At 42.1% G+C, this 50,491-nt stretch overlaps 1 protein-coding gene across 2 annotated transcripts; it reads right to left on the bottom strand.

Annotated features, from left to right (window-relative positions):
- Positions 1-9,824: 9,824 nt before the first annotated feature.
- CASP10 (caspase 10) lies at positions 9,825-49,887 on the bottom strand. Of its 2 annotated transcripts, XM_010375500.2 has the most exons (10): positions 49,463-49,887; positions 47,082-47,423; positions 45,379-45,472; positions 40,012-40,147; positions 34,967-35,076; positions 28,257-28,296; positions 26,059-26,150; positions 23,624-23,732; positions 22,204-22,696; positions 9,825-13,894 (listed from the first exon to the last, which is right to left on the bottom strand). In XM_010375500.2, the coding sequence occupies exons 2-10, from the start codon at positions 47,420-47,422 to the stop codon at positions 13,741-13,743; spliced, it is 1,569 nt and encodes a 522-aa protein (XP_010373802.2). In that variant the 5' UTR covers position 47,423; positions 49,463-49,887; the 3' UTR covers positions 9,825-13,740. The 2 variants fall into 2 exon arrangements, with proteins under 2 accessions (XP_010373802.2, XP_010373807.1); XM_010375505.2 differs by lacking the exons at positions 9,825-13,894; positions 26,059-26,150 and having other exon boundaries at positions 22,560-22,696.
- Between the last annotated feature and the right edge of the window lie 604 nt (positions 49,888-50,491).

Below are 50,491 nucleotides of genomic sequence, written 5' to 3'. Positions count from 1 at the left end.
CCATTCCCCTATTGAAGGGAAAGTATTACAGTTTCCAGTGTTCGACTATTATACACTGTACAGTAATGAACATGTGTTTTTCATCCACATGACTGTTTTTGAAAGAAAAAAACTCCTGGAAGAGGAATAAATTGCTCTGCCATAGGGTTGTGCATTTAAGTCTTTGAAAAATGTTGTGAAATTGCTCTCCCTATAAGGTTGCACCAATTTATATTTCCAAAAGTAGGTGAAAGTGCCCGCTTCCCCATACCCTCACCAGTCATTTTTCTTTAACATGTATTAATCTTAGGGGTAGTGTCTCATTGTTTTAGTTTGTTTTGTTCGGTTACTAAGGAGATTGAACATTTTTTCATAACTTTGTTGTCTATTTTTATTTCTTCTGTCCAACACTTGCTCATATCCCTTATTCATTTTTTAGTTGGATTGTCACTTTTTTATAATTCATAGAAATTCTTTGTTGATTCATTCCTAAAGGTATGTGTAGTTTTACAGATTTTATTAAGGGCCTTCGTTCTTAGTTATGTAGCAAATGTTTTCCCCTGATTCATTTCATGTCTTTTTTTATGTGATAAAATATACATAACATAAAAGTTACCATTTTCATCACTTAAGTGTACAGTTCAGTAACATTAAGTACATTAATACTGATGTGTAACCACCACTCATCTCCAAAACATCTTCATCTTCCTAACCTTCATTGTATGTCTTTAAATGCATTCTTTGTGTCTTATATTATACAAAAGTTTTACATTTTTATCTGTTCTAATTTATCAGCCTTTTCCTTTATGACTTCTGGCTTTTACGTCTTGTGTAGGGAAATTTTTACTGGTGCTGTATTTTCTATATGTTCTTTTAATGCCTTTCTAGTCTTGTTTTAACATTTATATCTTTAAGCCATTTGGCATTTTTGTGCTGGTATGCATGGTCTGAGGTGGGCTTCTAACTTTACTTTCTTGTGGGAGGACCCGATTATCCTAATACCTTTTTTAAAAAATTATCTTTTCGCTGGGTTCGGTGGCTCACGCCTGTAATCCCAGCACTTTGGAAGTCCTAGACAGGCAGATCACGAGGTCAGGAGATGGAGACCATCCTGGCTAACACAGTGAAACCCCATCTCTACTAAAGATACAAAAAATTAGCCCGGTGTGGTGGCGGGCACCTGTAGTCCCAGCTACTCAGGAGGCTGTGGCAGGAGAATCGCTTGAACCTGGGAGACGGAGATTGCAGTGAGCCGAAATCACGCCACTGCACTCCAGCCTGGGTGACAGAGCGAGACTCCATCTCAAAAAAGAAAAAAAAAAATCCATCCTTTTTTTTATTATTTTATTATGTCACTTTTGCCAGAAAGTACCTGCCTTCTCTCCCAAAGCAGATTATCATTTCCTAGAAGGGAGGGACCTTTCTTGCATCCATAAGTTTCCTTCCAACCTGGCAGGTAGTACATATTGTACATGTTGGTTGGTGGTGTGACTGATAGGAAGTTGAATGAGAACTAGCACATTTTTAACGAAGCAAAGCAGCAGCTGTCAGAACTCAGAATCAAATAAAAGCTGTCCCCCAATTCATGAATGGATATGCTTGTGGTTTGTATTTGCGTTTTAATTACTAAGCAATCTGGCTCATCCCTTTGTGCAAAGCATTGCCTTAGGTTACATGTAGGAAACTGTATTAGCTCATCCTCACACTGTTATAAAGAAAACCTAAGACTGGATAATTTATAAAGAAAAGAGGTTTAATTGGCTCACAGTTCCACGGGCTGTATAGGAAGCGTGGTGGCATCTGCTTCTGGGGAAGCCTCAGAAAGCTTTTATTCATGGCAGAAGGCAAAGCAAGGGCAGGCATCTTACATGGCAGGAGCAGGACCAAAAGAGTGCGGAGGTGCCACACACTTTTAAAAAACCAGATCTCATGAGAACTCTATCACAAGAACAGCACCAAAGGGATGGTGCTCACCCATTCATGAAGGATCCATCCCCATGATCCAATCACCTCCACCAGGCTCCAGCTCTGACACTGGGGATTACCTTGACATGTGATTTGGGGCAGCACCACACATCCAAACCATATCAGAAACAGAGGATGCGTAAGATATTGTTTCTGCCCTTATGAAGTTTGTGATCCCTAAATGCCCATCACTAAGGCGCTAGTTAGAGCACTGATGATCCATACATTCAATGGTGCTGTAGCAGTCATGAAAAGGATCAAGCAGATCTATATGTTCTGATACAGAACAGTCTCCAAGATATGTTAAATGAGCTAACCAAGGTGCAAAACAGTGCTAGTATTCAGGGGGGAAAATGAGGGAAGGACACACATACACATATGCTTATATAAGAATAAAATGTCTCTGAAAGAATACTCAAAACATTAGAAACAATAGTTATCTCCATAAAAGGAACTGAAGGTTTGGGGGACCGTGTGAAATTCACTTTTCCCCATGGACCGTTTTGTACTATTTAAATTGTTTAACCATCTGGTTGTAGTTCTATTTCTAAATAAAGAAAATGGGAATTTTATAAGTATGTTTACAATGAAACAAGAAAAATGACACAGGTATATGTGAAACAGTAGGGACGCAGAAGAGTGCCAAATTCAGAAGTCTCAACTTTGTTGCTCCAGAATCACAAGGTGGTGCTGTAAAGGGAGGTTTCTGTCTTGCTGTAGGGCGTTGTCAATCTCAGGCGATGTGGCTGGAGGGCAGGCAGAAGGAAGCCTCTGGAAAGAACTAGGAAATGCTGCTCCACCTGTGCGTGGGGGGTCGAGGTGTCTGTGCAGAGATGGCAGTGGGCAGGAAGGTTGCTGAGATCTGTTCTCTTCCTGCCTCTGATTTCCATTGTCTTTTCCAGAAATTTCAACATCCTACTGAGCACAAAGAGAAATAAAAGAGGAACTCTGACTGAGTGGTTTGTCACATGCAGGGACCTGAAGAGTCTCGACACCGGCATAACTTTTTTATGGCCAGCTGTACTTTCAATTCCTGGCAGAATGACTCACATTTCTCATCAGTAATGGAGTAGTCTATTTTTTTATTTGTTTACAATCTTCAAGATAAACCAAGCCCATGTCTCACAGGCCTGAAACTGTTGATAAAGTTGACTTATCCTTGATGTTTCAAGATGGTAACTCAAGTGGAGAGGCCGTGGCTCCTATCTCCAAGGCTACTTAGCTTCTCTGGGCCTTGATTTTCTGATCTCTAAAATGGGAACTAAAACACCTCTCCGTCACTCTCATCATCATTTTTAGCAGCAGCAGGTGGCTAAACCCAAGGGCTGGAGTTGTAAATTTGGCAACAGCAAGAAGCCCCAGGCCAAAACTGGCTCACTGTCCCCTTGCAGTGTGGCCAGACTGAGCTTTCAGAAAGGCATGAGTGGTAGGGGTGAAGATTCTTACTCTCTGATCCCTTCTGCCCTAGTGGAAGGATCCTTCTGAAGTTTCTAAGGATTTTTTTTTTTTTTTTTTTTTAGAAGGAGTCTCGCTGTGTCACCCAGATTGGAGTGTAGTGTCACTGGCACGACCTCGGCTCACTGCAACCTCCACCTCTGAGGTTCAAGCAATTCTTGTGCCTCAGCCTCCCAAGTGGCTAGGACTACAGGTGTACATCACCACACCTGGCTAATTTTTGTATTTTTAGTAGAGACAGGGTTTCACCATGTTGGCCAGACTGGTCTCATACTCCTGGCCTCAAGTAATCTGCCTGCCTCAGCCTTCCAAAGTGCTAGGATTACAGGTGTGAGCCACCATGCCCTGCCTCTAAAGATCTTTTTGAAGGTTCTTCAAATGATGAAATAGCAGCCTGATCCAATAGAGTGCTGGGCTTCTAATTGTACGTTCTGAGTGGAGGAATACCAGCAGCAATGTGTGCGTTGTGGGTGTCATGGTGAAGACGACTGACTCTGTAGATGAACCCCTTGACTTACACTGATTTGTTAGAAACCAGTTTAGGGGCCGGGCGCGGTGGCTCAAGCCTGTAATCCCAACACTTTGGGAGGCCGAGACGGGCGGATCACGAGGTCAGGAGATAGAGAACATCCTGGCTAACATGGTGAAACCCTGTCTCTACTAAAAATACAAAAAAAAAAAAAATTAGCCTGGTGTGGTGGCGGGCGCCTGTAGTCCCAGCTACTTGGGAGGCTGAGGCAGGAGAATGGCATGAACCCAGAAGGCGGAGGTTGCAGTGAGCTGAGATCGTGCCACTGCACTCCAGCCTGGGCAACAGAGCCAGACTCCGTCTCAAAAAAAAAAGAAGTGTCTTAAGGGAGTTTCCCATGTTTCCCATCTGCAGCTTGCTTCCTGTTCTGGAGAATATATCCAGATCATTATTTTGCAACAGGGATGGCTCAGGGCAATAAAAAGTGAGTCAATACCCCTTATCCTTGCTTGGCAACACTGATTATATTAATTATAGCCACAGAAATCACCACCAAAAACACAGACGGGTACTAGATTGGAAAAACATACCCTGCCCAAGAGGGCAAAGCTTCCCTGCAAACCTGACCAAGTATTCAAAAAGCCAAAAAATCACCCAATCTGGTAGCTAAATTCCATTAATCAGCACTGAGATGCAAAAAGGATTAAAGAAAAAAAGAGAATACCCCCCACACCCAGCACTCAGTTGAAGATATAAAACATGACTGATGCATTTGAAGCCCCTGTAATTCCTCCCCATTGGCATGTTCCTCCCTCTCTCCCCAAGCCCCAAGCCCATCCCAGACAACTACTACTCTAAACTCCTCATCACCCCCATGCATCTGTATATTTGTACAATATACATACGAATTTATAAGCAACATAAAAGACTCTTATGTGTTTTAGCATTCTATAAATCATATTCTATATATTATTTGCTCATCATTATGTTACTGATACATATATTTAAACTGTATGAAATGCCAATATTTGGTTGTTTCTGATCTGTAAGAATGGCAATTTCATATGGTTCAACCTAATAATTCTAGCTAATTTTGTTTCACTACTTGATAGTATTCCTTTATATGACTATACCACAATTTATCTATGCTCCTGATGAATCTATAGATTGTATGTGTTGCTTCTTTTTATTTTATTTCTTTGTGCTCTCACAGTGTTGCTCAGAAAACTAACACTCCTCCTTATCTCCTGGTACATGTGCAAGATTTCTTTTGGGGCCAGGCGTGGTGGCTCATGCCTATAATTTCAATACTTTGGGAGGCTGAGACAGGAAGATTGCTTGAGGCCAGGAGTTCGAGACATTCCTGCACAACATAACAAGACCCTGTCTCTACAAAACAATGTTTTTAAGTTTATTCTGGGACATAGATCCAAAAATAGATTTGCTAGATTTTACTGTGTGCAAATTTCCAACATTTATAAATATTGCAAATTGCTCTCTAAAATGAGTGTGTCAATTTACATTTCCTAGATCTATGTGACAGAGTTCCCTTCACTCTGTATCTTCACCCATACTTAGTACTGACAGAGTTTTAAATATTGATAATATGATGGACATAAAATGCTATCTCACGGTGGCTATATTTTTTAAATTCTCTGATGACCAAAGAGAGTGGTTATGTTTTCATATGTTTATTGCTCATTGGTATTTCCTTTTAATTACTGGTTCATATTTTTTGCTCATCTTTGAACTAGTTTATATGTTTACCCATCTAGATTGGATTGTTTAATATGTTATGGATTTGTAGAAGATTATATATATAGTATATGTATGTACATCTCCTTTATCAGTTATACAACATGGCAGATATCATTTCCCAGTTTGTGGCTCATCCCTCAGGTTTTGTTTTTGTTTTTGTTTTGAGACCAAGTCTCGCTCTGTCACCCAGGCTGGAGTGCAGTGGCATGATCTTGGCTCATTGCAACCTCCACCTCCCAGAGTCAAGTAATTCTCATGCCCCAGCCTCCCGTGTAGCTAAGATCACAGGTGCGCGCCACCATGCCCACCTAATTTTTTTTAGTAGAGACAGGTTTCACCAAGTTGGCCAGGCTGGTCTTGAACTCCTGACCTCAAGTGATCTGCCCGCCTCAGTCTCCCAAAGTGCTGGGATTACAGGCATGAGCCACTGCACCCCAGGCTCATCCTTCAATTTTTTAATGTTGTTTTTGGTGTTTTAAAAGTCAAGAAGCAAGTGTTTCTTCTTAAATTCACAAATGACAGTTCCTATAGTGGGTTATCAAGGGAAAAGGTGGGGCGTCACAGGAAATATCTCTAACCCTTTAGGTTGAGATCATAGAGAATTCTATGATCAGTAAAACAGACCGAGAGTGCAAAAGGGTGATATAACCAGGGAAATGTCACAGCATTGCCAAAACTCCTGAAAGCCCATTGGAGGTTTGTGGTCATTGGTTTGAAACAAGACCTGTCTGTAACATGGAAGGTTTTTACCCCAGCCACATCCTGGAATTCCAGTACAAATTTGGAGGACACGGATTTATGTGATTAGCCTGAGTTGGGATTCTGCCACCTCAGTGGAACTGAGGGAAAGGCAAGGGTGCTGGTGCGTACAGGAGACTTTAACAAAGACATGTGGACTCCAAGCTGAGTGAAGAGTGAGTGAGGGGTGGTGCTGATATCGGGAAGACAAAAGATAGGGTCAGTCAACCTAACTGGAAGGCCCGGTGGCACTGAAGATCCTTGAAGGGAAGGTCCCAGAAGAAGCAAGATGGAATGATGTAAGGTGGTTGTCAGAGAGGGGCATGCTTGGAATTGAACTGTGAGTGAAAGTACAGATGGTAGTAATGACAAAGTTTACTGGATGCATGATTGGGTGGACATGGAGGATACACTCATTGAAACAGCGTGGGGAAAACTTGTGACAAACGCAGAGTGAATAATGGGAAAATACATAGCAAAATGGAATTATAAATAAATATCCTTTTTTCTTTGTGTGTTTTTGTATTTCCCAAATATTCCATAATGAACATACATGACTGTGTAATCAGAAAAAAAGTTATAAAATAAAATTCCTTTATTTATTAGTAAGTCTATTTCTACTATTTACAAGTACTCAGCTCAAAATCTCACAAAGTTATTTCCATTCTAGAATTTCACCAGTATCTCCCAGGCATTTTACAGAATCACTTAAAATGAGACCTAAGTAGACGTGTAAGTTTCACAGCATAAGTTCTTTCTTTCAAGAAATACCTACCTGAAATATGCATGTAGAAGTGGGGAGGACTGGGTATACAGTGGACAGAATTGGGGGCAAAACTCTTCTTGAACACCTTTAATATATTTTCTTTTCTTCGAACCATACAAATGGCTTTATAAAAATATTACCTACTCAAAATTACTTAAAAAGTAAAACTTAGTACAATTTAAAATTTTTAATTTAAGAATCTTTTTATAAAAATTCAGATTTGCAAAAGTTATGTTAGGAAATAAACAGTTGTTTGCATTGCCAAATAAGTAAATCTTTAAACACAGAATTTCCTCTAGTTTTTTTTTTAAAGGGATTTCATTTTTTTAATGTATTAAGAATTCCATTTTTAAAAAACACCTGCCTGTAGCCCTAGCTGCTACTCAGGAGGTTCTGGGGGGAGGATCACTTGAGCACAGGAGGCAGAGGTTGCAGTTAGCCAAGACGGTATCACTGCACTCCAGCCTGGGTGACACAGTGAGGCTCTGTCTCAAACAAAACTAAACTAAACTAAACTAAATTTAAAAATTTGGTTCCTACTCAAAATTCAAAGATACAAATGTGTTGCTACATTCTTATCACATCCTTAAGAGCAAACTGCAGACTTCCAACAAAACTGAAACCCTACCAGAAAAAAGTTAAATGATTTGTCACATACAATGCAAATCTCACCAGGGGACAGTTACACTTGTTTGGTGTGGCTCCGGAGTTTAGAATGAAAACGAGTGGTTTTAAATAGCTTCTAAGGAGGCAGAAACAGAGAACAGAGAAGAGAACAATTAAAGCTGTCCAAAAGTGAAACCAGGTGACTTGGAGGGACAGGGTGGCAAATCCAGAGATACAAAGAATTGCAAATCCTCCAGGAATGGCTTCGAGGCTTCAGTAAGTCACTTAGCACTCTAAGGGCTGGAATGCAGGGTCACTGGGGTCCTTTCAAGCTCCCAAATCCATGTCCCCACTTGTGGTGAGTTCCCTCTGCTAGAAGGGTTCAGCAGAGGTGAGGGACAGTGGAGGAGGAGTCTGTTACAGAATGAGAGGTTGGAATAAAGCACGCTTCAAACAGATTAACCACTGGCACCTGAAGACCTCTAGCTACAGACGCACATTCACACTATTAAAAGGTCCAAGGTAAAGTTCATCCCTTTCTGTAGGCAGGCCCCAGAACATGAGCAGTCATTGTGTGGCAGTACTCAAATATGAAGCAGTCACCCGGAAGAGCCAGGACACACATGTGTGAAGTTTTAAAGATTATCACCAAAAAAGAATTAAAGCACTTAAAAATGAAGGTGGAGAGCTCAGAGGCTCTGAGAACAAATTTACAAACACCTAAAGGCCCAAGAATTCCAGGTTGAGAACAAGTTGACCAGGTCACTCAGAAAGCATCAGATCTGTAAGGTTCTGTGAATCATGTATGGCACAAAAATTACCTGTTTGAGGTAAACTTCTAGTTTAGTTTACCTCCATGGAGATTTGATCATTATTGATTAAGGGTTGCTATTCAGCAACATTCACCATTGTGTTGTACCAGTCAGTGTCTGTTCTGATGGGTCGGTACTGCAGTGTACTGTATGATTATATGTTTAACACCGCCTGGGCATAGGCGGAATAGAATGCATTGCTAGGGGTAAGTCCTGTGATATCCAACCTGCCCACCACCATTGTGAATCCCTGAAGCAGAGGCCAGCAGGTGCTATGGCTCTAATAAAAATAAACACCAGTAGTTAAATAATTGTAACATTTGTAATAACAATTGATTTTTCATGTCTTTAATTTTGCTTGGCAGTATCCAAACTTCTATGAAAGAAAGAATGAATGAGGCCAAACACGATGACTCATTCCATTGGGAGGCCAAAGCGGGCAGATCACTTGAGGTCAGGAGTTCAAGACCAGCCTGGCCAACATGACAAAACTCTGTTTCTACTAGAAATATGAAAATTAGCCAGGTGTGATGGTGCACACCTGTAATCCCAGCTACTCAGGAGGCTGAGGCAGGAGAATCGCTTGAACCCAGGAGACGAAGGTTGCAGTGAGCCAAGATCGTGCCACCACACTCTAGCCTGGGTGAGAGAGCGAGACTTCGTTAAAAAAAAAAAAAAAAAAAAAAAAAAAAAAAAAAAAAAAGAAGAAGAAGAATGAATAAAAGAGAGGAAGAAGGGGAAAGAGAGAAACATTTAATTACAGCCCTTGTAGGTGAGTACAACTAGGCAAAATATATAGGAACCTCACTCAATCTACCTATTCCCTTCATAAACGTCTTGGCATACAATGACTATCACCACTGTCAAATAGCTGTGATCAAATCACCTGTTATTCCTGAACTCAAAATTCACACAGACATGCACACACAAATACAGACAAGCATAATGTTTCACAAAATCTTGGAGGTAACACTCTACCAACCGTGCACACCTCCCGCTGAGGAGGAATGAGCCAAGGATGACTATGTTCTGGTGTCTGGATAGATCCACGACTCACAGCTGTAAATGCCCAGGGACCTCCGAAGTGCTTGCTGGAGGCCTCTAAAAACAACATTTCCTGATTCTAGAATTTAACCTTACACAAGCACTAAGTTCTACCAAAACAGAAATAGGAAATACACCAGAGGCTCAAAACTTAAACATCAAACCCCAAATGTTCCTGACGAAGGAGGTCTCGCTCACGTCCGTGTGAAGAGACCACCAAATAGGCTTTGTGTGAGCAATGAAGCTTTTTAATCACCTGGGTGCAGGCGGGCTGAGTCCAAAAAGAGAGTCAGCGAAGGGAGATAGGGGTAGGGCCATTTTATAGGATTTGGGTAGGTAGTGGAAGATTACAGTCATAGGAGGTTGTTCTCTGGCTGGCAGGGGTGGGGGTCAGAAGGTACTCAATGGGGGAGTTTTTGAGCCAGGAAGAACCAGGAGAAGGAATTTCACAAGGTAATGTCATCAGTTAAGGCAGGAACAGGCCATTTTCACTCCTTTTGTGATTCTTCAGTTACTTCAGGCCATCTGGATGTATATGTGCAGGTCACAAGGGATATGATGGCTTAACTTGGGCTCAGGAGCCTGACAGGAAGTTTTATCAACAGCGTTTTGTGCAACTGAACTCAGAGCCAAGAGCTGGCCTTCTTCTGCTGTGGACATCACGAGCTAGTGAGGGAAGAATTAGGTCTCACTCAGAGTATGTCAGGGGTACTGCTAGTGCTAAGTTGCTGCTAATAAAGTCAGCTGGAATTACGCACAAAGGAACTTAAGTCCTGCTATTTCTGTTGCAGTTACAACTAGAAGACCCTACCACCTAAAGGCCTTTATATGCACCTCAGCACAGTTAGATTTAAATAGATGCACACATACACATTCTTTTTCGTCTTCCCAACAGCTGATGTTTTTCTCTACTTTACAGACAAGGCTGAAAAAAGCTAGCTTGATTTAGTTAGTATTTCTGAGCAAAGGAATCACAGGACAATATGGAAATGCAGGGCTTTGATCTCCAGATCCTTTGCTCTTTCCTCAGTACCTCACCATCCTTCGCTTGCCTTCACATGTCAGTTCTGCCAACTGGACAAAGACTGTGACCACTAGCTTTTAGCCCTGACTGTTATGAACACAGTTTTGGGAGATCATCCTGACACGTGTAAGAATTAAAGAAAGAGGAAAGAAACATGAAAGGTGGCTTGACAGTCAAGGACAGGTTTATTTTAGAGAAAGCAAATTTGAAAGGGGCTTCTGGCTGAGTTAGGTCAGAGGCCACTCACTTACAGATTAAGAGTTTTTAAGGATTTAGGGTGGGAGAGTTTATCAGAGGCTTGGATTGCTTTTGTATCTCTTTGTTGCGCTTATCTGGGAGGAAGAGTGTGTCCCTTCCCATACAATCTTTCTGCAGCTGTAGGTATACCCCGCCCCCCTCCAGTCTGCTTTTAGCTTCCCTATCTTAGTGTACCTGAAGGAAAAGGAATGTGCTTATTAAGGCCCATTGTTTTACTGGAACCTATTGTATGAGGGCAAAGTTTGGCAGTTAACCAAGAGACTTTCCCCACCCCCTAACCTCCCTCTGTGCCAGAGCTGTCTTATCTGTATTTTACTCTCTTCTCTTTCTGGCTGCTTGCTGTTAGAAGGGAAGTGATTTCCTTGAAATGCATGAGGCTAGAAAGGGAACTGGAACTTAAAGTGGCAGTGTTTGTCTGAGATGAGATGACGGTGCTCCTGCCCTATCAATATGGATTAGACATTCCCTCTGTCAAGCTACATTCAAATCCACGTGACAATCAGAGACATCAGAACAGTGTTCTTGTGAATATTCTTATAACAAATGTATTGTACACGAATTTCACTTTCACATAAATAATTATAAATGCAGGCACCACTGAGAATTGTTTTTCTTCATTCCTTAAGATTTTTTTATGAGCATTCACATATCAAATGAAACACTCCTAATGCCCTTCCACGCCCCAAGCCATTCCAGTTCACCTGGCTGAAGGAAATCCTATAAATGAGGACTGCCAGCAGGTTGTTCACATCCCCAGGACTTAGCTGCCTCGTCTATAAATGAAGGCGTTAACCACAGGACTTTGGATCTCCCTATGAGGGCTCACCTTCAAGGGTTCAAAATACAGTTCCAGGAATTAACAAAGAAAAGTTCCTCTAGAAATTGAAAAAAAAAAAAGAAAAACTCAAGTACATAAAAATATTCAAAATCTTAATGAAGAAAGCATCAAGGCGTCCTTACAGAGCCACTCCCTTCAGGCAAGCCAGACATCCCCTCTGCCAAGAAGAGCCCTGAGAACAGCTTCAGTCTCTGACATAGCCTCTCTCCTCATCCCTCAGGCCAGAGGAGCAAAGTGTAGTAGTAGTGACAAGGTGGGGACTGTCCACTGCAGTCTACACTGCAGTTGCCAACCCTGAGGACATCCGTCCAAGAGAAAGGTGCTGGCCTGTAGATTGAGTCCTGATTCAAGCTTTGCCTGAAGCCAGTGCTATCCACTCCTGGGTTTCCATGTGAAAGAGGCAATAAATTCCCTTCTTTGCTTCAGTCAATTTGAATTGGGTGTTCTGTCAATGGTACCTGAAAGGTTCCAACCCCAACATTGATTTTTTTTTTTTTTTAAACAAGGTCTCGCCCTGTTGCTCAAGTTGGAGTACAGTTGTGTGATCTTGGCTCACCACAGCCTCTGCCTCCGGATTCAAGAGATTCTCTTGCCTCAGCCTCCCAAGTAGCTGGGATTACAGGTGCCCGCCACCACGCCTGGCTAATTTTTGTGTTTTTAGTAGTGAAGAGGTTTCGCCGTATTGGCCAGGCTGGTATTGAACTCCTGACCTCAAGTGATCTGCCTGCCTCAGCCTCCCAAAGTACTGGGATTATAGGCATGAGCCACCGCACCCAGTCCAACATGGAATATGACATCAGGTTATAAAGTTTCTGCTTGCAGAGCAGCTGAGTGTAAATGAGCCATCATCTTCCTACAGGGAAACCTGTCTCTAACCAAATAAAAACTTCCTATGTGAGCACCTTCCTTACACAAAAGCAGGAAATGGGCCTGGCATAGACCAAATTTTCACCTCACTAGATATGCAGAAGAGAAGTCTTAGGAAGGGGGAGATTAGAGAGAGGGTGGCTGGACTGTAACCTCATTGTCCAATGTTCAAGGCCGTGCAGAGGGGACACAGAATTATAACTAAGGGGTAGTTGTCTAGAGAGGCAATCTAAGCTCAGTCTAACCTAAGAACGTGGTTCTTTGAACACCAGGGAATCTTAAAATGTCCCTGGTCCCCAGGTCAGACACAGTATTTCACACCTATAGTCCCAGAACTTTGAGAAGCTGAGGTGGGAGGATCACTTGAGCCCAGGAGTTTGAGACCAGCTTGGACAACATAGTGAAACCCCATCTCTACATTAAAATACAAAAGTTAGCTGTGCATGGACACACACCTGTAGTCTCAGCTACTTGGGAGGCTGAGGTGGGAGGATCGCTTGAACCTGGGAGGTCAAGGCTGCAGTGAACAGTGATCCCACCACTGCACTCCAGCCCAGGTGACGGAGCGACTCTGTCTCAAAAAAAAAAGTACCTGCACAAACTAAGGTCAATTACTCTCTCTTCAGGGTACACATCCAAAACCAAGGCTACAATCCAAGTCTTCAATAAGGAAAGTTTTCTGGCCAGGCGTGGTGGCTTGTGCCTATAATCCCAGTATTTTGGGGACAGAGGTGGGAAGATCACTTGAGTCCAGGAGTTTGAGACCAGCCTGTGCAAGAAAGTGAGATCCCTCTGTCTCTACAAAAAATAAAGAATAAAAAATATCCGGGCATGGTGGTACACACCTGTGGTCCCAGCTACTTGGGAAGCTGAGGTGGGAGGATAGCTTGAGCCCGGGAGGTCGAGACTACAGAGAGCCGGGATTGCCCCCCTGCACTCCAGTCTGGGTGACAGAATGAGACTGTCTCCAAAAAAAAAGAGTGTTTTCTAACATTTAAACTTGTCAAAAGAAAAAGAAAATCAGAATTGACTGTGTCAGAAAACAGGGTGTTTCCTGTTTCTAGAATGCCAGGTGAGACCACCGATTCCTGTGCTGGGCAGGACGCTGGAGGACACAGCCAATGATTGGTTTGAGGTCTAAGAACCAACAAAAATTCTCTGCTATAATGAAAGTGCGTCCAGGGGCACAGGGAATACTAGTTTTTTCCTTAGTGTGAAAGCAGGCTGGGGCATCTGTTTCTTTGTTCCCTGTTTGTCCACTCGTCGACTCACATCATCATTGACAGCAGTGAGGATGGATAAGATGTCTTCCTGTCTGCAACAAAAAAGAAAACAATTATTTTTTTAACGGAGTCTCACTCTGTCACCCAGGCTGGAGTGCAGTGGCACGATCTTAGCTCACTGCAGCCTCCACCTCCTGAATTCAAGTGATTCTCATGCCTCAGCCTCCCGAGTAACTGGGATTACAGGTGCCTGCCACCACACTCGGCTAATAGTAAAGACGGGGTTTCACCATATTGCTTGCCCTGGCTGGTCTCAAACCCCTGACCCAGGTGATCCGCCCACCTCAGCCTCCCAAAGTGCTGGGATTACAGGCATGAGCCACTGTGCCTGGCCCAGAGAAGAAACTTTTTTCAATCAGGAGGTAGAAACCACACACCAGGTCTTAGAAAAGACACCAGGTACCATGTACCAGGTCTTAGATCAACAAATAAGCAGCAGATGCCACAGATACCAACAGTGTCCTCTCTATCTGTAGCCTTGGGAGAGATACAAAGATAAACATGACACAATTCCTGAAGTTAAACACTTAGAATGCAGATATAAAACATTTACCAAGGATGGCATATACACAACATGCATAACACAAGGCAGAATGTGGTCGACACCAAATGAAAGGTCAGGGTCCCCCTGCAAGTTCAGAGGAGAATGCACTTCTGTCTGGGGGGAGAGAAAAGGCTTCATGCAGGTGGTAGCATTTGAGCCTGGACTTGCAGGACATATAGCATTTAGCAGAACGTTCTCAGGGCAGGCAATACATATCACTGGAAGCAAGCACAGGTTCTGAAAACAGATTCAATTTTAAATTGTGGCTCCATCACTCATTCATTGTGTGCTCTTAGGCTGGTTACTCACTGCTCCATGTCTCCGTTTTCCCAGCTCTAAAAGAGGAACCATAACAGTCCCCATCTTAGGGGTTGCCAAGAGCATTAAAGGATGTATATTGGGTCAAGCACTTAGAACACTGGCTACACTGTTCTGCTGACCATCATTTTTAGTATTAGTATGACTACCCTCATCCCCTCATCCTTACCCTCACTACTTTTCAGGGAAGGGATACAGGCCCCTACCTGCTCTCAATCCCTGCATCTTGCTTTGCATCTGCTCTCTATTACCAGCTCTTCCTGTGTCTGTTTTCTTCTTATCACTTAGTCTCACCTGAAATATTACCTGCACCAAGAAGCTATCATTACCCTGTTTTGATTTGTTCATGGCAGGGATCACTTCCTGAAATTGTCTCTTTTTGTTAGAGACAGGATCTTGCTCTGTTGCCCAGGCTAGAGTGCAGTAATGCAATTGTAGCTCACTACAGCCTCAAACTTCTGGGCTTAAGCAATCCTCCCACTTCAGACTCCCTAATAGCTAGGACTACAGGTGCATGCCACCACACCTCGCTAATTTTTTTCTTATTAATTTAAATATTATTTATATTAATATTAAATAATAATTGAATAAATAAAACTATTAAATAAATATTAAACAATTAAAATATTACTAATTTAAATATTAAACACTGAAAACTATAAAACATTGATGAAAGAAAGTGAAGAGGACACAAATAAATGGAAAGATATCTCATGTTCATGGGTTGGAAGAATTAATCTTGTTAAAATGACCATACTACCCAAGGTGACCTACAGATTTAATGCAGTCCCTATCAAAATACCAGTGACAGGCCAAGCGCAGTGGCAAATGCCTGTAGTCCTAGCTACTCGGGAGTCTGAGTTGGGAGGACTGCTTGAGCCCAGGAGTTCAAGTCTAGCCTGGACAACATAGCAAGACCCTATCTCTACAACAAAACAAAACAAAAACAAACAAAAAAATTACATTCTTCACATAAACAGGAAAAAAATCCTAAAACGTATATGGAACCACAAAAGACCCCAAATAGTGAAAACAATGCTGAGCAAAAAGAACAAAGCTAGAGGCATCACACCACCTGACTTCAAAATATACTACAAATCTAGAGTTACCAAAACAGCATGGTACTGGCACAAAAACAGACACGTAGATCAATGGAACAGAATATAGAGCCCAAAAATAAATTCACACACCTACAGCCAACTGATTTTTGACCAGAACACACAATAGGTAAAAGAAAATCTCTTCAAAAAACAGTGCTGGGAAAAGTGGATACCCACATGCAGAAAAAGTGAGACTGACCACTTATCTCTCACCACATACAAAAACCAACTCAAAATGTATGAGACTTAAATGTAAAACCTGAAACTATGAAGCTACTGCAAGAAAACATGGGGCAAACATATCACGACATTGGGTTGGGCAAGGATTTTTAAAATAAGACCTCAAGAGCACAGACAACAAAAGCAAAAACAGACAAATGAGATTACATCAAATTAAAACCCTTTTGCACACACAAAAAAAACAGAATGAAGAGACAATCTACAAAATGGGAAAAAATATTTGCAAACTATACACCTCACAAGGGGTTAATATCTAGAATACATGAGGAACTTAAACAACTCAACAGCAAAAAAAACCAAATAACCCCATTTAAAAATGGGCAAAAGACTTTAACAGACATTTCTGAAAAGAAGACATGCAAATGGTCCACAGGTATAAGAAAAAAGTAAATAGTTTAAGCCAAAATAAATGATTTTGACTCATTAGATTATGATAGAACATACTTACCAAATGCCCTCTATTTACATAAGTATCATGTGAGCATTTATCATATCACTTCTGGGGGTATTAATCTATCAATCCCACCTAATAGCATCCCTCCTATGCCTAGAAGGAATAATATTATCATTATTCATCATAAATACCCTTATAGCTTTAAATATATACTTCACCCTAGCAAATATCATACCCATTACTCTACCAGTATTTGCTGCCTGCGAAGCCACGGTAGGCCTTGCTTCACTAGTTTCAATTTCCAACACATATGGTTTAGGCTATGTACATAACCTAAATTTACTTCAATGCTAAAAATAATTATTCCTAGAATTATACTACTACCAATAACATGACTCTCTAAAAATTATATAATCTGAATCAATATGGCTACCCACAGCCTAATCATCAGCTTCATTGCCCTATTATTCTTTAACCAATTCAACGATAATCTATTCAACTTTTCATTAACTTTCTCCTCTGATCCGCTAATATCACCCCTTCTAATGTTAACAGCCTGACTACTACCTCTTATAACTATAGCAAGCCAGTACCACCTCTCCAGTGAATCACCCCTATGGAAAAAACTGTATTTCCATATTGATTTCCCTACAAATTGTTCTAATCATAGCATTTACAGCCACAGAACTAATTGTATTTTATATTCTCTTTGAAGCTACACTTATCCCTACCTTAATTATTATCACCTGATGGGGTAACCAACCAGAACACCTCAATGCAGGTACATATTTCTTATTTTACACACTAGTGGGATCCCTCTCCCTACTTATGATACTTATTTATGCCCAAAATATCCCAGGCTCACTGAGCATGATAATAATAACATTCAATACTCAAGAACTACCAATCTCCAGATCCAGCAATCTCATACGATTGGCATGAATAATGGCCTTCATAGTAAAAACATCCCTATACCAACTTCACCTATGACTTCCCAAAGCCCACGTATAAGCCCCTATTGCCAGCTCAACAGTACTTGCAGCAGTGCTCCTAAAATTGGCGGCTATGGCATAATGCGACTTACCCTCATCCTCAGCCCTCTGACAGAACATATAGCCTATCCTTTCCTGATATTATCCTTATGAGGCATAACTGTGACAAGCTCTATCTGTCTACGACAAACTGATCTAAAGTCAGTCACTTATTGCATATTCCTCCGTAAGCCACACGGCACTTGTTCTGGCTATCCTCATTCAAACCCCCTGAAGTGTTACCGGTGCAATTATCCTCACAATTACCCATGGACTTACTTCGTCCCTACTACTCTGCCTAGCAAATTCAAACTACAAGCGAATCCACTGCTGAATCATATTAGTCTCTCGAAGATGTCAAACATTACTTCCACTAATAACCTTTTGATGACTCACAGCAAATCTCACCAACCTTGCTCTACCCGCCACTAGTAATCTAGTAGGAGAACTCCTTGTAACAATGGCTTCATTCTCCTGATCAAACATTACTATCATGCTCATAGGACTTAGTATATTAATCACAGCCCTTTATTCCCTCTATATACTTGTCACAACACAACGAGGAACACTAACATACTATATTAACAGCATTCCTTTACACTAGAAAACATACTAATATTTACACATCTTTCACCAATTCTCCTACTATCTCTAAATCCTAAAATTATTATAGGACTTACACCTTGTAAATATAGTTTAATCAAAACGTTAGATTTTGGGTCTAATAATAGAAGTCCACAACTTCTTATTTACTGAGAAAGTATGCAAGAACTGCTAACTCATGCCCCCATGCCTAACAACATGGCTTTCTCAACGTGTAGAGGATGAGAGTTATCCATTGATCTTAGGAACCAAAAATATTGGTGCAACTCCAAATAAAAGTAATAATCATGTATTTTTCCATTACTATAATAACCTAATCTCCTTAACCTTACCAATTATTATTAACTTTATCAACCCTCGCAAAAAGAACTCATGTTCATACTAAGTAAAAACAGCTATCACATGCACTTTCACCATTAGCCTCATTCCCACAACATTCGTGTGTACAGACCTAGAAGCCATCATCTCAAACTGATATTGAACAACAATCCAAACCCTAAAGTCTCATTAAGCTTCAAACTAGACTACTTCTCCATAATGTTTATTCTAGTAGCACTATTAATCACTTGATCTATTATAGAATTCTCAATATGATATATAAAGTCAGACTGAACATTTATCAGTTTTTCAAATACCTACTTATTTTCCTCACCACAATATTAATTCTAGTTACTGCCAACAACCTTTTCCAATTTTTTATCAGATGAGAGGGCGTAGGAATTATATCTTTTCTACTAATTGGCTGATGACATGGTCAAGCAGATGCTAACACAGCAGCGTCCAAGCAATTCTATACAATCGCATTGGTGACATTGGCTTTAATTTTAGCTACAGCATGATTCCTCTCGTCCTCCAATACATGAGAGCCTCAACAAATACTTATCCTTAACCCTACCCCCAACCTTCTTCCATTAATTGGTTTTCTCTTAGCAGCAGCAGGAAAATCAGCCCAACTTGGCCTCCACCCCTGACTTCCTTCCGCTGTGAAAGGCTCAACCCCAGTCTCAGTCCTGCCTCACTCTAGCACTATAGTTGTGGTGGGAGTTTTCCTACTTACCCGCTTCCACCCCTCAACATCACTAATCATCACGGAAATGCAAATCAAAACCACAGTGACAGCTGGGCGCGGTGGCTCAAGCCTGTAATACCAGCGCACTTTGGGAGGCTGAGGTGGGTGGATTACTTGAGATTAGGAGTTCCAGACCAGCCTGGCCAACATAGTAAAACCCTGTCTCTACTAAAAATACAAAAATTAGCCAGGTGTGGTGGCACATGCCTGTAATCCCAGCTACTCGGGAGACTGAGGCAGAACTGCTTGAACCTGGGAGGCAGAGGCTATAGTGAGCTGAGATTGCACCACTGCACTCCAGCCTGACAGAGCGAGATGTTGTCTAAAAAACAAACAAAACAAAAAACCCACAGTGAGATGCCACTTCACTCAAGTTAGAATGGCTATTATCAAAGAAACAAAAGAAAACACATGTTGGCAAGGATCTGGAGAAAAGGGAACACTTATGCACTGTTGGTGGTATTGTAAATTAGTACAGTCATTATGGAAAATAGTGTACCAGTTCCTCATAAAATTACAGATAAAAAATACTATATGAGGCCGGGCGCGGTGGCTCAAGCCTGTAATCCCAGCACTTTGGGAGGCCGAGACGGGCGGATCACAAGGTCAGGAGATCGAGACCATCCTGGCTAACATGGTGAAACCCCGTCTCTACTAAAAATACAAAAAACTAGCCGGGCGACGTGGCGGGCGCTTGTAGTCCCAGCTACTCAGGAGGCTGAGGCAGGAGAATGGCGTGAACCCGGGAGGCGGAGCTTGCAGTGAGCGGAGATCCGGCCACTGCACTCCAGCCTGGGCGGCAGAGCGAGACTCCGTCTCAAAAAAAAAAAAAAAAAAAAAAAAAAAAAAAAAAAAATACTATATGATCCAGCAATCCCCATACTAAGTATACAGACAAAGAAAATGCAATCAATATGTCAAAGAGATATCTGCACTCCCTATTTACTGCAGCATTATTTACAATAGCCAAGATATGGAATCAACCTAAGTGTCCAAAAATGGATATATGGATAAAGAAAATGTGATATTTATAAGAGACAGAATACCATTCAGTCATAAAAAAGAAGAAAATTCTGACATGTCTGACAACATGAATGAGCCCAGAGAACATCATGTTAAATGAAATAAGCAAGACTCACAAAAAAATCTGCATGTTCTCACTCATGTGGAATCTTTGTTTAAAAAGTTGATATCATAGAAGCAGTGAGTAAAACAGCAATTATGGAGATGAGAGAGGGAAGAAGGGAAGGGAAGATGAGGGTACAAAGTACAAAGTCAGTGGGTACAAAGTTACAATTAGATAGGAGGAATAATCTCTGGTGTTCTATTGCACAGTGGGGTGACTATGGTTAACAGTAAGGCATTCTGAGTTGGGCACTGTGGCTTGAGCCTACAATCCTAGCTGCTTATAAGGCTAAGGCAGGAGGATTGCTTGAGCCCAGGAGTTCAAGACCAGCCTGGGCAACACGGTGAGATCCCATATTTAAATCAATTGATCAATCAGTAAGGTGTTACATATTATAAAATAGCTAGAAGAGAGGCTTTTAGAGGTTCTCACCACAAAGAAATGATAAATGCATGAGGTGATGGATACACTACCCTGATTTGATCATTTACACAACACATATATGTATTGAAACATCAAATTATAACCCTGAAATATGTAGTTATGAAATATTAATTAAAAATAACAAAGAAATTTCTGGAGTACCAAAAAAAAAAACTAGACATTGCTTAATCATGCATGTATACTGTCTCCTTTTAATATTGTTGAATTTTAAAATAATAATAATTTAAATATTCACATATTTTTATTATCTGTCCTTCCTTTACTGGACTTTTAGCTCCCTGGAGAGCAGATTTTGTCTCTTGTACACAGCTGCACCTCCAGCCCCCAGTTCAGTACCCAGTACAGTAAGCACATAGTATGACCTCAATAAATATTGCCTTGTTACTGAAGCCATAGACATTAACCTCTGATGTCTGTGATGAGGATGGAGGGGCTGGTAAAGAAGAGAGAAAAGCAAAGTTGACTCAAGACTCCAATCCTGAATTCCCAGAAGAGCACTATGGCCATTCCTTCAAATGGAAATTCAGGAGCTTCTGGAGAAGGCTGGGAAGATGAGCTCAGAAACATGTATGCTTAATGTGAGGTCCAAGGGCTAAACAGAGGTAGGATATCTAGCGGGCTGTTAATGAGATGGGCTCAAGCAAGTCATTCATTGGCCCAGCAAATGTTTAACAAGCTCACAATATATCAGGTCAGGAGCTGAGGATATAAAGTTAAATGAAACAGGGTCTCTGCCCCCCAGGAATTCAGAGATGAGTGGGCCAGAGATGGCAACTTTGGAGACGTTTTCATGGAGGTGCCCATGGCCTCCATGGGCAGCTAAAGCTGCCAAGAGGAGAGCATGTGGCAAAGACAGAAGGCAAGCTGTCAGAGCAGTGGCAAATAGAATGCCAAAGATAGCACATAGGTGCTCAGGAAATAGGAGTGAGTGATAAATAAACAAAGGAACAAATAAAAGGCCCCCATGCTTTTGTTCACGCTACTCCCTCTGCCCAGCACATCTTTCACCTGATTCTTTACCTAATATCTATTTGTCATTTCTAGAAGCCTCCTCTGATCCTTCAAATCTGGGCAAGGTAGTCATTCTGCATGTTCCCATAACACCTATACTTCACAATGTGCACTTACCAGCTGGGGATGCCCTTCCCCATCTGTTTGTCTATCCCTCTAGCTTGTAAGCAACCTGAGGGCAATGACCCTGTCGTTTTTTTTAACTCTATCTCCCTTTCCAGGTCCAGGCTGGTACTCAATACAAGGTTGCTAGATGGATGGATGGATGGATGGATGGATGGATGGATGGATGGATGGATGGATGGATAAATAGATAAACAGAAAGGTAGGCAGATGGATGAACAGGTACATGGATAGAACGATTTAGAACTCTCACCCTTACCAAAGGTGTTGAATGAGAGTAAAATAAAAAATAAATAAAACAAATTAATTAAAAATGGAAGGAAAAAAAGAACTCTCACCTTGGGACCAAGACCTTCAGATGATTACACAGAGACTGAATATACCAGCTGCCTTCCTCCACATGCCGAAAGGATACATAGCCTGGGACAGTGGCCAGACCAAGTAGGAAGTCAGCCTCGACGGGAATACTGTCCTGCAGGGAAGCGGGGGCCTGCTCAGGGTTCAGAGCATCTGCTTCGATGGATTTGGAAGGCTGTATCTTTTCACCTTGGCAGGCCTGGATGAAAAAGAGTTTAGGTTTTTCAGCCAGTCCAGGGCACTGCAGGGCTGTGAAGTGAGACGTGATTTCCCGAATGGGAATGAGGGCCTCATCCGAAGAGTAGACAGCTCCATATTCCCCATGGGTCAGAATACAGAACACGAAGCAGTCCCCATCGGCATGGGCTGGATTGCACTTCTGCTTCTGCAGGACCTCCTCCATTACCACTTTCGTCACATCATTGTATATATGCACTGTGAAGCCAAGCCACTGGAACACACCCCTCAGGATCTCTGTTTAAAAAAGAAAAAAAGAGAGAGAGAGAGAGAGAGAGAGAGAGAGAGAGAGAGAGAGAGAGAGAGAGAGAAAGGGGAAATAATAAAATAATGCAAAACAAAATGAAGAACTGAAACAAGGCCGGGTGCAGTGGCTCACTCCTGTAATCTCAGCACTTTGGAAGGCCGAGGCAGGTGGATCACTTGAGGTCAGGAGTTTGAGACCAGTCAGGCCAACATGGCAAAACCCCATTTCTACTAAAAATACAAAAATTAGCCAGGTGTGGTGGCTCAGGCCTGTAATCCCTGCTGCTTGGGAGGCTGAGGCACGAGAATGGCTTGAGCCTGGGAGGCAGTGTTTGCAGTGAGCTGCAACTACACCCCTGCACTCCAGCCTGGGCAACAGAGCAAGACTATGGCTCAAAAAAAAAAAAAAAAAAATGAAACGATGCTAATAGTTACAAAAATTGCACAGCAAATAGCCTAAAGCTTTGGATTATTTTTATTTTCATAACCATAAAATCTTACAATGAATCTCCTATCATGTAATACCCAGTGTTGTCACAACAGTCCTGAGAATTGGCAGTGGCCAGTGTTTCATTTCATCCTGTTTCACAGTTGAAGAAGCTGAGGTCTCTTGACTGTCCCATGATCACACACCTAGTTAGTGGTGGAGTTGGAGCTCACACCCAGGTTGTCTCGTGCCAGTCCAGCATACTCTCCCCCAGTACACGCACTCCTCTATTCAGAATTGTGAATAGTCAAAGACTCTTGCTACTCTTTAGCAGACTGGGTGATGCCCCAGGGATATACAAGAGGCTCAGAAACATAATATCCATCCTTACACGTATATGGAAAATAAAAGTCACAGAAAAAAATGTGAAAATAAAAAATAATTTTAAGATCCCCAATTTGCACTTGATAAACTATTCTAGACTTTCTTACCAGCATCTTTATGGGTTCCTCGTCTGTCCCTCAGGGAGATAAAGCTGTGGTTGTTGACAATGACACAGAGGCCTCTGTGGTCCCGATTCATCCTGTACGTAGGTGCCCACTTGAAGAACAGATAGAGCCACTTAGTAGGAATCCTCATCTTAGGACCTTAAATGTTTCTAACCAACCATACCAATGGGTCCACTGTGAGGAAGAGCAGGATGTACCTCCCCATGCCAGTTGTTTAAACCATGTTTGTTGTTGTTGTTGTTGTTTTGAGACAGAGTCTCACTCTTGTTGCCCAGGCTGGAGTGCAGTGACACGATCTCGGCTCACTGCAACCTCTACTCCCAGATTCAAGGGATCCACCTGCCTCAGGTGCCCACCAACACCCCCAGATAATTTTTGTATTTTTGGTAGAAGTAGGGTTTCACCATGTTGGCCAGGCTGGTCTTGAACTCCTGACCTCAAGTGATCCACCCACCTCAGCCTCCCAAAGTGCTGGGATTACAGGCGTGAGCCACCATGCCTGTCCAAAACCATGTTTTTATACTCTAGTCTAAACCCCTTGGAATATTTATGCCACATTATTTCTTTTTTTTTTTTTTTTTTTTTTTTTTTTTTTTTTTTTTTTTTTTGAGACGGAGTCTCGCTCTGTCGCCCGGCCTGGAGTGCAGTGGCCGGATCTCAGCTCACTGCAAGCTCCGCCTCCCGGGTTTACGCCATTCTCCTGCCTCAGCCTCCTGAGTAGCTGGGACTACAGGCGCCAGCCACCTCGCCCGGCTAGCTTTTTGTATTTTTTAGTAGAGACGGGGTTTCACCGTGTTAGCCAGGATGGTCTCGAACTCCTGACCTCGTGATTCGCCCGTCTCGGCCTCCCAAAGTGCTGGGATTACAGGCTTGAGCCACCGCGCCCGGCCTTATGCCACATTATTTCTAAAGTCACTTTTTTTTTTTTTTTTTTTTTTCCGAGACGGGAGACTCGCTCTGTCGCCCAGGCTGGAGTGCAGTGGCGCGATCTCGGCTCACTGCAAGCTCCGCCTCCCGGGTTCACGCCATTCTCCTGCCTCAGACTCCGGAGTAGCTGGGCCTACAGGTGCCTGCCACTGCGCCCAGCTAATTTTTGTATTTTTAGTAGAGACATTTGAAAGACTGGGGATTCTGACCACTCTGCAACTCACTTTTACTGCATAATTGTGATCTGAATAAAATTTCAAAGATTCTTTGTTAAGTCCTAGAGCCCAGGACAAAGGATAAATCTCATTTGCACTAAAGATCAGACACTTCCTTTCTTTCAGGATGCCACTCCCAGTATCAGAGGCAGAGAGTCCTCAAGATCCTGGCCCCAGTGTGGAATTAGCTAATTAATTCCAAGGGGAAATACCAGGTCCTGATTAAAATTCAGACTTCACCTGGTTTGGCTGGAGAAGCTCAATCATGAAAGTTAAGAAAATGGAATATGTATATTAATATTGTCAAACCCAGGGTTTATGCAAAAGTATCTTCATTTTCATATTAGCAACACGAATGAAGAAAGCATATGCAAGGATTTCATGAGACAACATAAATATCAAAGATTTTTTTCAGATGGTTCACTTCTGGAGTGATCTGATGCCTTCAAAAAAAGGGAAATCTCTTTTGTAATTTTATTTATGAGTATAAAAATAATATACAAGCTGGCATGATGGTACTCGGGTGGCTGAGGCAGGAAAATTCTTTGAGGCTGAGAGTTCAGGACAAGCCTGGGCAATATAGAGAGACCACCATCTTTATAGATATATGAATATATATATGTGTGTGTATATATCTATATACTTAATATGCAAGTATATATAAAGTATACTTATATATAAAGTATTTATATACACGTATATATTCTTATATATAAAAATGGCTGATATATATTCATATATATATAAAGATGGCTGTATATTCAATTTTAAAAATTCAATATATAAATATAAAAATTCAATATATAAATTCACGTAGGAATTTAAAAATATGTGCAATTATTTTTGAAGACTATTGTAAACAGCATGTGATGGCAAATTAGCTGAGCTGCTTTAGCAGAGCCTCTGTGCAGCTAAAATCATCCTTGAAATCATGGTACATCTTTATCCAAGCAGAAAATAAGTGGCTTCAATGGATAAGAAAAGAAACTACCCCTCTCCAGAAATAACCCAAAGGGTATGCATGACTCAAAGTGCAATAGCATTTCCTCCATAGTCAAAGGGATCAATCACTTCTGATTGATAAGAAAAAGGTGGGAAGAACAGAGATAATTATAGAGAGAGGGAGAAACAAGTTGGAAACAAACAGCTTGGAGCCCTTAAAGTCATCAAAGGCCGGAACCGAGGGAGAGAGCCCCTAAAGAAACCGTCCTTTTGATTGAATTTGGAAAAAAAAAGTTTTTTATTAAAAACAGAAAAAAAAGAAACCATCCAGACCTGTGTGCTGGTTTCAGAGTTTAGAGTGTTAGCAGATGCTCCTTGCATCCCCCTGAAGACCAGGCTTGGTGCACCATTTGTGGCTCTGTTACCTAGAAAGAGAGGTACTCAGACTCCAAATATCTTCCCCAAGCACTTAGATTTCTTTACTAATAATTTTCGCATCTAATTCTGGAGAATCATGCTTCTCTCAAGGCCCTACTGAGACAATTCAGCCACCATGCCTTTCCTGATAGGAGAGACTGATGTGTCTTTGCATTCCTTTTTGCTTTGTCTGGGTTGGAAACTATGCTGCTGGCAGGGATTGGGTGGGGAATTGATTAAGATCGCATGGATCAGCTCAAGGGTTCCAGGTCAAGTATGGTTGGGTTGAGTCAGCATTTATGTCACTGGATATAAATAAAGAGGCTAGGTGGACCTCGAGAAGAAAAAAGAGGGCGACTGGGCGCGGTGGCTCACGACTGTAATCCCAGCACTTTGGGAGGCCAAGACGGGCAGATCACTTGAGCCCAGGCGTTCGAGACCAGCCTGGACAACTTAGTGAGACCCCCCCATCTCTAGAGAAAAAAAATACAAAAAATTAGCTGGGCATGGGGACACACACCTGTAGTCCCAGCTTCCTGGGACGTTGAGGTGGGAGGATCACCTGAGAGGTCAAGGCTGCCATGAGCTGTGATGGCACCACTGCACTCCAGCCTGGGCAACAGAGTGAGACCCTGCCTCAAAAAAAAAAAAAAAAAAAAGAAAAGAAAAGGAAAAAAGAGAAAAAGAAAGTTCCAGCTGAGCATCGGCTGAGGATCACACTGCTTTGAAGTGTTCCTGCCAACTCCCTGATTCATCTGGATTCTGTCACAGAGAGAAAGTCAGCGATGGGTTATTTGTCACATGGCACTAACAGGAAAATGTAACGTCAAACACTTTTCTTTTTCCATTCGCAGAAAATTTGTAGTAGAATCCACCAAACTCTGTCCTTGTCTCTGGGGCATGAATTGGTTATTAACTACTGCTAAGGGTCAGTCCTCAGGCTGAGCAAGTCCATCTTCCCCAGATCAGAAAACACAGTAAAAGGGATCCAAGCTTCAGTGGCTCAGAGCACCTATAAATTCCTCCTTACCACGGGAAGAGGTAACGCTCCAGGGGAAGTCATGTCTAAATTTTGGAACCGCAGAATTGTAAAGCTGAAAGAAACTGCCTTATTCTTCAGAGGGGTGAAGCAGTCACCTGAGCTCACATAAATAGACAGTGGGAGAGCCTAGTCTTAGGAGAGTAAGCTCTGGAATCAGACTGCTGGGTTCAAATCCCAGCTTCGCTTCTTTTTAGCTGCAGTGCCTTTTAGCTGCAGTGCAAAGCACTAGATTTCATGGGTCTCAGTTTCCTCATCGTTAGTGAGAATAACAGTAGTACCTACCTCCAGTGATTGGAGGACTGAATGACATAATCCCTGGAATCTCTCTGAGCAGTGCCTAGTACATGACAAGGGCTTAATAATGGTAACCTGGTCAATGTTATCAACATCATAGCACACAACCTCCATGTTAGGCAAAAAGAGAAATTGCTAGCAAAGCTGTGTGTCTTGGACTCTGAAGGATAATTTTCCAGAAAAATAAATAAATAAGGAATGGTCTGTGACAAACTTTCGATACCACAGAAAGACTTCGCCAAAGCCTGTTTGTTCATAAGCAGTTTAACCTGATGGCAGATTCTGGAATATTTTCCTAAGGTTATGGTTTCTGGGCAGGGATTCAGGGAACTAAACACACTATCCTCAAGTCCCTCCTCTTGCTTCTTCTCTCCCTCTGAAGCAACATGTGAAACCACTCCATAGAGGACACGTGCCCAGACTGCACATTCTGCTGTCACTACTGGTCTGAAGGCTTCAGCCCTGCTGGGGGCTGTTTCTGCTGCACAGAGGGTGACGTAATTCTGAATGGTGGAGGGAGAACAGCCGCCTGCAGTCCCTAGAATCTACTATACTAGGCATTCAGAGCAGAAACCACCCAGCCCTCTTCATTCTGCCATAGAAAAGCCGAGTATAATCCATGCATTCAATGTCTTGCCCTGAATTGGAATAAAAAATGAATTATTCATTATTTGTAAAGTCTCTCTTCCAAGTCACCTTGAATTCCTTGGTATATATCAAATATGTCTATCCCTGCCATACTGATCTAAGTTGTAAAAAGTATATGAGAAACACCTACCATTACTCCTTGCATGCTTATTTTGCCAGGACTCCTCCTGCTGAGAAAAAAAAAAAAAAGGCATAAAATGTCGGAAATTCACACAGTTAGCATGAGGAACAAAAACTAGACTTGATGCAGGGAAGGACAGATATCTAATCCACAGTCATAGAAATAAAGAGACATGCCTCTCCTTAGGAAAACGTTATGCCACACTAAAAAAAAAACTGATTTGGCCGGGCATGGTGGCTCACGCCTGTAATCCCAGCACTTTGGGGGCCGAGGCAGGTGGATCGCCTGAGGTCAGGAGTTCGAGACCAGCCTGGCCAACATGGTGAAACCCCATGTCTACTAAAAATAAAAAAATTAGCCAGGTGTGGTGGTACGTGCCTGTAATCCCAGCTACTTGGGAGGCTGAGGCAGGAAAATCACTTGAACTTGGGAGGCAGAGGTTGCAGGGGGCTGAGAAAAAAATCAGTTCAATTTTTAAACATATTAGGAGGTGTTGCTTAAAATTCAATGAGAGTTTCTTCTCACTGAGCCTAATTATTGGCAGTGTTCTTTTAAATTAAAAAAAAAAATCCTCAGGTGCTTAAGAAACACGAGACGTTTCACCAAGTTTTATTTTATTCATCACTTGGTGGAGAGGGAAAGGGCTGCCCAGATAACTTTTAAGACAGCTTCCAACCCTAAAAGTCTGTGAAAACATATTAGGTGCTGTGCCCCAGTCCCCCTGCACTTCTAGTACTGCCACAACTATCCCCCAACTGCATGTGGCCGTGGCCAAGTCATCATCCCATGTCAGCAGAACCACAGCGCTTCAGAGGCCACAGCTGAGCCACGCCCCTTTAGAAACCACTGAATTTCTCAGTCAACAAGCAGAATCGTGTGTGTGTGTGTGTGTGTGTGTGTGTGTGTTTCTACATGCATGTCAGTATCTGAGCACAAAACTAGTTGAAAAAGTGGGTGGGAAGACTTACACTTAGCAGACAATTTAACTTAGAATTCGGGAATCCTAAATGTCAGCGCTGGAAAACCACATTTTAAAGAGCTTCTGGGATGGCCAGGCACAGCAGCTCATGCCTGTAATTCCAGCACTTTGGGAGACTCGGGAGGGTGAATCACCTGAAGTCAACATGGTGAAATCCTGTCTCTACTAAAAACACAAAAAAAATTAGCCAGGCATGGTGGCGGGTACCTGTAATCCCAGCTACTAGGGAAGTTGAGGCATGAGAATCATTTGAACCTGGGAGGCTGAGGTTGCATTGAGCTGAGATTGCACTCCAGCCTAAGCGACAGAGCGAGACTCCATCTCAAAAAAATTAATTAATTAATTAATTAAAATAATAAAGAGCTTCTGGGGGAGTGGGGAGGTAGGAAGGGGTTTGCAGCTCTCTAAACGAAGCTATGCCCATGGCCAAGGAGTTGGCCCATAAATGTTGGTTTAATTGGATTACAGTAAAAGAATCAAGGGGAGCAGCCTCGCTCCCTCAATACCTCAATCAGATATCTAAGCGCTTTTCCAGGACTGGAATTAATTTAATCAAGGGCTATTTTCCTAGAGAAAAGAAGTCAGTTTAAGATTTTATAAATAATTGCAATTCTGTCTTATTTCCCATTGGGGAGATGGGGAATTCAAATGAACAAACTCACAGCAAGCAGGCGGAGGTATTACCATTTCTTTTAATTAAGGATGTACTTAATCTCTTAAGATCACTTACAAAGTGCCCTCCCAAAGCTGAGATTCCCTCAAATGGCTAAATACCTCCACCTGCCAAATAGGGTTCAGGGCAGAGCCACAGAGCAGGCCTCTGCCGGCTATGTCACGTCCTGATTGTCTGCATAGTCTTCAGGTGGGCATTTGCCCAGCCTTTGCCAAACTCCAGGAGCTACAGGTCATCTGGCCAGTTTCCACTGTCTCCTTCATTTAAAAAAACAAAAACACCTTCCTGGGGAGAAAGGAGGGTGCTTCTTTACAGTAGAATGCTGATAGCCAACTTACGAATGTGGAGAGAATACTGGAGTCGGAAAAGCATTGGTTTACAACCAACATAGTAAACGCTGGATCACACAAGAATCATCAGCGGACGCTCAATCTAGGGGGAAACTTTTCATATGCAGCAGGATATTTACAGAATCTTAAAATGTCTCTCCAGCACTTGCTTATTAATTGTGTGGGGAAAAAATAGTAATTATATAAAATTAACTACAGAGTGATGATATTCAGAAAATATCTTGACCAAATAATCAAAATTAGCACCACGAATAGGGGGGCAGATGGACACGATGTATCTCCAGATGGGATGCCCTGAGAAAGACACAAACATCACTTCGGTGATATTCTGGCCAGAATGTACAGCTTGAATCTAATTATGAGGAAATACCACATGTACCAAAGATAAGGAAAATTCTATTTAATGAAAGGTGGGAGGAGTGACTGCATTTTTCAAAAGTCTCAATGGCATAAAAGAGGAAATTAAATGTCATAACAGCTGTGGAAGTGTTCAAGATTAAAGGAGACTAGGCCGGGCATGGTGGATCACACCTGTAATCCCAAAACTTTGGGAGGCTGAGGCGGCCAGATCATTTAGGTCAGCAGTACGAGACCAGCCTGGCCAATATGGTGAAACCCCATCTCTACTAAAAATACAAAAGTTAGCTGAACGTGGTGGTGCACACCTGTAATCTCAGACACTTGGGAGGCTGAGGCATAAGAATTGCTTTAACCTGGGAGGTGGAGGTTATAGTGAGCCGAGATCATGCCACTGTACATCAGCCTGGGTGACAGAGTGAGACTCAGTTTCAAAAAAAACGTTAAAGGAGACTAAAGGATCATGACAACTAAATACAATATTGTATTGTATTTTTAATTTTTATTATTTTCTTTTAGAGAGGGTCTCACTCTGTTGCCCAGGCTCACCTTGAACTCCTGGCCTCAAGTGGTCCTCCCACCTCGGCCTCCCAAGGTGCTGGGATTACAGGTGTGAGCCACCACACCCAGCCTTGTGTTGTATTTATATAGGATCCTATGTGGAATTTTGTACTAGATGGTTTAAAAACTGTCAAGGACATTATTGAGTTCAACAGACAAAATTGGAATATGGACCATTGATTTGATGAAAGTATTAACATAACTTTACTGGCATTGATAATTGTGTTATAATAACTCTGTAAAAGAATATCCTTATTATTAGGAAATACACACCAAAATATTTAGGAGTAGGCCAGGCGTGGTGACTCACGCCTGTAATCCCAGTACTTTGGGAAACTGAGGCAGGCAGATCACGAGGTCAGGAGATCGAGACCATCCTGACTAACATGGTGAAACCCTGTATTTACTAAAAAATACAAAAAATTGGCCAGGTGTGGTGGCTCATGCCTGTAATCCCAGCACTTTGGGAGGCCGAGATGGGCGGATCACGAGGTCAGCAGATCGCGATCATCCTGACTAACATGGTGAAACCCCGTCTCTACTAAAAATACAAAAATTAGCTGGGCGCGGTGGCGGGTGTCTGTAGTGCCAGCTACACGGGAGGCTGAGGCAGGAGAATGGCGTAAACCCGGGAGGTGAAGCTTGTAGTGAGCGGAGATCGCGCCACTGCACTCCTGCCTGGGTGACAGAGCGAGACTCCGTCTCAAAAAAAAAAAAAAGATACAAAAAATTAGCTGGGCATGGTAGCAGTCGCCTATAGTCCCAGCTACTCAGGAGGCTAAGGCAGGAGAATGGCGTGAACCCAGGAGGCGGAGCTTGCAGTGAGCCAAGATCAGGCCACTGCACTCCAGCCTGGGAGACAGAGCAAAGACTCCATCTCAAAAAAAAAAAAAAAAATTAGGAGTAAAAGGCCACTTATACTTACTCTCAAAAAGTTCAGAATGTATGCAACTTACTCTCAAAAAGTTCAGAAAAAAATTATGTGTGTGTGGAGAGAGAGGGAGAAAGAGAGAGCAAGTGTGAGTGAATGCACAAAAATAATAAAGCAAGTGGGGTAAAACACCAACAATAGGTAGGTAAATCTAGGAAAACAGTACATAGGTATTCTTTGTATTATTCACATTCTTGCAACTTTTCTATAAAATTGAAATTATTTTTAAATCTAAAAATTGTAACTGTAAAAATATCAGACCATGACAGTAGTAAAGAAGCCATAAAAGAATTTTTAAGAATAAAAAATAAAGGCCAGGCACGTGGCTCACACCTGTAATCCTAGCACTTTGGGAGGGCAAAGTGGGCAGATCACTTGAGGTGAAGAGTTCGAGACCATCCTGGCCAACACAGTGAAACCCTGTCTCTATTAAAAATACAAAAATTAGCCAGGTGTGCTGGTGCGCACCTGTAATCCCAGCTACTTGGGAGGCTGAGGCAGGAGAATCGCTTGAACCTGGGAGTTAGAGGTTGCAGTGAGCCATGATCCTGCCACTGCACTGCAGCCTGGACGACGTGTGAGGCTCCGTCTCAAAAAAAAAAAAAATTAAAAATAAAACTTCTACAAACAACTGAATTAGAAAATGAACAAAGGACTTAGACATTTCTCTAAAGAAGATATACAAATGGCCAAAAAGCACATGAGAAGATGCTCGACAGCCCTAGTCATTAAGGAAAGCAAATCAAATCCACAAGGAAATAAGGCCTCACTTCCATTAGGATGCCTACTATCAAAAATGAAAGAAAATAATACGTCTTGGTGAGGAAGTGTTGCTGAGGATGTGTGCACAGTTGGTGGAAATGTAAAACGGTACAGTCACTGCGGAAAATAGAATGAAGGTTCCTCAAAAAATTGAAAATAGAATGACTATATAATCCACCATTTCCACTTATGGGTACAAACACAAAAGAATTGAAAGCAGCATCTCAAAGAGATATTTTTACACCAACATTCATAGCAGCATTATTAAAAATAGTCAAAAGGTGGCAGCAGCCCAAGAGTCCATCAATGGATGAGTGAATAACAAAATGGAGTACAGTAAGTCCTCACTTAGAGTCATCAGTAGGTTCTTGGTAACTCCGACTTTAAGTGAAACAATGAACTGTATGCTATAGAAACTTAACTCTTAGGGTTTTTTGTTATCGTTTTTTGAGACAGGGTCTCCCTCTGTCGCTCAAGCTGGAGTGCAGTGATGCAATCTCAGCTCACTGCAACCTCCACCTCCCAGGTTCAAGCTATTCTTGTGCCTCAGCCTCCCAAGTAGCTGGGATTACAGGCGTGCACCACCACGACTGGCTAATTTTTGTATTTTTAGTAGAGATGGGATTTCACCATGTTGGCCAGGCTGGTCTCGAACTCCTGGCCTCAAGTAAGCCGCCTGCCTTGGCCTCTCAAAGTGCTGGGATTGGAGGTGTGGGTCACCATGACTGGCCAACTCTTGTTTATATCAATTAGCCTATGGTAAAATTGGTTTCATTATGTGGTATGTGGCTGGGAGTGGTGGTACATGGCTGTAATCTCAGCACTTTGGGAGGGTAAGGCGGGAGGATTGCTTGAGCCCAAGAGTTTGAGATCAGCCTGGACAACAAAGTGAAACCCCACCTCTACAAAAAAATTTAAAATAAAAATAAATACATTATACAGTATGCTATCACTTAAAGTCAGTTTCCAAAAATCTATCAACCTTGTAAGTGAGGACTTATTGTATATACACACAGTGGAATATTATTCAGCCTTTAAAAAGGAAGGAAATTCTGAGATATGCTGCAACTTGGATGAACCCTGAAGACTTTACACTAAGTGAAATAAGCTAGTCACAAAAGAACAAATACTGTATGATTCTACTTATATGAGGTACCCTGAAAAGTCAAATTTATAGACAGAGAAAGTAGAACAGTGGTTTCCAGGGGTTGGAGGGAAGGAGAAAATGAGAAGTTATTGTTTAATGGGTACAAAGTTTTACTAAAAGATGATGAAAAAGTTCTGGGATGGATGGTGGTAATGTCTGCACAACAATGTGAAGGTATTTAACATTACTGAACTGTATACTTAAAATTGATTAAGATGGTAAATTTTGTTACATGTATTTTACCACAATTGAAAACAAACAACAAAAAATTTCCCAGACCAAGCTAACTTCATTGATGCTGACAGATGTTGGCAAAGAAATTACCCAAGTCTGCTGGAAGAACCACAAATCCCAGGGAAGACTGTCACATGTCTCCCAAGGATCGTGATCACATTGTGAGGAACAGACTGCAAATTCTCCCAACGTTTCCCCTTCCACCCGTCCTTTCAGAGCGGAGCAGCACAGAAACCAGAAACCCTTGCCCTCTGGGTTGTCCAGCTACATGCTTGGCAAACCTCTTCTTCAATACAGTAAGAATTTCAAAACAGTAACAGCAGAACATTAAACAAAGCTCTGTACTTGAACTCTGGAATTACTATCAGGCGCCCTGTACTCCATAGATTATATGTCCCTAAAGCTGGCTCTAATTGCATCCCACAGATAAGAACAGAGGAACCATTTCAGAGCAACTCAAGGGTGTGTGGAGTCAGTTCAGACTAACTAGTGAGAGCTCAAACTAACTAGCTCTCACTAGTCGGCTAGTGTCAGTCAATTGTTAAATTTTCAGAAAATGTGCACTCTGGTTGATATCTTGTTGTTTACTTGCAATCACCATGGTGAGAGCATTTACAGTAAATGGTACAAACCAGGGCTAATCTCTTTTTCTTTTTGGGGGATTGCGGGGGGGTTGGAGGGTGGAGCTGGTTGTTAAACATTGACCAGCACACCACTGAACCTACCGGTAAGGCTTCCAAGAATGTTTTAATGTCTGTTTGGGAAACTAGTTCTTCCTCTCCTTGACACAGTAACTCGGCTTCCTTGTCTACAGGAGGTGTCACTAGCTGGGCAGCTGAAAATAAAATCACAGACAGGAAAACAAAAATTACCTTCTGACTAGTAGCAATCCAAAATAATCAGCCATCAAAAGCAGCCATCAAAAATAATTATTTTGAAGAGAATTGTAAATTTTTTTTTTTTTGAGTCAGGGTTTCACTCCTGTTACCCAAGCTGGAGTACAATGGCATGATCTCGGCTCACTGCAACCTCTGCCTCCCAGGTTCAACCAATTCTCCTGCCTCAGCTTCCTGAGTAGCTGCCATTACAGGCACGCCACCATGCCCGGCTAATTTTTTGTATTTTTAGTAGAAATGTGGTTTCACCATGTTAGCCAAGCTGGTCTCGAACTCCTGACCTCAGGTGATCCACCCACCTCGGCCTCCCAAAGTGCTGGGATTACAGGCGTGAGCCACTGCGCCCAGTCTGAGAATTGTAAATTTCTCATTGCATTTGCTTATGGAAGCCTACATATATACCCAGAAAAAAAAGTGTAAATTTATAAATTATTTTTATTCCTTGTATTGTTTTATTTTCTTTTCTATTGTGTTTGTTATTTTATAATTTTATTAGTTCCTTAAAATTACTATATACTTTACTAAATCATATTTCAAAACTTATTGTTGTTTTAAGCTGCTAAAAAAAAAAAGTTATAGTGCTTAATGTACCAGATAATTGCCAAGTAGAGATTTCAAAAGCATTGTCTCAAAAAATATCAGAATTCAGGCTATAATAGCAAAAAAAGAAAGAAGTAAAGGAGGGTAAAAAGAATGGAAGAAAAAAGAAAATCCATTTAAAAGTGGTAATTATATAAAAATGTTATAGCCATAAAATGATTTCTAAGGGGACGATTAATAAAAACGATCTATATCTGTATTATTAATATATTCATGAAAATGTCAGCTATGGCCGGGCATGGTGGCTCATGCTTGTAATCCCAGCACTTGGGAGGCCGAGGTGGGTGGATCGCTGGCGGTCAGGAGTTCAAGACCATCCTGGCCACATGACAAGACTCTGTCTCTACTAAAAATACAAAAATTAGCTGGGCGTGGTGGCAGAGACACCTGTAATCTCAGCTACTCAGGAGGCTAAGACAGGAGAATCGCTTGAACCTGGAAGGCGGAGGTTGTGGTGAGCCGAGATTGTGCCATTGTACTCCAGTCTGGGCAACAAGAGCGAAACTCCATCTCAAAAAAAAAAAAAAATCAGCTCTATTATGTGGGGGGAAAAGCAAGTTTTAGAATATGATTAGCATGGTCTTCGTTAAAAATATACGTGTCTCTCTCTCTCTGTGTATGTAATATCTCTGTACACTTACAACTGTTTCCTTATAGAAGGAAATCAATAAGTATATATTCCAAACAGTGGTTATCTTTGGGAAATGGGTTAGTAATAGAAAAAGAAGAAAAGGAGAAACACTTTTACCTTCTACACTCTATGTTATTTTAATTATTTGAATTTTTATTTAATTTTATTATAATTATGTACCTTATTTTAATAATAAATTAAAAATACTAGGCTGGGCGAGGTGGCTCATGCCTGTAATCTCAGGACTTTGGGAGGCCAAGGCGGGTAGATCACAAGGTCAGTAGTTTGAGATCAGTGTGGCCAATATGGTGAAACCTCGTCTCTACTGAAAATACAAAAATTAACTGGGTGTGGTGGTGCATGCCTGTAATCCCAGCTACTCGGGAGGCTGAGGCAGGAGAATTGCTTAAACCTGGGATGGGGAGGTTGCAGTGAGCTAAGATCGTCCCACTGCACTGCAGCCTGGGGAGAGTAAGAGTCCGTCTCAAAAAAATACCAAAGCAAACACCAAGGCTCAAGATAACTTAAAAAGTTAGGCAGGTGGTCCTTAAACAAAGCCAGTGTCCTCGCTTGGACTTTGGATCACACACACTTACAGAAAAGTCTAAACTCTGCACACCTACTCTTTTCAGTCCTTTAGACTTTCATCTTAACAGCAGAACTAGGCTCAAACTCTTAGAACTAAAGAAAGTCAATATTAAAATATCAATAATGATTGACACCCAAAAGAGATCACACACAGGTAGGTTATAGAAAAGAAAAATCAAAATTAGAATTCTGCTGATATAAAGCTCAGTCCTGGGCCAGGCTCAGTGGCTCATGCCTGTAATTCCAGCACAGATCACTTGAGGTCAAGAGTTCAAGACCAGCCTAGCCAACATGGTGAAACCCTGTCTCCATTAAAAATACAAAAATTAGCTGGGCATGGTGGCAGGCATCTGTAATCCCAGCTACTCAGGAGGCTGAGGCAGAAGAATCGCTTGAACTTGGGAGGCGGAGGTTTCAGTGAGCCAAAATCATGCCACTGCACTCCAGCCTGGGTGACAGAGCAAGACTCCATCTCAAATGAAAATAACAAAGCTCAGGCCAGGCACGGTGGCTCACGCCTGTAATCCCAGCACTTTGGGAGGCCGAGGTGGGCGGATCACGAGGTCAGGAGATTAAGACCATCCTCGCTAACTCGGTGAAACCCCGTCCCTACTAAAAATACAAAAATTAGCCAGGTGTGGTGGCGAGTGCCTGTAGTCCCAGCTACTCAGGAGGCTGAGGCAGGAGAATGGTGTGAACCCGGGAGGCGGAGCTTGCAGTGAGCTGAGTGCATGCCACTGCACTCCAGACTGGGTGACAGAGCGAGACTCCGTCTCAAAAAATAAAAATAAAAACAAAATTCAGTCTTCAAGACTCACTGAGGCAAATGTAATTAACTACATAGAAGCTAGTGTGTCTTCTTTAGAATTTAAATACCCAAATTAATATGACCACTTGCCCTTTGTTTACTTCATATGGGATATGACATTACAGAAAAATGACAATGTGTTTAGAAAAAAACTCAGAGCTCATATGAGGATTTGAAATGTTCTTTCCATATCAACCTTCTGCTTCTTATTTCTCATTTGATAATTTGATGATAGAAAGAACTGTTTTTATTCTTCATAACTTAAATTATGCATTTATTCATCATTTTATTGCTTGAGATTTTATCAATTTGACAACAGTATATTTTGCTCCTCAACTCATTCTGTGTTAACCAAATTCTTAGAGAGACGTTTCCTCTTAGCTAGTTTCATTTTCAACCAAAGAAATCTGCACACTAGAGTCACTCACTGAACTAAATTAAGGATGTGGCATAAAAGTTTCATGAATAGGCCGGGTGCGGTGGCTCACGCCTATAATCCCAGCACTTTGGGAGGTCGAGGCGGGCGAATCACAAGGTCGGGAGATCAAGACCACAGTGAAACCCCGTCTCTATTAAAAATACAAAAAATTAGCCGGGCGTGGTGGCGGGCGCCTGTAGTCCCAGCTACTCAGGAGGCTGAGGCAGGAGAATGGCGTGAACCCGGGAGGCGGAGCTTGCAGTGAGCCGAGATTGCGTCACTGCACTCCAGCCTGGGCGACAGAGCGAGACTCTGCCTCAAAAAAAAAAAAAAAAGGCCGGGCGCGGTGGCTCAAGCCTGTAATCCCAGCACTTTGGGAGGCCGAGACGGGTGGATCACGAGGTCAGGAGATCGAGACCATCCTGGCTAACACGGTGAAACCCCCGTCTCTACTAAAAAATACAAAAAAAAAAAAAAAAAAAAAAAAACTAGCCGGGCGAGGTGGCAGGCGCCTGTAGTCCCAGCTACTCGGGAGGCTGAGACAGGAGAATGGCGTAAACCCGGGAGGCGGAGCTTGCAGTGAGCTGAGAACCGGCCACTGCACTCCAGCCCGGGCGACAGAGCGAGACTCCATCTCAAAAAAAAAAAAAAAAAAAAAGTTTCATGAATATACTCATGCGTTTTTATGTATAGCTCTTGTTTAACAGTGGAGAAATTGACTCAGAAAAACACAGATATTTAGCATATTGACACGTGGTGAGGCAGCCAGGTTTGACTTCTGCCTTGTGCTTTTACCTGTATAAAATATCACAGCAGAACTATCTTTATCAGACAGACTTGGGAAAAAAAAAAAACCCACAAGAAAATAAAGTTCTTCTTTGATAGTAGTTTCTGAGAATGTGAGGTCTTCCTGACTTTTCTCTCTGAGAGAGTCATAGTAGCCACGTGTATTGAATGCTTAGTCCATGCCAGACATGCATTTTACAGAAATTATCTCCTTCAATCCTCACAAAAACCTAGGAGGTTGGTACTATTATTATGCCCACTTTACAGATAGGGAAAGTGAGACATAGAAAAGCCAAAAAAGTACCACTGCACCACTAGTCAGCGGAGTCCTGGCCATCCGACTCCATAGACTCCACTCTCACGCCATGCTATCCTGCCTTCTTTTTCATGTTATTTCAGTTAAAACAAAATTCCCTATACTCTCACTCCCATATTAGAATCAGAAAAAGACATTTGTCTAAAACTACTTCCCTGCACTGGAATATAAGTTCCAAGAGGGCAGGAGCTTTGCTCTGAACTTTGCTATATCCCCAACTTCTAAAGCAGTGCCTAGTACAAAATATGAACTCAACCAATATGTGTTGAAAGAACAAAGGGGGAGATTTCTGGCTTTCCTAGCAGAATATTATCAGAATGATGAGTAAATATCACACACGGGCCAGGAGCGGTGGCTCACACCTGTAATCCCAGCATTTTGAAAGGCCGAGGTGGGTGGATCACTTGAGGTCAGGAGTTCAAGACCAGCCTGGCCAACATGGTGAAACCCTGTCTCTACTAAAAATAGAAAAATTAGCCAGGCATGGTGGCAGGCTCCTGTAATTCCAGCTACTCGGAAGGCTGAGGCAGAAGAATCACTTGAACCCGGGAGGTGGAGGTTTCAGTGAGCCAAGATCACACCACTGCACTCCAGCCTGGGTGACAGAGTGAGTGAGACTCTGCCTCAAAACAAAACAAAACAAACAAACAAACAAAACATCATGCATGGCCAATTGCTTTAAGAATTTCCATGGTCTAGTCCAAGTTAGCAAGCACAAGCTACTTACCTTTCTCTCTTTTGTATTTCTCTATGTTTCTCAAAAGTTTAGGTACAACCACTTTGCAGAGGTCCTCCAAGCATGTCAGATTATCTTCATCTATTTTATCTTGTTTCTCTAGAAGTGCCAGGAAACTTAGGGAGGTCTACAAGAGAATCAATAGAGTTACATTTACTTGCCTACTGATTATCCACTCGCTCAAATGTTACCTGCATGGCCAGTAGGCACTAGGTTTTGCACTGATAAATAAGATATAACAGCATCTGCCCTCAAGTTGCTCAGGAGTGTAGGGGAAGAGGCGTTACCAAGCAAATCTGTATACAATCTATATTAATACCAGATACCAAATATATATAAGTCTATGCAACACGGACAGTGCTTGCTGTATATTAACAGCACAACAACTGATTGAGTAGATACTATTATATTCCCCATTTTAAAGATGAAATAATTGAGGCACAAAGAAGTTCCAGTAACTTGCCGAAGGTCACAAAGCTAATTAATGGCAGAGCTGGTACAATCTGATGCCAAAGTCCATGTTATTAACCACTGAACTCTAAGTCACAGCTTTAAGTGATACTGATTAGGAAACCAGCAAAAGAGGGACAAAGAAATGAGGGGAAAATGTTTTGAAAGAATTTTGTATTTGGTATTTTAAAAGAAAAAGAATTTTCTGAAACAAAAAATCACAATTTGGCTAGTATTATTATTACCATTATTATTTTTTTTTTATTTTTATTTCTTTTTTTTTTGAGACGGAGTCTCACTCTGTCTCCCAGGCTAGAGTGCAGTAGTGCAATCTTGGTTCACTGCAACCTCCACCTCCATTCAAGCCATTCTCCTGCCTCAGCCTACTGAGTATCTGGGATTACAGGCTCATGCCACCACACCCGTCTAATTTTTGTATTTTTAACAGAGACAGGGTTTCAACATGTTGGACAGGCTGGTCTTGAACTCCTGACCTCAGGTGATCTGCTCGCCTTGGCCTCCCAAAGTTCTGGGATTACAGGCATGAGCCACCTGCCAGGCCAGAAACTCGTATCTTGACAACATCCTACCAGGAGGAATAAAGGGCTAAGATGTGATTACAGAAGCAATGATGGAAATTCATTATACTTTCTAAAAGTTTATTAGATATTTAGTACATCACACACACACACACACACACACACACACACACTCTTAAATGGGACCTGGACATTAGTTTAACACCACTCTGGTGAACACTAGCAGCAAACATCTGAAAGCTCTTTTTTTGCTTGTTTGCGAAAGAGTAAGTTCAGGTGTGGTTTCCTTTAGACTCAACGTTCTATGCTGATTGCTGTGCTGAGAACGGATTTCCTGAGAGTTGTGAGATCTCTCAGGATATGTGTAGGCCAGCTATACTGCTTACATTTCTATGAAAGCTATCAAAGAGAAAGCCAAGAACGTCCCTCAAAGGCAAGGTTATTTGTGCTCCCCCAGAGAGACCGTATGAATTTAGAACCTTTCCGTTTTGTCTGAGAGGTGTTCAGGCCCTTTTCCAATGGTGGGTAAGTAATTTATTTCTGTGATAAGGTCTTTTGCAATTGCAGTTGCAGATAATGCAGCCTCACTGAGCCCTGGTATGGAAACATCTGTGTTGCTTAAAGACTGTCCTTTACACACTTCCAATGGCTGGCCTAATTCCAAAATCCAATACAGATCAACCTGAATTATCTGAGGTGTGTAACTCAGCCACAATTTTGACATGAAGAATGAGATCTCCCCACCCCCCAAACAACAACAACAAAAAGCTGAGATCATTTGGAATCCAAAGAGGAAATGTGGTTTTCCTGAATTTGACCTGGTAACATCACAGTTCCATGCCACAGCTAAGCACAGTTATGTTTCCTTTTACTAGTACTGAGAAAAACAAAATCAATTGGCCACCTGAGCATGTGCATTTGATTATTTAAAAGCTATTTTAGTAGGGGAAAGATGTTTGGAATGCTACTGACCATAAAAATAATTCTGGCCGGGCGCAGTGGCTCATGCCTGTAATCCTAGCACTTTGGGAGGCTGAGGCAGGTGGATCACCTGAGGTCAGGAGTTCGTAGACCAGCCTGGCCAACATGGTGAAACCCCACTTCTACTAAAAATACAAAAATTAGCTAGGTGTGGTGGCGGGCGCCTGTAATCCCAGCTACTCGGGAGGCTGAGGCAGGAGGATCGCTTGAACCCAGGAGGCAGAGGTTGCAGTGAGGCGAGATGGCACCATTGCACTCCAGACTGGGCAACAAGAGTGAAAGTCTGTCTAAAAATAATGATAATAATAATAATTTTGTAGCCACAGATGTCTTCAAGTAGAGTTCTAGAACCTCTGCAAGCAAAAGAGAGAAAAAAAAACATTTTCCAGCTTTTCTTGTTTGAAAACTAACACTCAGCTTTAACAAACGACCTTTCTCTCATCCCTCATCCCCCACCTCATATTGTTCAGAGAGTCCCTAACATAGGACGGGGTATAACAATAAAAAGTGGTCTCATTTTACATATAAACCTAAACACTGGAAAATTTGTGAGTGGATGCCTTGACTTGGGAGAGAATGTTATCAAAACCACCTGGAGCACTTGTCAAACTACAGGAATCTCCTCTGACTTTGAGAAATTCTGTATTTAAGGTATAATGCTACCATTTTAGCAGGTAATTGCTTTGCACCACTGCAAATGTGGGCACTGAAATTTTATGGCAAAAGCAGAATATCCTTACAATGCTTTATAAAAAAAATTCCCTAAAACAAAATCGCCTGATTTTTAAAATTCTCCAAGAATTACTGAACCTTTAGGTTGTGTGTGTGTGTGCGTATTTGTAAACACATGTGTATATATGTAGTGTGTGTATATATATTTACCCAAAAGCAATGAGCCTGCCAGCATCTAGTTTATGGTCTTGCTATGACATCTGTCATTAAAAGAAGCCAGGGCTTTTGGGAGAAATGAGAGATTCCAGGACTGGGAAGAAAATATATAAGAAGAACCTGGGATATTTTTGCCAGATAGTAAAGAAACCATCAAAGCCTACTAAGGTCATGTCAAAATGACTTAGGAACCAAACTGAAGACGCATCCCCTGGGAAAAAATGGGACAATTGAACTTTTTTTCTTCTTCTTCTTTTTTTTTTTTTTTTTTTTTTTTTTTTTTTTGAGACAGGGTCTCACTCTGTTGCCCAGGCTGGAGTGCAACGGCACAACCATTGCTCACTGCAGCCTTGAATTCTCTGGGCTCAAGTGATCCTCCCATGTCAGCCTCCTGAGGAGCTGGGACTACAGGTGCACACTACCATGCCCAGCTAATTTTTGTATTTTTTGTAGAGACCAGGTTTTGTCATGTTGCCCAGTCTAGTCTCAAACGCCTGAGGCTCAAGTGACCTGTCCGCCTCCACCTCCCAAAGTGCTGGGATTACAGGTATGAGCCACCATGTCCAGCCTCAGTATGAACTTCAGTAAGGATAATAATTGCAATAGGTTGAAATACCTCACATATGTTTAAATCCATGAGTTTAAATTTATATATATTTTGTAACGGGTCACCTTCGGAGAATAAGAAACCAATTAACTTAAAAGCTGGATAACTAGGCGGAGCACAGTGGTTCACGCCTGTAATCCCCAGCACTTTGGGAGGTTGAGGCAGGTAGATCACTTGAGGTCAAGAATTTGACACCAGCCTGGCCAAATGAAACCCCATCTCTACTAAAAATTCAAAAATTAGACAGGTATGGTGGTGCATGTTTGTAATCCCAGATATTCAGGAGGCTGCGGCAGGAGAATCACCTGACCTGGGAGGCAGAGGTTGCAGTGAGCCAAGATCACACCACTGCACTCCAGCCTGGGTGACCAAGAGAGACTCCATCTCAGAAAAAAAAAAAAAAAAACTAGATAGCTAAACAAAAAGAATCAGGGATTTACATATAAGCTGTACCACTGGGTAACCAAATAATGGATGAGAGGAAAATGAAATGATAGAATTCTAATAACTGGCCAGGTGCAGTGGCTCACACTTGTAATCCCAGCACTTTGGGAGGCTGAGGCGGGTGGATCACACAAGGTCAGGAGTTCCAGACCAGCTTAGCCAATATGGTGAAACCCCATCTCTACTAAAAATACAAAAAGTTAGCCGGGTGTGGTGGCAGGCTCCTGTAATCCTAGCTACTCGGGAGGCTGAGGCAGGAGAATCGCTTGAATCCAGGAGGCAGAGGTTGTAGTGAGCTGAGATCATGCCATTGCACTCCAGCCTAGGTGACAAGAGTGAGAGTCCATCTCAAAAGAAAAAAAAAAAAAATTCTAATATCTCCATTTTTGCAACCCCTCAAAATTCAATATATAAACTGGTTGAACATCAACAGTTGTTAATATCAAAGATAAAGAGAGAGAAAATCAGGTACCTCCTGATGAAAAAATAAGACTACCCATAGTCCTGCCAAACGGATCTGACCTGAGTCTGATGAAGCCTCTGGATTCAACTGCCAGTCTGCAGGAAATGCAGAGGACAGAGGAACATGCCAAACTGCACCACGAGTGTGCAATTCGCAAAACCCAACCTGTGAGAAACTCCACAGGCCAACCGCCCAGAGATTCTTCAACAGACACATTTTAAGAAAAAGAAAGAGATTTGGGGACAGGGAGGAAATCTAACCTATAGATTAAAAGGCACTTGAAAGAAAAACTGGACAAGGCCAGGCACAGTGGCTCACACCTGTAATCCCAACACTTTGGGAGGCCAAGGCAGGCAGATCACTTGAGGTCAGGAGTTCTAGACCAGACTGGGTGAAACCCTGTCTCTACTAAAAATACAAAAATTAGCTGGGTATGGTGGTACATGCCTGTAATCCCAGCTACTGGGGAGGCTGAGGCAGGAGAATGGCCTGAATCCAGGAGGCGGAGGTTGCAGTGAGCTGAGATCGTGCCACTGCACTCCAGCCTGGGCGACAAAGCAAGACTTTGTTTCTAAATAAATAAATAAATAAATAAATAAATAAATAAATAAATAACACAGCAGATGCCAACAGAAGTGAGCATTTACTGCATGCTATACCAAATACTGGCCTCATGCTAATGCTTCATGCACATTGTTTCAGCTAATTCTCCCAAAAGTCCTAGAAGGAATTCATACAATTGCCCACAATTTTACATCTAAGAAAACAGAGACTAGAAAAATTCAATCATTGGCCTCACAGCACAGGTTTAGAATTAGAATCAGGACCAGAATCTAGGCTCATCCAGCACCAAAGCCAATGTTCCTAACCATTGTATGATACTGTCTCCCACAAAAAATAAATCTCCCTAAAAACCCTTTCCAGCATCTTTCTAATCATTGATTAAGACAGTGCCCACACAGACCCATTCTGTATGACCCACTCACCATTTCGGTTTTGGGAAGAGAGTCGTTCAGAAGGAAGATCATCTCCTTTAAGTTCTCTGAGTCAATGCTTTGTGATAGTTCGTAGAGCAGGTTTCTAAGACACATACCCAAAATGACAAATAAAGCCTTACACTTGCAGAGGACACCATAATCAATCAAGTGCTTTCATAAATGTTTTCTGTCAGTTGAATGATCAACTCTATGTGTAGACAATTATTAATCCCATTTATAGATTCAAAAAATTAAAACTTTCAGTTTCTAAGTAACTTGTTTAGATAAAGATAACACAGTAAGTAGTAGAAGCAAGCCTTCTGACTCCAAGTCTAGTGCTGTTTTTAACCACACTAAGAAGGCATATTAAAAAAAAAAAAAAAAAGAGGCATAAAACACAGTTCTGACATGCCCTCCCATCTCCTGATTCCATCTAGAAATTCAGGCTTACTTTACAGGCCCTTAGTAGAGAGGACCCCAGACCAGCCAAGGTACAGTCGATTGTATATTGAAAAGGGAAGAAAACTATCCCAGCTTCGAGATAGTCATATAATCCAAAACCAGAAAAAGTGAGGATTTCATCCACATACTAACACCCCTATGTGTCAGAGACTGTCCCTCAGATGTTTAGCCAGAAGAACGGAAATATGGATTTCTGGAATTCATCATTCCTTCCACTGACTCAAGGGCAACTCAGGTTCTGGGAGCCAGCTCCACCACTAAGGCTTAATGTGTTCTAATCGCACAGACCATAAAACACCCTCCAACGGCTCCTCTTCATGAGGTTCTCTGATGTGGACACTATGTCAGTGAACAATTTTAAACACTGTCATCAGCCTGATGCAGTGGCTCACACCTGTAATCCCAGCACTTTGGGAAGCCAAGGTGCGTAGATCACTTGAGGCCAGGAGTTCCAGACCAGCCTGGCCAACATGTTGGAAATCCCGTCTTTACTAAAAATACAAAAATTAGCCAGGTGTGGTGGTGGGTGCCTGTAGTCCCAGCTACTCAGGAGGCTGAGGCAGGAGAATCACTCGAACCCAGGAAGCGGAGGTTGCAGTGAGCCGAGATGGTGCCACTTCACACCAGCCTGAGTGACAGAGCGAGACACCATCTCAAAATAAAAATAAAAATAAAACGCTGTCATCCATGATAAGACCAATGCCTAAATTTTACCTCTTTGGGCAAAATGCCTGTTTTTACCTCTCTGGATTTCCACCCAAAAATATAGAAATTTCTATAACTAGACATGCTAGACATGGCATAAATGACATCCCTCTCTACCCCAGAAACTCATCTCTTTTTTCATCTTGCTTATTTTGCTCCAAGTATGCATTACTCTCTTCTCAAGACCCCGGGAAACACGTAGACAGACTAGTGGATCCCAGGAGGGAGAAGATCTGCACGTGTGGCGGCTGGTAAGCAGGGAATACGCAGGCTCTGCCACACTGAGGTGGGCTTCACTGCCAGTGAGAAGTAAAACAAAGGGAAGCCACCTCTAGGCCCAGAGCTTGGTCTTGAAGCTTTGCTGACCTCCCAACTCTCAGCTCATTAGCATCAGAGGCTGAGAAGGAGATTTAGAATCTCCTGGTTTATCATCCAAGGAGGTAGATAACCAAAAGATCTTAACTGCAGCTTCCTTTCAAAGCCCAATGGCCAGACTGAACACTAGATGGGAGATCCTCCCATCTCTACCATAGACCCATCCTCACCTAAATAGAGAGATCTTTCCTTTGATAGGTAGCAATTGCTCCACTTCCTCTTTGGTATAGTTGAGGTACTGCAGCAGCTTCTTCTGCCCTATGATATATAGGAGTTCCGCCAGGAAGAAAGAGTCTCCCTCACTCAGCAGATCCTCTGCCAAGAGATGTTCAAAAACATCTGAGGCTGAGCTGGACTTCTCCAGCTTCTTGTTGGGAACCAATCCTATGCAGAGAAACTTGAGGCGCTCCACATCTTTGACCTCCAAGTTTGAATCAATAATCAGAAGCTTCTTACGAAAGCTCACTTTACAGTTTTTATCTGAACTGGAACCTTGAGATTTCATGGCCATCCTGAAAGGGACCGAGAGGTGGGGCAGGGCATTAGAGAGTGAGGACATATGGCCGCCTGACTTCCCAGGCCCTCCCCTCACCACAGCCTCCTCTGTTCCGGGCATTAGACTTTCCTGGAAGTGCTGACAAAAATTACTGCGAGGCTACCTCAAAAACCAACAGCCCAGAAAACTTTTCCCCCAACACTTGCAAGTTACTTTTTAGGAAGCTTGGAGGGTGCTTATATTGGAACTCAATTCACCTTGATTTCTCCCCAAATCAAAGTGTTCCCAGAGGGAGAAAGTTAAGATGGAGGGACACAGCACAATGTCCCCCAAGCCTGGTAGCCTGATTGAAGCCCTTACATTCATTTCTACTAAGTGGCAGAAATAGCACTTGGATCTATGCTTTAAGTTTTAGACACAAAGCAATCTGGGGGAGGCAGTGTTATCCTTATGATCTATCAACCCAAAGACAGCGAGGTACCATGAAGTATGTGTATTACATCTTAACTTCAGACTGCTACCTGTAAGAGGGCAGGCCTTTATCTTACAGAAAGGGAAGGCATAATCCTAGACCTCAAGCCTGAGCAACATGGCGAGACCTGGTCTCTACTAAAAATACAAAAAATTATCAGGGCATGGTGGTACGTGTCTGTGGTCCCAACTACTCAGGAGGCCGAAGTGGAAGGATCATTTGAGGCTGGGGGGCAGAGGTTGCAGTGAGCCATGATCATGCCACTGCACTCCACCCTGGTGACAGAGTGAGACCCTGTTTCAAAAATAAAAAAATAAATAAAATATCCTAGACCTCAGCAGGAAAGGGTGGCTTGAGACAAGAGTTGCTCAAATCAGTGTAGGAAGTTACAAATTACATGAGTCGGCTGCTGTGTCTATGGAGTAGCCATTCTTTTGTTTCTTTACTTCTCTAATAAACTTGTTTTCACTAAAAAAATACAAATTACATGAGTCAATGTTTCCATCTGACTAGTTTATAAACTACGCTATTCTCTATACTAAATTTCGTCATAATCAGAGGAGCAATGCAGTGATAAAATTTTCATTGTAATATTATTTATTCTATAAGCATTTGAGGTATATAGTTATTATGCAGAACTTGGCTATTTTTAGAAACAAGAAAATACTTTATAAAGGAAGGAATAGGTAGGGTGCCGTGGTTCATGCCTATAATCCCAGCACTTTGGGAAGCCAAGGCGGGTGGATCACTTGAGGCCAGGAGTTCAGGACCAGACTGGGCATGGTAAAACCCCATCTCTACAAAAAATACAAAAATTAGCCAGGCATGGTGGTACACGCCTGTGGTCCCAACTACATCAGAAGCTGAGGTGGGAGGATGGCTTGAACCTGGGAGGCGGAAGTTGCAGTAAGCCAAGATTGTGCCACTGCACTCCAGCCTGAGTGCTGGAAGGTGAAAGAACGAGACTCCATCTTAAATAAATAAATAAATAAATAAATAAAGGAAGGAAGGAAGGAAGGAAGGAAGACATAGCAAAAATCAAAACCTCCATAACAAAGAGTGGTTACATTGAGGGGACATAACTATAGATAATACACATTTCCTTCTGGGCTTCCAACTGAATTTCTCAAATTTTATGCATATGTGAACACACACATTACTTTTGGTGTTAAAAGAAACAAAAAAAAAAAAAAACACAAAAAATGTCATTTTTAATTGTGATAATCCAGGGGATCTTCCCTGCTACTAGCCCTGAGGTCAAATGAGTGGTTTATTGGAGACACCTTTCTATTCTACCACATCTTGCATTTGCCTCGTGGTTTCTTGACAATTCCGATCTTTAGTTTTAGTGAGTCTACCAAACTTTGTCTCTGTGAGCTCACATATTTCTGCCCCAGTAAAAGGCTATGTTTGAGGCTTCCGGATTTTTTAACTTTTGTTTTCCCAGGCATGACAAAGAAATCTAAGAAAAAATAGTGCCATTGCTGACAAGTTTTTGCAAGTTGCTACAACATGAAGCCATGAAGCAAAGGAAAAGATCCAAGCATGAGACTCTGGGGTAAGAAGGGTTGTTAATTACATACCTTCAGATCAAGCTCCACCAATCCTCTGGAGGTAAACGATTCTCAGGGAAATTGCCTGAAAACAAAGTTTTAAAGAAAGTAGAATCCTCTGTGTGCTCCAAGGTCCAAGGAAGCTCCCATTTGCTTGGGAAGAGACTTCAAGACTTGCTGATCGTTAAGTGAAAATTGGATCTTCAGGACTGGGTAGCCTGCTATTAATTTCCTGCTGATGTCATCATTGCTTATCTGCCGTTTTCCCTCCCCTTTTCCAGGGTTAAGATAACTTTGACAAACAGCGTCTCCTAAAGGCTAATTTACAACTTTCTCACTGTAGAGCTTGGGGTTTCCCCAGGTAAAGCAAAAGCTTCCTAGAAAGGAACCCGTGGAAGCCACGAAGTGCTCCAGGCTTTCCTCTGATCTCCGTTTCCTTGGTAAGTCAAAAACGGGAACATCTATTTTCCTAACCATCTCCTTACCCAAACACACTTCACTTTTCAAATAAAGCCAAAAAGCTCATGAAATAGTTGTCGCCCATGTTAACCCTTTCTTATGTCCACATGCAAATAAACAAATTACTTTTTTTTTTTTTTTTTTTTTTTTTTTGAGATGGAGTCTTTCTCTGTCTCCCAGGCTGGAGTGCAATGGAGCCATCTCCACTCACTGCAACCTCTGCCTCCTGGGTTCAAGTGATTCTCCTGCCTCAGCCTCCTGAGTAGCTGGGATTTCAGGCATGCGCCACCACGCCTGGCTAATTTTTTGTATTTTTAGTAGAGATGGGGTTTCACCGTGTTGACCAGGCTGGTCTCAAACTCCTGACCTTGTGATCCACCTGCCTCGGCTTCCCAAAGTGCTGGGATTACAGGCGTGGAGCCACCGTGCCCAGCCCACAAATAGAATTTTTAAAAGATAAAAGAAAAGTGGGGATTCACTTTCAGACTTTGTGGGAGAAATTAAGAAATAAAAAGAAAAAGAAAGGAAAAAAAAAGAAAAGTGGGGATGGTGAATTACAAGCCCATTTAGAGGTACCTGCAAGAGACTCAACCAATTTGT

Source organism: Rhinopithecus roxellana, chromosome 14 (assembly GCF_007565055.1).
Source record: "Rhinopithecus roxellana isolate Shanxi Qingling chromosome 14, ASM756505v1, whole genome shotgun sequence".
Classification (NCBI taxonomy): Eukaryota; Metazoa; Chordata; class Mammalia; order Primates; family Cercopithecidae; genus Rhinopithecus; species Rhinopithecus roxellana.
Note: the sequence above shows the minus strand (reverse complement) of the source record. Positions and strands in the feature narration are given on the sequence as shown.

What these genes read in the sequence shown, in the direction of transcription:
- CASP10 (XM_010375500.2), bottom strand. Translation starts at nt 47,422, where the DNA reads ATGGCCATGAAATCTCAAGGTTCCAGTTCAGATAAAAACTGTAAAGTG. An exon ending in GGAAAGATCTCTCTATTTAG is followed by an intron (nt 45,473 to 47,081) that starts GTGAGGATGGGT and finishes TATGTGTCTTAG; the next exon opens with AAACCTGCTCTACGAACTAT. An exon ending in GAAATACAAAAGAGAGAAAG is followed by an intron (nt 35,077 to 40,011) that starts GTAAGTAGCTTG and finishes TTTTATTTTCAG; the next exon opens with CTGCCCAGCTAGTGACACCT.